Source organism: Solanum lycopersicum, chromosome 10 (genome assembly GCF_036512215.1).
Source record: "Solanum lycopersicum chromosome 10, SLM_r2.1".
Lineage (NCBI taxonomy): Eukaryota > Viridiplantae > Streptophyta > Magnoliopsida > Solanales > Solanaceae > Solanum > Solanum lycopersicum.
This window is the reverse complement of record NC_090809.1, coordinates 57,674,639-57,744,525: the sequence shown is the minus strand read 5'-3', so window position 1 is coordinate 57,744,525 and position 69,887 is coordinate 57,674,639. Positions and strand designations below refer to the sequence as shown.

The following is a 69,887-nucleotide window of genomic DNA, read 5'->3' as shown; positions in this document are numbered from 1 at the left end:
ATCAGCTGGCAACTTTCGCCACTTAAAGCAATTATCACATTGAGCCCACTGCTCCTGCTCCCTGGGATCAGTGATATACCAGTAAAACTTCCAATTTGAGCAGTCTAAGGAATATCAAATGTCAATGATGGACATGAAAAAGAATCTTTAGAAAAGAAAATATATGTTTTGTAAGAGTATTTGTTGCAGTTGAATATGTGGAACAAATTACAGTCTACAGTTCAAACTTCAACAGTGAATTGGTGATGTCATCCTATTTGGTGCCTCTTGTGTCTATGCCCGCTCCGATATCTTCCCATTATTTTGTCATCTCCTATCTCTTTTCTGTTTTCTTAACCATTGGAGAAATAAACAGGTCAAAGAATGCCAAGGGAAGAGACAGCACCACTATATCTATCAGCTTCCAAAATTAATGTCTGAATAAAAGAAATATTTGGAATATGACGGGAGAAAGGAGTCTCTCAGAGGAAACAGCCACTGTACAGAGAGCTATGTCTTAGGACCAAACTTTTTGGAAAGAGGAAAGCTCTTCTTGTAGCAGCAGAATGAGTTAGAATTTACCTATTTTAGGGACATTCTTCACATTTTCATGCTGACCAAACCAGTTAGTAACATAATATTGTTTCCTATCAGCCATCTAACTAGGTCGCCGCGTGCGTCTCAGATCGTCCAAAAGCTAAGCTTTTTTGGAGGATTTGACACGGTTGTGGTAGCTGTTTTGGAGTCTAAGCAACATAGGCCCTCGACTCCTTGTTAGTGAAAATATTCAGAAAAGGTAACTTATGACGGTCTGTTATTGCTGATGTCCTTTCTCATAATTTTTTAAGCAACATGTTGGAGTAGTGGAATACATTCTGATAAGATATTCTTTCTTACCCAGATAAGCGGACAGTAAATATACTCCTCTTCCCAAGAACAGGTGGTTGCTGCATTTTGAAGAACAAAGTTACAAACCAAAGCCAGAGTTTTTTAGCGGAATGATTAAATCTTAACAGCAATTCTCGTCGATTAAGATAATGTGAAATTCATCTAGTTCAACCACAAAGCATGAGCAGCACAGATTATTTCAAAGATAAAGCTACATACTTCGTATTCTTCAAATTCTTGGTCCTCTATGGTGACAGTGGTTGGCTGAACACTCAGTGGTGGTCGGAGCATATCCTGTAACTCCTCCCATGAAAGCTTCAACTCCAAAGCATCGTGGGCATCAATGAGCAGTCTCTTACTTTTTGACCCAATATTACGACTTCTTTTACGCTCTGATACAGGCATTGAAGGGGAGAAGGCACCATCTGCATTCCTGCCTCCGTTCTTCTCCGTTAAGTACCAGCTAAAATCACCACTATTGAAATGCTTCGAGGATAAATTCACAGAAGACTCCCTGCTTCCTTTAAATGATTGAAGAAGGCCAGAATAACCACTCATCAAAGGTAGATTCTCAGGCATTGCTGAGAAGGAGGTGGGTTCAGTAGAGAAAACATTCTTGGGTATGGCTGACAGACGATTTTCCTGTTTAGGCAATATAATCAATATTATATCCCATAAGCCACTAAAGTGAACTCAAGACGAAGCCCCTATGTGGAATAGTTACCTGAGTTATTTTAACAGTTGATGCTTTACGAAACCCCATTAAAAGCTTTCCTTCTGGATCCATGCGGCTGAAAGTCACTGCAATGAAATGTTCTATAGGATGAGAAATGAGTAGTAAAATCTTAAGTCTGAATAGAGAGCACAAAAACGAACAATGAACAAAAACATGTAATTAAATGTTCTTATAGGATGAGAAATGAGTAGTAGAATCCTAAGTCTGAATAGAGAGCACAAAAACGAACAAGGAACAAAAACATAAAATGACAGGTACTAAAGAAATAGCCCTTGTGCCTAACTCAACTCCAAAAGCTAGCTCAAGAGGTGAGCGTTGCCCAAGATCGTTTAAATAGTCTAAATTCCCTTTCCATTGCCGATGTGGGACTCTCCACAACACGAAAATTTTGGAATTCATTCACTAGGGAAAAACACGTGTTTCTCTCGCTTTCTATCCATTTCTTGAGCATGTGGAGCTTATCAGGAGCTGGACAGACTCACGAGCAAGATCAATGCAAGAATATGAGCACATAAGTCAGATGGACCTTGCGCCTAACTAAACCCCAAAAGCTAGCTCAAGAGGTGAGGATTGCCCAAGATCATTTAAAGAGTCTAAATTCCCTTTTCCATTGCCGATGTGGGACTCTCCACAACACGAAATTTTGGAATTCATTCACTAGAGAAAAACATGAGTTTCTCCCGCTTTCTATCCATTTCTTGAGCATGTGGAGCTTATCAGGAGCTGGACCAACTCATGAGCAAGATCAATGCAAGAATATGAGCACAGAAGTCAGCAAGACTACAGAGGTGAAACTCATGTTCTGTTTTATTATCTTGATTTTAGAATACAAAAATAATTTTTGTTAGTAGTTGAAGGACTCTATAAATATATTGAATCATTGAGCCAGTACACCAGACATTTTCAGTAAAAACCTAAAAAAAAAACAAATTCTTTCATATTAGATACCTAGAAGAAGATGGGAAAAAATATTCCATACGATATTTGCATCTTCACTCTATTCACTTCCTGGCATAACGTTCTTATATTCAAACCTGTTAGGAACCAGACTATGTTAATACTATAAGTACTCAATGCGACTATCCTCCCTCTGATAGTGTATGAATAGGAAAATAGTTGGTTGTTACAAGAAGTAAATATAATTAAGGATCATCCTGTCAGACCAACTTAAAAGTTACAGTAGTTAACAATGAACTCGTTGTTTTATAGCTAATAATACTAAACTTGGAAAAGTGAAAGAAGTATTGGCCCTATTACTGTCATTCTAATTCCAGAATAGCTGACTGGCTTTAACAAAGACTGATAGGCAAAGGCTTGTATTTGGAGTGTCAAAAATTCAAATCTCATAAATACTATGTCTAACCTGACCCCCTTTATCTCAAATAGAGGTGGATAATGAGTATTGACCTGCCAGCATCATTGCTTCAATGTTGAGTTAAAGCAAAGAACTAGGGGTAGCAAAATTGACCCAATTATTTAAAACCTGCCCAAAACTTATCAGGTTGGGCAAGAGATATTTCCGTGTCCGGAGCCAAAAGGATAATTAAGCCCAATAGTATACTTTTAAAAAACAATCAATTACTATCAACTAAACAAAATTCTTTTTTAAATAAAAACCGCCGCAAGGCGCATGGAATTCCGCGCCTTGCGGCGGCTTCCCTGATCTAAACGTCGTCAAATTGTCTGTCAGAAAGTTGCCCTTTTGGTTCTCTAATTAATTTTGTTGCCCTTTTGGAATTTTTGACAAGTTTTCTTACCTTTTGGCTCCGGACTCAGATATTTAACTGATGAACTAATTTGAGCTATGCCCAGCTTAACCTGTCTTAGACAAGCTGCCAAACATAACCGTATAGATGTCTACCATAACCCACAGGAATGGAGAAAGACTTAATTCAAGGTTAAGAATGTAAGATAAAAATATCAAACATGTCAGAATATCGGAACTTACTACAAAAACTGTTTCTTACTAGAATGTAAACTTATTTATTGGAAAGAAAAAAGGATGGGTCAAGTTCGTTTGTTTTATTTTGGGGAGGGGGAGGGGGGCTTATGACCCACTATTTAGCCCATCTTAGTCCAAGTTAATATTGGGCAGGTTGGGACTTGAGTAATGACCTATTTATTGACTCAACCCATTTGCTACCCCTACTTGTAAAAGAACTAAAATGTCTTAATCATAGAATCTCATGAACAAAAAGACAATCTTATCAAGATTCAAGCCTAGGAAAATAATTACTGCTTAATGTTAACAAGGTAATCCGAATATAACAGGCTTTATGGCTCACTACAAAAGAATGAAACTTCATTACCTGTATCTCCGGCTTGTAATTGCATAGATTGTATGCAAGGGGTCACACCCTCGAGAACATACATCCTGCTGTTGTTGTTTGGCCAAAATCTGAACTGGAATACCCATTCTTTGCCCTTCACATCTTGAATCCGCAGAGGAAGGCCTTCTGGTTGAGAAATTGGTGGGAAATATGCCTGAACAATGAAAATAGTTAAATTTAATGAACTTGCTGGTGTCACCACGAGGACAAAGGTAAAGGAAGACTAGGCCTCTACTTTGGTGGGCAAAAAAGTCAGTAGAGAAGAATGTGTAAAAATGAGGAGGATGAAACAAATGCGAAAGTTGGAAACATACTTCAGCACACGCTTTAGGAAGCACCAAACGGCCAATTCGACCTGCATCACTTGCACTCAGGACCTTCTCAAATAATGGTATGATGGTGGAATTTGAGCTTGAAAAAAAATTTGTCAAGGAAATCATGTATGAAATAGGTCAACAACAATGAATCTAATTTAAGAACTTATGATGGATACTCTCCAGATATTTGCTGCAACTCCTGGTCTGTTATCCTTGGCCAATAGCGTGGAAGCAGCTGATTCTTAATCCGACCTTCAACAGGTGGTCTGGCAACACGAATCTGTGAAATTATGCCAGCATTCATCTCCGGTCCCAAAGCAGAGGCAGATTTTGGGGGTTTGGGCAATAGATTTCGAGATCTAGACCCTTGCTGCAAGGAAGATATTGTCTTGTTCAGGTCCCCCTCATCCAATGTAGTAGGAAAGAGCTTTGAGTTCGGTGAAGGTGCAGACAGAGCTATGCTTAAATTTGTTTGCACAGTTGATCCATGAATCTCTACAACTCCTTTGTATCCGTTATATGAATCCAGTTTGGCATTTTTAGAGAACTCCGCCGAAGCCTGAAACAAATTTGATGAAAAAGTGCTTCCAGATTCTCCAGCAGGATGGAAGGTTTCTTCCATTTTTATTTGGCCTATAGGACTATTGGTGTTGTCATTCTGGTGTAGGAGCAGAAGTGCTGGATCAATACTGTCAGAACCCTCTCTTTTATTTGGTTCTGAACCATTTATCTGACTGCCCAGAGAAGTGGAAGCTGTTTCACCAACACTGTTTGAGATAGAAGTTCCAAAAGCTTTAGGCTTCTCATGATTTGGGGTCTGCAGGAAAATGGAAGAACATGATGCAGGATGCAATTATAGTTCCAAAATTTCTAATAGCGAAAACCCTAAGAAACAATGTCAAGTCTAGCAACTTCAATCTGTATCTTCCAATGAAAAAAATACTTGCTTATTAAAAACTAGACTTGCTTAACTACATTACAAATAAAAATAGGGCATCCTACTCCAAAACAATGTTAGAGAACAATCAGGAAATAGAACTGATAAACAGATGGCAAGCACGAGGGCAATTTGCTGGGTTTTTTCCTTAGATGTAATTTTTTTGGATAAAATCAATAGGAGCAATGTCCACGAGTTGTTAGAGTTTACTATGTTATTCAAATGTTTTATGCTTTACTACTTAAATAGTAAAATTACAATCCAAGGAGAGCTAGCAAGCCAACTTCAGTAATTACAATTCATTTGTATGTCACAGTACAAAAGTTCACATGAATGCATAAAATTTATCTCACAGCATGTTGCTGACAGCTCCTCACACAGCTGATACAATTAATGCCCCCGCTATCGAGCAGCTCTAGCAAAGAGCTAGAAGCAATACATCCGCAATGAAGACGCTGTGAATACCAAAATTAGTTTAAAAGGTAAGTGGCTCTGCGGAGAATTAGATTGTACTATGGACAGAAATACTATTCTGGAGCTAACCTTGCCACATGAAATGCACTCCCTCCAACCAGTGTCCTCCGAGTGGAATAAATCACAGAAGAGTAGTTGTTCATAAGCATTCCTGGGGTAAATCCAAATCCCATGTTATGACATCGAGAGTTAGTGATCTAATTCTCAGGAAAATCTGAGTGAAGTTAGGTCACAACTCACAAGATGGTAAATACAAACTTCACATTACAAATTGTAGACCAAGCAGAAGATATCTGGGATGTTTTAGATTATTTGTAAGAAGTAGAGGTGATAGACGGCAATATGACTAGACTGTAATACCTTTTGAAGGGGACTACATATTTTGGATGTATTCTACCTGTGAATATATAGATTAGTGTTACCATCCTAAAAAAAGAAATTGCAGACCAATATATATATTTCATTTTACGAGATATTTTAGCGCTTCATAAAAATAATTGATGCGAAGTCCTACACCTAACTTGAGGCAATTAATACGTGTTTAAATTCATCCCACTTTTAGCAGACACCAATATTTCGTATAATGTTGAGAAATCTACCCTTTCACCATTTGACAGTACTCGGCTTGCCAGAATTTTGTATTAAAACTTAAGGTAAATTCTTTTATTCCTCCAAGTTTCCAAATTCAATTACTTTCAACATACTTATTTCTAAGTATTTAGTTAGTATGATTCTGGCGTCATCAGCATGAAGAACTACTTTTTAAAATCTATACTCTCCACCATTCAAGCAAAGAGAACTTAGTCAATAGACCTTTTAGGCGTAAGAGATAATCTACCATTGCATTTGAGATGAAATCAGTACACTCAGAGAAAGGCGTCCACAGATTGCTAAATGATGGTCATCTACTCTAAGTGAGTTGACATTTGGGAAGAAAAACTGATCTCATATTAACAAGAACAGAATGTATAAAATAAGTCATGAAACTATAGTAACCCTTTGCCTGCATGAATTGGGCAAGAAAAGAGTGAACACTATAGAAGGCCGACAAGGGGGAGGCGTACCAGTCGAAGAGTTAGACTGAAAACCGTAGGAATCAAAGCTTGCTCCCAGTAGGTGCATTAGGTCAATTCATCCCATCTGCAGTCTGCCTAAGTCATGATGGTCAGAATTACCGAGAATTATGTGATATCTGTGCTGATGGATTAGTTAACATATGCTAGCGCAAGTTGGTCCTCGAACCATCTTAACTTTTTAAGAAAAAAGGGCTCAGAAGTTTCCGTTCAACCCACTAATGGCAGTGGTTTGTGATTTTGCCACTCAATACTGAAGAGAATCTTGCTCATTAATGAATGGGCAGGCTCCTGAGTCAGTGATACAACTCTACAACTACGTGGTCTTCAATTCTAATTGGTTACCACCATATTCCAATATATCGCCATTGAATCTTTTTAATTATTTTTTTAATAATAGTGGTGTCCGATTCAACTTGTGCTTACATCGACTATACCAGGAATTGCTTTGGCATCAATAAGTTTTATGCAAATGTGTCTACACTAGAAGCGTTCCAGATATAATTTCTCAAACTGGATGCCCTAAGACTCTGCATTAGTTTCAGTTTTCAGTTTATGGTGAAACTGTCATTAGCTACATTTTATTCCAAAGTTAAAGTGAATGTTTTTCCTTTCGGCAATGCAGGCGGTAGATTGCAAAAGATCTAAGTTTATCATGAATTTAACTACCAGTCATCTATCCTGACCAAGAAACAAAAGATAAACAGAAAAATAACAGAAGTAAAACAAACAAACAAAACAAAACAAAAGGGAAAAAAATAACAAATATTAATAATAAAATAGTTTCATTCCATCAGCACTGTATTATTTACTGTAAGTGAAATCACTGCATGCAATCTCTATTTCATATAAAGGCCAAAAAGAGCAAAAAAAGACAAAGTTGCTCCACAGTAACTTAACATGGAACCAAATAGACAATTCTGGAAAGAAAAAAAAAGTTATGCCATCACTTCAACACAGGGGCGGAGCCACCTTATCACTAGGGATTCATCCGAACCCCCTTCGGCGGAAAATTATATTATTGTTACATGGTTAAAATAAATTTTTAGGTATATACGATAGATGTCGAACCCCCTTCGGCTACTTCATGTGTTTATTTCTTCAGATTCTGAACCCCCTTATTAAAAATTCTGGCTCGCTTCAACGGCCTCACTTAGATCATAAGCCCATGCTCCTGATCTCAGCCAAGAAAAACCTCCCTATGACACAGCAAGAATCACAGATAATACAAATCCTTAGGAGAACGTAAGCAGGTTAATCTGCACTGACTTCCTAAAAGACAACAAGTGAAACAGAAAGAAGAAGGATTATCTTTCCCACATTTTGATCTTGCAGGATCTTTAATCTTTCCAGAACTAGAGTCAGTTTGAGCAACCATTACTAGGGTGCATGAACTGGACTAGGAACATATTATCCCAATAGAATTAATTCTCTCAAATTGAATATGCAATCTCTAATTTGAAAAGGTAAAGTAATTGTTTAGTCGAATTAAAGAACAGTCGGATAAAAGAACATGATTTAGCAAATATCTTTCAGCAAAACAAAAAGGATAATTCTCCGAGCTGCTACAGTATTCACCAACACAGTAACCTTAACATAAACACAGAAACTGTTCAGATTGTAAATACTTCTTCCGTTTCAAAAAAGAACAATCAGCTCAATAAACAAATTTCAAACCATCTCAATTAGTAGGACATTGATTCCTTAATCTTTTCTCGAATAAAATAAGCAAATTCAAAACCTATACAAAGAGTATATAAGTCAGAACATTTTTACAATGAAAAATCACTGTTTGACATTCTAAATGGTAATGTTATCATATAAAATGATCAAACAGAGTTGAGCACTAGGCAAACCAGTTTCTACAAAACAAAAAGAACAACAAAACTGAATTTACAAACATATATAAATTAAGTATAAAGAGAGAGTGAGATCTGAATTGAATTACCCGCACTTATCACAGAGGGTCGCAAATTCACCAGATCGCAAAGGCCACCCTTTTTTCCACTCAATTGAAGAAGTTGTCCCACACAGTCCATTCATGCAAATCTTCGACTCCATTCCTAAAATCCTTACCTCTAATCAAGCCCTAATACAGCATAATCTTCCTCTTAATACTCCATACGCAAAACCCAAAAAAAAAAAAGTTTTTTTTTAAAGCTAAAAATGAAGTCTTTAGAAAAACCCAAGTATGAAATAGTTGAATAATAAGTGTGAAGCAAGAATCTTGAAAACAAAAGTTAAAGACATAAAACTAAAGCTAGTAAGCTGCAGTGTTTGTGGGTCTGTTTTAAAATTTGTGATAGAGAAATATTAGGGAAGTTTGTTGAATTTCCGGTACCGGAACGGTGGAATTGGGAGAGAGAGAGAAGCGTAAAGTGTAAAACAGTTCAAAAATGGAAAAGGGGACATGCAGGGAGGGAGAGACTTGAAGGGTCAGCAAAGGTCGCCCGCCTTTCTCTTTCAGTTCTTCTTCCACTAACGTCTCTCTCTGCTCAATTTCTTTTTCACTTTATCATATCAGCTTTTCTTTTGAACATTGAAAAGAAAGCTTATGTTTATATAATTTGATCAAAAACATACAAGTTTTGTGACTAAATGCAAAGTAATAGTTAAGACCAACTATGTTGTAACCTCTCTCGTTGTTCTAGAAGAGATAGGATTAAAATAGGTACATTTGGAAGTGGCTTTGGTGCGGAAGTTAAAGATCGAGATAATTTTGAACATTTGAAAGTGATATGTTTTGATGTTCTAGTGTGGATGTGTGAGTGATTGGCTATAGATAATTTATATAAACAGAGATAAAACGAGAAAATAGTAGAAATGAATGTGTATGAATGGACGTGTGTTGATGAGGGCTGGAAATAGATGCTTAGGATCTTACGTAGAAAGATTAGGGAGGACACAAATTAGGATAGAAAATTAGAAGGTCATCGTGTGTTGTTTTATCATCTGTTCATATTAGTAGTTAGTGTTGCACTCGTAATTTCTAGTTCTTTGATTTTTATTACTTATTATCTTATATTTTTGGTCATCACATGATTCAATTATAATCATTGTCTTGTTACCATTAGTTATCTTGTTTGTATAATATTTCATGTACTTTAATCCATAATAATATCTCTATTTTTAGGTAAAAGATGATACATGCATACATTATATCTTTTCTAGAATCTCCGTTGTTGTTGTTATTAGTGTAGAGAAGTTTTGTGTGTGAAAGAAAATAACTTGAAAAAATAGTAATAATCAACTTTTCACAATTTAAAATCGATTAGAAAATAACTCCCCTTAAAAAGTAAGTACGAAATTTGAAAGCTTTACAAAGGGGTCTTAAACGGGTTTTTTAATGAAAGCTCTACAAAAGGGTCTTAAACGAGTTTTTTAATAAAAAAAGTGTTTTGTACATTTTTCTCTAAATTTGATTTATTTTTCTTTTTAGTTACCTCAAACAAGAATGACATGTTTATATAGCAAGTAACAATTTAACATTAAAATATTTATTTTACTTTTTATAAAATAACTTATAACAACACAAATATCTACTCTCTTCGTTAAAAAAAGGATATTAACGAAAAGGATGACCTAGTTTGACTTATAATGAAATTTAAGAAAAGAAAGAAGACTTGTTAATCTTGTGGTTCTAAATTAAAGTTATGTCAAATATATCAAAATGTTCTTTAATCTTGTGGTCTTAAATATGTCACATGGAAAGTTAAAGTTAAATTATTGTAAAAAAAAAAACGAAACATTCTTTTTTAAACAGATTAAGAAGAAAATAAAATCTTTTTTTTTTAAACACAAGAAATATCACTTATCTCAAATAAATTTCAAAAGTTTTCTTTTCATTTAAAAATTTTCTACCGATTCGAACTAACTCATATAAAATAAAATAAAAAACGGTGCAATAAAACAAATGGCTCATTTAGGAAGTGGGAGTCCTAATCAAAAGGACAAAAATCCACTTTGCTTTTCAAGTATGGTTCTTTTGGCTTAGTGTGTACGATAAGATTAGAACTAAGATTAATCATCATTGCGTAATTAAACAGATAAGTAAACAAATCAAAATTAGTTTATTCAATCCCCTAATTGATTACTTCTTCTACGCGTGCTATATCCTAATACTACAATGACATCATGCTTATCAAATCTTTAACCAAAAACCATTAACTAAAAAATTAGGTGATGAGGGGTGAGTGACTGACATTACTTTTTTTTTTCCCTATATGTAACAAACATAGAGAGATTTTCAAAAAGTTAAGTCAATCAGGTTCCTTAAAGTTCTCTGCATAATTCGCTTAGACATTTCAACTAATATTAGTACCAATTGAACATTTTTACCTATATAATAATCATTTCTATTAGACATTTTTTTTATAATCAACAAAAAATGTGAAGAGTGTGTGATACACTTGCGGTGACGTGGCAACATGACTAATTAAAAAATAACATTTGGCATTGGACCAAAAATTATAAAAAAAACACACGTTTAATATTTAATTTTTTAAAAAAGAAAAAGAATAATGAAAATGTCTACCTATTCTATCACACCTTACCCCCACCCCACTCCAACCCCCTTTCATCTTCATCTTCTTCTCCAAAACACATTCTTTCTCAAATTACAAAATCTTATTCTTTTCAAATAACTTCAAGATTTTTTTTTTTCATACTAAGAGTGAAGAAGAAAGAAAATTTTGTTGGCGGTTATTCAATTCTACATCTATGACAAAATGAAATTGATAACCCCAAAATTATTTCTTCCAAATTTTTTATATCATTTTTGATAAATTTAATGACCACATATGAATTTGAGTAAAAATCTTTGTTCGAAAATTGTGATAAATAAATATCGGCTAACTATTTTTATATGTAAAAGTCATTTATCTTTTTTCATTTTCCTTGTTTTTATGAGATTTGAAATAAATCATACGAAGACTTTCTTTCAAATCTGAATCTTTATAGTAGATTTTCATTTATCTTCATATTTGGAAGATATAAATTTTTTGTATATAAAAAAAAAAGAAAAAAAATAGCGTTGGAGCTAAAATGAAGAAAGTTTTGTAAACTAAATTATGAAGAAGATGTTAGATAGAGAGTGGGGTGTTTTTTTTTTTGAAAAAAGTGAAAATAAAGAATAAAATATATTTTAAGTTAATTATAATGCCAAGTGTCAATAAAAGAAGAAAAAATGTAAAAAATAAAATAAAAAAGACACTATTTTAAGTCTTTTCACGCGCTTCAGGAAAGTGCAATACACATTTTTTGTCATATCAGTATTTTGTGTCTAATAGGTACATGTTTTGAACAATTTAGGTGTTCAATAAGTACAAGTCTCAGTTGAGGTGTCTAAGTGAATTATGCGGACAACTTTGAGGGGCGATATATGACTTAAGCCATTTTTAAAATTGTCTCGAGTGTTTTATTTTTTATGTATGATATAATTTTGATTTTTAAAAAATGTTATCAAATGCGATAAATTTAAATATTTAAAAGTTATAATAACGTAAAATGAAAATGTTTTCTCTTTATAACATCTTGTATGTCAGTTAACAAAGCAATATACTCATTATTTTTTCATAATTACATCATGCACTAATCTTACTACGAAGAGGTGCATGTAATTTTTAATTAGATTAAATTGGAACCTTTTAAAACCTTGTGAGATTCTACGTCAAAGATATAAATTATTCGTCGTAAGTGTATCAGCTTCAATCAGCTGATGTTCTACTTGATCATGTCTATTAAGGTCCATTTCTAAGTGTAGGAAGTAGATATGTAGTACTAAGTTAAGTTTAAAGTCTTTTATTGATTAAGTTTTTCGATGAGATCATACAAGAAACGATTTCATGGATAGTTTTTTATACTTGTTTGTAGGGGTGTAACAAGCCAAATCGTAAAAAAAAATCGACTTGTGATTTGGTTTGATTGGTTTGGTTGTTGAAAAAAAATCGAGCACTCTTGTTTTGGTTGGTATTAGAATAAAAAAAGTTAAAATGAACCCAAAGCAAACCAAACCGATATATATATATATATATATATATATATATATATATATATAACTTTATTTATAGATAAAAAATATTGTTTATATATAATCTAGTTTGTTGATATTTTTTTAGTTAGTTAATAGTTTTCAATTTTATATATTTATTTCAAATTTGGACTTGTAAAAATTGTAAATATTTTATTTTGTATTAAGATTCGAAGTTACAGTTATAGCGTTTCAAATTTAAAGTTAACAATTTACTTTGTAAATATTTTTGTATTCAGTTTGTCTCTAGCCTTTAATCTTATTAATTTAACATAATGAACGTTGATATTTCCAAAAAAAAATATTTGAACTCATGTGAATTTTTCACTCTTTTAGGAAATTTTTATTCACTTAACATTTTTTGAGTTTAGTTTATCACACAGGTAAGGAAAAAATATTTGATAGTTTTTTCAAATGCCGTATAGTTGTAAAAAATTGAAAAAACCGATTAAAATCGAAACTAAAAAAATCAACTTTATATGATTTGATTTGATTTTTGATTTAATAAACTAACATAATTGGTTTATATTTTTTTAAAATGAAAAATCAAACTGACTTTACCCATGTACACACCTACTTGTGTGGATAGTTTTTGAGTACATGTCTTTTTACCAATAAATCAATTTATTTATATAGTTATTTGTAAGGATGACAATTTTAGATGAATCACTCATATTTTCTTAAATAGGTTAATATGGTCTTTAACCTATTTAAGCTCATACAAATATGGACAGAATGGATAAATATGAGAATCCATATTCAGCCCACATAAATAAGAAATGTAATTATTTTTTTTTATTGAAAAACAAACAAAATTTTAGGAGTCGATTAGTGGAAGATGGGGGGCGGGGGAAGGGAGTAATTTTTTTTTTGTTGGAAAGACAAATTTTTTTTGTTTTTGGTAAATAAAAAAAAATATAAGGGTAGGTTGGTGGAAAGTGGGGATGCCCGCAAGAGCAGTAAATATTTTTTTTTAAAAAAATGATTTTTGAAAAAAAATAAAATTAGGGAATAGGTTGGTGGACGGAGGGATGCAGGCTAGGGGTAAAAAGATTTTTAAAAAAATATTTATTTAAATAGGTTAGAATCATTTTGCTAAAATCATATTTGTACCCTTGGCAATGTATGAATCCCTTCCATCTGGAATACAGATTGAACTTTATTTTAACTCAAACAGAATATGTTGATTTTTAGTATTTTTCATAGTTCAATCTCAAATTTTTGTGTTGACCTTATATTTAATTGTTTCAGTTTAATACTTATCAATTGCATATTGATTTACTTGGTCATTGAATCAATTCGTGCATTGTCAATTTCATTATCAATTCAACATCTCAAATTTTATCATGTTCAGTCTATTAGAATCGCAGTACATATCTCACATACTTAGTACGTTTAAAGTAGTGGCCACATACTTTTTGCTATATATCGATTTATAATATAAATTTAGACATTCAACATCCAACTCTTAGTACGATTTGTAATTAACTCAATAACAATATTGGTAAATCTTCATCTTACGAAGACAACCCCTATGTTTATTTCAATTGCTTAGTCTTAAAGTCGGACAATTAAAATTAGTTAGTAGCTTGTTCGAATAATTCGTCTCATTAGACACTTTTACAGAGTCAAATAGGAGTTCAACTATATACCTTGTTCACATGGTTTCCATTTATCTATTAGGTTATTTTGGACCTATTGATTTCATTCAATATTAGCTTACTTTGTAATCCTTTCGATTTTAAATAATATTTTTAATGTTATATTAGATCACAAGTTAGTTTGGAATCAGTTGTAATTCTAAGCACCGTATTACAACTAGAGGTTAGTCTTAGATTGTGACAAATTTATAATTGATTTTGTTTAACAATTAATTAAGTGTGTACACCCTCGATTTTCCAAAATAGTAATTATATTTTCTTTTTCGAGAGTCAATTTGACTAATCTAAAGCTAAATTAAATTAGATTAATTCAATATTTTAAAATTAAAATCCGTATATTCAAATGAAAAATTTGTATAAAATAGCAAACTAGTATTTCAAATTAAATGTTATAGCTATAGTTTCTTTTATTTATAATTCACAACACATATTTAATGTTTTTGCCATCCCATTTATATACCAAAATATACTAATCAGGACCTATTTATATACCGAAATATACAAATAAATCAAAATATACACTCATTTGCAATGCCGAAATATACATATGTAGTTACCATTTGCATACCAAAATATACAAATAAATCGAAATATACAAATGCAGGTTGTATACCGAAATATGCAAATGCATGACCCATCTACATATCAAAATATACAAATATACTGAAATAGACAAATGCAGAACCCATTGTATACCGAAATATACAAATGCATGATCCATCAGTATATAAAAAATATACAAACAGACCGAAATAGACAATTGCAACACCCATTTATATATCGAAATATACAAATAAAGAATCTATTTGTATACCGAAATATAAAATAAACTCAAATACTTATTTTTTTTATGTTTATGTATATCGAAATATACAGATTAATAGTTATAGCAAACATAAAGTTTGTTATGGGGCGTAATTATACAAACTATAGTTATAATATATAAGTATGATTCCCTCTTTATGTTTGTTAAACCTAAAATTTACTCTATTCAAAATACTATATTAAAAATATCATAAATTACACTTTTCTCATATCAATATGTTGCAAAAATACATATATAAGATATTGATCAAAATTCTTTTTATCACACTTTCAACTAAATCATTATACATATCATGACTTTCAATTTCAATATTTTATAATCTCCTCTCATCCTTCTAGTAATCATCATATACTTATTAACATATTTTGTTATAAGACATAATAAACAAAAGCCCCGTTTGGTCATACGATAATCATGATATTATATCATGATATAGAATCATAAGATGAAAATGAAGTTTTGCTTAAATATGCGATATGAAATTTTTTTGTTGTGTATTTTCTCATAAAAATAAAAAACTTATAAATTGTAAAATTATTAAAATAGCCCCAATTGTTTATTCAATGTTATCAAATAAAAAATTATAAAATCGCATAGTAAATTATTACAAAAGGTATTTATCCTCCACTTAAGTAATTGTTTCATCTAGCTTTAATTTAATACAAAAATTTGAACTAAATTGTAGTTTACTAGTTTTTAATATAATCCTCACACACAGTACGGATAATTTTCTCAAGTTGAACTTGCACTTCTCGATCATTTGACTGAGAAGACGAACCAACATTGTTACTTTGAACCATATGTTGATCCATATCATCCGCAACTATATTTTTATGTTTATAGACCATAAATATTTCATCACTTTAACAGTCGGTTGGTGTGAGTTAAAATGACTATATGTTGGTGAAAATAATAAATTGTACCGTCGGTGAGAATAATAAATTTTAAAAAGTAATGATGTGATTATAAATTTTATTTACAAATGAAATAAATTGTTAGAAGATATTAATGTGGGATTGTTTTAACAAATAAACTTGTGGATCAAGTTTTGTATTAAAATATCTCAAATCATGATATGAAATAACCATGTAATTTCATATCATGTATTTTTGAGAATATGAAATCACATCTCATTATATGGAATCATGAGATAAAATCAGCGTGAAATTGAATGTTTAAACACTAATTCCATTTCACAATATTGTATCGTAATATAATATCGCATGATCAAACGCCTACTAAAACATCCCCAAATCAATATATATATATATATATATCTGAATCCAAAACCGCTGATGTGGCACCTCTATATGGCCTCCATTTGTTTCTTCTTTTTTTTTTTTGTCTTTTTTTTATTCTTTTCATAAAATATTTTTTTTATTAATTATAAAATTCAATCATATTTAATATTGTAATCATATGAAATGAGTTACAAAAAACCTCCATCTATTGACATTCTCTATTTAAATAACATGTCTTTTCGATTTCCTTTTAACCATTTTTATGACTTATTTTTTCTATAAATACCAATCATCTATGAAGATGTTGCAGGTTCATTTCCATTTTTTCATTCTTTCTTTTTAGTATTATAATCTTTTAATTTTATTTTCTTCATCTTTTTCTTCATCAATCATGTAGTTAAGTAATCAAAAAAGAAGACATAGAAAAAATGATGTCATGATATGATCTTTACTTTGATGAAGATCATTGATATATTCTTGAAAGATTCATCAAATTATTTGGTACAAGTTCAACAAAATGAAGAAAGAAAATTAATTATCTTGGAGATTCATGCATAGAGAGTTGTAGTAGTATAAAAGTTTGATTGATTTTCAAACATTTTGAAGATTCATTGTTGTACTATTTTGATTTCAACTAATATTATTTTGTTCTGTTTTATTTTATTTCTTCATTTTGAACAAAAAATGATTATTTCATTCATTGTTATTGTTATTGAGGGATAATGCCCAAGTACCCCCTCAACCTATGCCCTAAATCTCAGAGACACACTTATACTATACTAAGGTCCTATTACCCCCCTGAACATATTTTATTAGTAATTTTTTTACCCCTTTTTAGCTTATATATATATATTTCTATCTAATTAATATTTTAGATTTTTCCATGGTTGAATTAAAGGTATATTATCTATGGTACACTTTTTTAATATCTACTGAATATTTTTATCCCTAAAAATATATGATATGGTCTATTATATTAGTAATCAATCACAAAATAAGTGAATAAATATTTTTTTTAGTATTGAATATGTTTAATGATATATTCTAATTGAGCACATCCGGTATCACTTTGTAAGAATACACTACGTTGTTGTTGTTTTAATTAAACATATAAAGTTTGTAATTTTTAAGTTAGTAATAAAACCGTATGAGAATATATGTAAATTTATGACTAATAAAATTAATTTCGATTGAGAACTTTTTTATTGTAATTTGTTATTAATAACATTTTAAGTTTCTTACCACCTTTTCATTTTATCCTATGAAATATATAAGGGAGAAACTAATCTTACAAACATAATTGGAACTTTGAATTTAGCATTTCCTAAAATTAATCTCATTAATTTTCCCTTCTTAAACTAAGAAATATGTATCTCTTTATCTTCATAACTTATATTTCTATAATCTCTATAACTCCTCATAATTCTCAAATTTTAAATGTGTAAACTTATGACAATTTATTGTGTTTCTCAATGAATATTTAAATAAATGTGTATCGTAAGACAATCCTTTTTTAAGCAAATGTTATTGTATTCTAATTCATATTTGATGTACTCATGATAGAGGAAAATCTTATGAATTATGTATATTGATTTTTTATTGCTTTTTAGTTAGTCATGTTCAAGAGATCAATTCTTGACCACAAAATCTTAGGCTCTAAATTTATATTTCCATAATCTTTATAACTCCTCACAACTCTCAAATTTTAAATGTGTAAACTTATGATAATTTTTTTTGTTTCTTCATAAATATCTATATAAATGTGTATTGTTAGTCAACTATTTTGAGGCAAATGTTAATGTATTATACTCAAGAAAAAAAATACATCAGAGTATTTGTTATAATATAAAGATTCAAACTCATTGATATTCCAATAAAATGTAGAAAATGACATATTAACTATCTGTCCAAACAAAAAAATTACTAAGAAAATATATATTGACATATTGATTAATAATATACTATCCCTCATTTAATAGATTATAGATATTAAATTTGTTAAGTTTCATTTCAATCGTCATCTCAAAACAATCTTCATAATTAATGTATAAATAAAAAAATAAAATGATAATATTACGTTTGAAAATAAAGAAAGCTATATAATTGATTGAAAAAAAGTAATCATTTACTATTATTTTAAAGACAGTGCGAAGCACGATCAAATTCCCTAGTCCCAATATAATTAAGGTGCAACTATTTTAAGACTTAAAAGATGGGGATTATTTTATATATTTTCAAAACTGTAGGAGCTAAATTAAATATTTTTAAACGGCATATTTTTCTAGTTTTCAATAAGCTTACGGTAAGCCATTAGATTCGTCTCCAAACTATCTTAAAAATATTTATGTACTAATTCAATTAAATTTAATTATACCCTTAATTTTATAATATTTGACGAGAATTTAAAAATATATTTTTCTCGTATTACGAAATTGAGAGAGTATTTAAAATTACTTAACCGAATAAAATAATATTTTAACTATAACAAATAAATTAATAATTGGGGCCGAGTTGTATTTTCCAATTGAGTGAATGTCGAAGAAGTAATAGATATAATTTACTTATCTATAGACAGACAGGAATGTTATAGTCCATTTGCAGAGCAACAATGGCGGGACTCACTAATCTCAAGCTATCTCTGTTTCCCAATTCGTGTTCACTCTCCTCTCTTTCATCAAACCCATTTCTTGTTTCTACCTCCATTTTCCGCAGAACATCCCACTGCTTCCCAAGTAAGTAACGTTTAGCTTCTCCTAATTCTTACTCCGTCGGAGTAGTATTATTTAGTTGACTATGGCAATGTTCTTGTGTTTTTCTACTCAAAAACTTTTTGTGGGTGTTTTAAAGTTTTCATTTTTTTTCAGAGATATTCGCGTTTTCCAGCAATGATATTAAAGTGGGCAGCAACATTGAAGTGGATGGATCTCCTTGCAAGGTTATAGGTGATTAAATGACCACTCCCCATTTCTTTATTATCTTCGTTAATAACCCAACATGATGATTATAGTTTTTTCTGCCTGAAAATTGAGGGATAGGGGTGAAAATTCTGGTAGCCAAACCAACTGTACTACTAAGATTCCCCTCCTCATAGTGCATTGTTTGTGATTTTAGCTTTTTTATTGTTTGGTTATGCGAAATGTCTGTTTGATTTTTTACAAGTAAAGGAAAGGGGTCGTGAATTAGCTCTATTAAGTAGGTTGTGAACATTCGGGCTTTAGAAAGTCAAGTAATTAGTCTTTAAAGAAGTGAAGTTTGCAATACTCTTTACAATTATGGAAGTTGCTAAAGTTTGTTATGTTGAAAATTTTATAGCCATGTGCAATTAACAACCAGAATTTATCCTATTGACCCAGATAACATGATAATTACTGCTGAAAATACACAAACTAGTAGAGCAAGACTAGAGGATTCCGAGTGAAGTGTAAGGTTTCATGATTACAATGAAGGAACGGATGAATGTATTATGCTAAAAAATAATATGATGACAAGGGAAACCTGCAGTCTCTACCCTTTGGGTGCGCACAGGGTAAAACCCCCGCTCCTATGGAGTAGCTCGCAAACCACATAGGAGAGGTAACCTGCACTAGGTAGTCCCGGTGCGACAAGCTCGACCAAGAAGATGCTTTCGTTCACAAGGGGTTTCGAACTTGAGACCTCCAACATGGAAGTCCCAAGCCCAAACCACTGGACCACGCCGAAGGGTTGGATTATGCTAAATTTACTTAGAGCATTGTTGGTCCACTCACACTCTAGGGTATGCTAACTGTTATAAACTGTTTGTTTTGCTGTTTAGATTTCTATATAGGTTACCAAGACAATGTTCTGGGACTGTGATAAGCTCACACTTATGTATCGTTGTACAATAGACTGTTATCTTACTTGAAGTCCATAAAGCAGAAGTCAAAAACAGATGATTTTTTGAATACAAATACATATATATATGAATAGTTTGGTATTGAGTACACCTAAAATTTGGTTGACTCTTTTTACTGTTTGATAATACTTATCATTTGGGTGTGTTTAGAGTTTCTTCATGTAAAGCCTGGGAAAGGGGCTGCATTCGTGAGGACCACGCTGCGCAACTATGTAACAGGGAATAGCGTTGAGAAAACTTTCCGAGCTGGAAGTAAGGTAATATCTGTGGAACCACTATGCTTTTTTCTCTTACTCTATATATTTATATGCTCCAGTGGATTTTATTGCCAAGGTCACACCACAATGTCACATTCATGTCATCTACAACAAGAACTTGTTATGTAGCACGAGCCATTCTTTTGTAATCAACCAATTGAAGTTGTCAAGTACCTTCAAACAAACTGAGAAACTATGAATGGGCCATATATTTTGAAATGAAATAGTTGGTAACCTTTTGAAAATCACTTTAGTTTGAGTCTTCTTTTGAGTGTTAAGATGATTGCGGAAATTATCCAGTAAACCTTCTATAAGTGATAAAGAGTTTTCTTTTGAGTGTTTGCTGATCTTGGTAAAGTTTTTGTTAGGGGTTGCAGTTCCATCTCTGAGCTTTAGTGATGCAACAGATGAATTGCCATCTTATGGCTAGATATTAGCTTAACTCCACAAATTGTTCCATCCAGTTATACTTAGCAACCTGTTTGTATTAACTCTTCTGAGAATTCCTTAAGAAAAGTGTCAAACTTTATATTTTCCTTTTATTATCATTGTAGTCACACCTGAAATTGTAGAAGTAACTTTTAATACAAATGAAAGATGAAAGGACTTCCAGCCACTATGGAAGTAGGTATTCAAAAAAAAAGATTCATTGATGTTCTTATTTAGTTGAGTATCTTTGGAAGTTGGTGGTGAAGAGTTGGACCATTGATCTCTCGAAGGGTGTCTGCTTGATAGATTAGATGTCAAAAACTCAAAATACATGTCATGCTTTTTGTTTCTACACTCAAAATTTCTTGATTAGATATCATACCAGAGAGAACGAAAATGTTTGAGAAGATTCTGTATGTACAATGGTTGGAAGTTGATGGATTTTGAATTGATGGAAGTTTCATGTTGACGGCATGGCTGATGGTAGTGGTATCTGACCAATCTGCGAAGATGCTGTGTTGAGACTACTGTGTTTGTGAATACTGAATATTACTTTTAAGGCTTTCACTTTTGGTGTATATAAGAAACACAACTTGTATATACAACCAGTTGACCAGTCATTGAGATGTTCTGGAGCTTTTGGTGAACAAATGGCATTGGCTTGTGTTCATGATGATGCTGATGGTAGCATGAGCAGGGACAAACTGGGTTTTAAATGTCGTGATGAAGTTGGTGATAATAGGGCTCTTTGAGAAGGAGAAAATAAGTATTTCTGGCGCTGATGCAGGTTACTAGAGGAACGTTGACAAAGTAATACAGCTGCTGTAGTCTAGCATATAGCTTTTTCCTGGATGGTGGGAAAAATCATGCTCATCATGTAGTCTCTCGTCCGAGTACGAGCTCATTTAGTTGGAGATATATTAGTTAATCTGAGAAGAAAAAATAATGCACATTATGAATTGACTAAAGAAATAATATTAAATGAATCCCCTGCTTTTGTTGTCAAGGGGCATCAGATGCTATAGAATGAAAGAAGTGGATCACATAAGACCCACAGTCGGGTTATGCAAAATTATAGAATGGTGCTGAAGTAAGATATGTATCATGATTCATGAGAGTTTATTAGTTTGCTTTCCGCCCTACAAGGTGGAAATCAAATTATGACATAATGGAAAGTGTCATTTACCTTTTCTCAATGTGGGGATTACTACAAACTCTAGGATTGAGAATGAAAGATATAAAGCAAGGATGTACAACCTCAAACTTCATTTATACAACTCAAATAATTGTTATATTTACATTGTGTATCTGGCTTAATATTCTCATCTCTTTTTTGTTGACTGAAGTAATGGTAGCATTAAATCATGAATTATACAACCATACTTCAGAAAATAAAGGCAGGAATTCTTAACTCTGTGGTGCAAGCTCCTTTTTATAGGAATGCCATAACTAATTTTGTTGTTCGACTTTTACCAGGCAATAGAAAGTCTGTCGAAGGCAGTGTGGAAGTTCCTTTCCTTCCTGTTTTAGAACATAAAATACATTACAATCTACTGAAAGACTGATCTATTACATTGATAATGGACCTGCAATTTTGACGTCAGTTCTTTTTCTCAACCAAGTTGTCATTGCTATTTAAATTTCAGTTGACATTCAAATATCCCTGCAGATAGAAGAGGCAAATATCTACAAGGAGACGAAGCAATTCACCTACAAGGATGGTGCCCAGTATGTCTTCATGGATCTGGTAAAGTACAGTAACTTTTAATAGAGTGCGCATGCTTATGCAAGTTACTTTTATAGAGATCCGATATCCCAATCTTTTGAAGTGACACTCTGCTATCTTTCTCCCTCCTTCCTTCCAAAAGAAAAAAAGAAAAGGAACTAGCATAAACCTGGCAGCAATTATCTTCTAGTCCATGGACTTGGTTACTTGAGGGATTATACCTAACTGTAGTGCTGTAGCATATACAAGTGTGGGCATCAAGGTTCGGCTAATTTATTTGGTCTTGGTGAAGTTCTAAATATCTGATCTATAGTTGCACCTCATAAGTCCCTTAAGTTGTCGGCTCTGCCCTTTCTTATCCCGATTGAGCTATGCTAGTCTGACAGGTTAAAATGCTTCATAAGAATAGAGGCATAGCTTTGCATTTCACAGAATTTAGGTTTTACTCTTTTGTATGCTTGGTGTGATCTGAAACAGGAAAATGATTTAAATACTTCTGTTAACTTGGTGGTCTCCCTTCATGGTTAAAGGGACGTGAAAGTCTTTTTCTGTAAATATATGTACCTTCTTGGTGCATATAGGCAAAATACCTATAAAAATACAAAAGAAAAAGTTTAATGTGGCTCTCTAATATCTTAATTGGTTACATTGCTCGTGTGGTATGTGGATCAAGTTCCCTCCAATTCTCCTTGTCCTTGCCCACTTTTTCGAAGGATGACCTAGAATTTGGTTGTTTTCTGATCCCCCATTATATACTCACTGTATATTCTATGGTAACTTTGGGGAAATTTCGTTGCAGACCTCTTATGAAGAATATCGTCTAAATGAAAAAGAAGTTGGAGATAAAGCAAAGTTTCTAAAAGAGGGCATGGACTGCAGTTTGCTTTTCTGGAACGGGAAGGTATTTTCCAATGCTGAACTTATTTCAAGTGTTTGCAGTTTCTGTTTTTCTACTTTATAAGTGTCAATTGGGAATCTCAGTCTCTCACATTGATCCTGTAGTTTTTCTTGTAGAAGCAATCTCTTTCATATATTGTTGTTATCGTAATCAGTAAACTAAGGTTATTATTTCTGTAGGTGATCGACTTTGAATTGCCTATAACAGTAAAGTTGACAGTGGTGGACGTTGATCCAGGCGTCAAAGGTGACACTGCCCAAGGTAATCATTTACTGTTTACTAGCTTGAACCATTGAACTGGAAGTCCTAGAAGGAGATTTCAGAGGCATAAATGCTTCACGCCTTTGAACTAGATCTTATGTTCCTATGATTCGATTCTAATAGGGATATAACATTATATATCATCCATGTCTTTTGGTTCGTCTCAGTGTCAACCGTTGATATTCTTGACACTCTTCTTCCTAACATATAGCTACACTATGATGCCAAATATACATAGCTGGTTGTCAATATGATCTGTATTTTGTGGCAGGTGGATCAAAGCCAGCAACCCTCGATACCGGTGCAATTGTAAGCGTTCCATTATTCATAAATAGAGGAGAGGAAATTATGGTTGATACTAGAAATGGACAATACATGAGCCGCGCATAGGTTTGCTTCAGGATACAATTTTGTTACAACTGAAACTTTTTGTATCTATATGTATTAGAACCTAGTATTTGCAGGAGTAACATTGAAGACCCCCATTGAGAATACTATTGGAAACCTTCTGTTTTAGTGTACAAATGGGAAAGAAAAGTAATCCTTGTTTTACTGCCAATTTTTACCTTCCAAAAACACAACTCTAAAAATATTGTGAGTAGTGAAAAATTGGGTGAAGTTTTAAAATGTGTTTGGTTATAATTTTTGGCTTGAAGTACTAGTCAACTTTCTTGTTTTTGCATTTACATTACAGTTTTTTTCTTGTTTCTTGTGATTTGTCTGTTCTTGGGCTTACAAAATCAAAGTCTTTTTTTTTTGTCTTGTTCTTTGGACAAAATAAAGAAAAAAGTCTTGATTGGCATTAATGTAGTTCATGTAATGTATCTTAGTAAAATTTTAATATTTTAAGAATATTTACTCATAATTGTTTTTAATAACTTGATGGTGTAAAAAATAATTTATAATGACATTGTATAAATCTTAAACTCATATTATATAACACTAGTAATAATAGGCAAGTCTTCAATTTTTGAGCTCGAGTCAAAATAGTTTCCTAGTATTACATGATTGGTTGTACATTTCAATTACCCCCAATTTACATGACATTTTAAGTTTTAATATTGAATATTTTGCCTTTATTAGCCTTTTACATAATTGATCCATATATAATAACTGATATTTTTATCTCGCTTTTAAAAATATAAATTATTATTATATCTGTATTATTTAATTTAAATTATATCATTACTCTTAATGCAAAAAACGTCTTATATTGAAAGGTCATTCAATATCAAATCAAACAAATAATTTAGAATCGACATTATACGTAGAGTTATCGAAAGAAATTCATGACATGGATAGTGTCGATAAGGGAAAATTGGAGTGCTTTAGTTTTATAATTGTACCATTAGCTTGGCTTAAACTTAAACTTTACATGTGTTTATTTGTCAACAATTATGTCAATTTTATATAAATTATAATTCATGATATTTGACCTACACTTTCACCAATGAAAACAAACTTGTTTTGTTTTCTTTCTTTATCAACTCCAACATTTTCTTTTTAATATGCTTTTATTTTTTTATCAGCTCAAATATTTGCAAGGAAATGACTAAATTAAAGTGAAAAACATTAAAAGAAAATGGTGTAAATTGTTAACATAAAAGAATTTTAGGGTGCTTAATGTAAATATCTCATTAATTTACCGTATATCAATGACACATGTTCACATTAATTTTAATGCTAGCAAAAGACGTATCTTCATTTTCACTTCAAATGACACATTTACCCTTGTGTAACTTATATTATAAATCTTGAAATGATCGTCTTCTCATTCTCACTTCAATTCAAAAAAAAAAAAAAAAAATTTGCAAGGAGATGACTAAATTAAAGTGAAAAACATTAGAAGAAAAGGGTGTAAATTGTAAACATAAATTTAGTGCTTAACGTAAATAACTCATTAATTTACCGTATACCAGTGACACATGTGCACAGTAATTTTAATGCTAGCGAGAGACGTATCTTCATGTTCACTTCTCTTCACTTCAAATGACGCATTTACCCTTATGTAACTGATATTATAAATGTAGGATTGATCTTCTTCTCATTCTCACTCCAGTTTATAAAAAATAAAAATAAAAAAAATAGAAAAATGTTTATTTGCTTTCTTTATTTACTAGCTCTAACATTTTTCCAAATTAAGAGTTTAAGGTTGTTTGGAAGAAAATTCAATGGAGAAAATTCAGCGTCGTCCCATCAAAATCGAGATCTTATCAACCCCGCAAACCGTTGTATGCCCACTGAAATTCTTGTTGAGATCCTTTCGAGGGTTCCGGTGAAATCTCTGTTGAAATTTAGGTGTGTTTCTAAATCTTGGCTTGCTTTGATCTCTAGCCCCGAGTTTATCAACTCTCATCTGAGTTTATCAGCTAGTAACAACATACAGGAATCTAACTTGGATTATCTCATGAAAAACCTTGAGGTATCTTTTTTGTTTGAGGGTTCAGTGAACGGATTGATTTGTCTTGTAAATAGGGCAAAGAAAATATATATATGGAACCCAACCATTAGAAAGTACAAGAAATTGCGTGATTATAAATTTGAATCATGGCATTTCGGTCGTTTCATATATGGTTTTGGATACGATAAACTCCGTGATGATTATAAGGTGGTGTTGTATAATTTCCATGAGGTCGCTATATATAGCCTGAAGAGCGATTGCTGGAGAAGAATTAACCATCCTCCAAACGGAGGGCGATTCATAAATACAGGTAAGTTTCTGAACGGAAAGCTTTATTGGGCTAGTGTTGTTGATGATGTTGTTTGGAGCATAACATCTTTTGACTTGAACGATGAGAAATGGAGAATGGTGGAGGAGCCACCTTGTGGAAATGATATTTTCGTGTTGGGAGCGTTGGAAAGTAACTTGTCTATCATGATTTGTAGTCGCACAAGTAACGTTGATGTGTGGGCGATGAAGGAGTACGAGAACAAAGAATCTTGGACGAAGACGTTTACGATCATCTGTAGTCTAGACCGTGCTGAGTATTTTCTAGCTCAGTCCTTTTATCTGACAAAAAGAGGTGAATTTTTCATTATGTCTAGACCATATCACATGATGTACGAGCCAAGTGATAATTCAATAAGATATTTAGATCTGAAAACATTTGATTATGATCTTCTTGCTGATTTCTATGTTCAAACCCTAGTTTGTCCTTAGTCAAGTCAGCACAAGTTCTGATGGATTGCAATTGGTGAAGTTACAATATATATGTTGTAAGACTCCAACTTTATAGTATGAAATGAAGATCCTATTTAATCTTTTCTTTTTGTATATTTTCATAAATATATTGTTTTTTCATTATTGCTAATAGCTTATTGAACATTTTCAGTCTTATATTTTTCATTAATTTTTAGATATTGATTTTTTCCACTTAAATGGTAAAAACAAGGTGAGGGGAAATCAAAAGTTAAATATTATTCTAGTTGAATTTACAATCTTTTCTAAAGAAGAAACTAGATGACTAGTCAAGTGTATCGACTTGTGAAAAAACTTTATAATAATTTCATATAAATGGTAACAAATACAAGAGTGAGTCCGTACGAAATATAAGTTTGAGTACTAGAAATTATATAGAAAAAAGAAAAAGAAAGTTAACATACAATAGAAAGTAGAATTTATCTGGCAAGTCTCTTCGAGTCCAATGACTCAAATCTCCACACGAACCTATAGTTGGACAAAAGGTGTACCAAATAAAGAGTGAGTATGAAAAATTGCAAGGCCTATTTTGTATAGACAAGATTTAAGGGGGTTTTTTTCGGTGAAAAATTATATTATTTTTACTTGGTTAAAATAATTTTTTTAGATATATATAATAGATATCAAACCCTCTTCGGCTACTTCATGTGTCTATTTTTTTAATATTTTGAATCCCTTTTTAATTTTTTGACTCAACCACTGATTATAGACATTCACATTTTAAAAATTCATAACTTTTAAATTTTATTCATTCTTCATTAAAAAAAAAAATTGAACTGAAACTCTTGAAGAGTTTTCAAAAGACAATAGATTGTTCGCTTAAGGAAGTTAAAGTAAGGAACTTGCAGAAATATTTGATCTTGAAGGGAAGATTCATAAAAGCACATAGAAGAAATCATATTAAAAAAAGGTTTTTCTACACTAATGAGCTCTCAAGAATGGTCATATCAACATGCAAGAGGTCTGTTCAAGTAATACTATAATTGATTTATCGGAGAAAGGTTAAAAATACCCTCAACGTATTCCAAATGGTTCAAAAATGCCCTCCTTCCATCTATTAGTTTAAAAATGCCCTTAACGTTTTTTTAAGGTTTAAAATTGCCCTTTTTTAACTGACATGGCAAATGATGAATCATTAAATTAGACAAATGACTTCATCTTATTGGTCCACCTAAATTTTCATAATCCAGCCCAACGACCCGACCCATCTATGTAAAAACTCAAACCCACCCACTAACCCGTTTACCTTTTAACTTAACATATCCTTGAACTCCATTTTTGCACACGATTCTCAGCCTTTCTTTTTGTAGCAGTTGCCGAGGATGGAGGTTTAAGGTTGAAAATCACAACACCTTCTAGTTATGTTGTTTTGTTACTTCAAGTTTTCACTCAGTTGATTTCATTACCCTGCAACTAAGGTAATGTTTTATTTTTTTTAGATTATAGAGTATTTGAGTATCTATTAAAAAATCATGTATTTTGAATCTTTTTATTCTTTCTTTGTATTGTGTTAGTTGTAGTGGTCCATGTCCATTTTCTTTTATTTGTCTTTGTCTTCATTAATGTAGAGTTTTTTACTGCTAGTGGGGGTCCATGTCTTTTTTTTATTATATGCTTTATTATACATATTATATTTTATCACATTTGGTATTATCTGATGTGGTCTCTTCTTTTTTGTTGTGTTGCATATTGGTTCGATTCAAGAATGATTGAAAATGTTGATCTGATTTTTAATTATGGGGGACAATGGTTTCGAAAACCACAATTGGTATACCATAAAAAATTGTTTCGCGTTTGGAGAGCTTACGAAGTTGACTTGCTGTCTTACATTGATGTATGTCGAGAATTTAAAGAAAAATTAGCTTTTAGTGAAGTACGACAGCTTCTATTTACAGCCCCATCTGGTGGTTTTTATGTGATCGAGGGGGATGAAGGCATTATAATTCTTCAAAATATACTATCTGACAATTTCAAGGTAGTGAACTTTTTTGCGGTAGATAACTCTGAAGAGGAGCTTGGGTTAGTTCCAACATTAGTTGTTACCATAAAAGTGACAATGTTATAGAAGTTGGAACAGATTGTGATAGTAGTGAGGAAGAGGAAAATGGTGAAACTATGTCTAGCGAATATGATAGTGAAGAGCTGGAGATTTATAAAAAGCAAAAACAACTTGATATCAATGAAACGTTAGACAAGTACAAGGATTTGGAGTATGGTATGACCTTTAGCAATCTCAAAGAAGCTAAACAAGTTATTGACTTTTATGCTGTTGCAAATAAGAGGGATATTAGAGTAAAGAAAAGCAACAAAGGTAGAGTTACTTATTGTTGTGTTCTTGATTGTCCCTTTCGATGCTCGATTTACAAGGATGGGAGAGATCAAGGTTTTAAGATCAAGACCTTGAATCAGGAACACACATGTTATGAGACTTCTGAGAACAGGAGAGCCAAAGCTGGGATTTTATCTCAATATTTTAAGAAGAAAGTTCAGAATAACCCTACGTTTAAGATTAAAGACATGAAGGAGCACTTGGAATCTGTTTTGGATCTTGAAGTGAATGAGTCAAAATTGAAGAGAGTTAAGAGGCTTGTCTTGGACAAATTAGATGGTAGTTACGCTGATGATTATAATAAGTTAGAGGCATACGCAATTGAATTGAGGATGATTAATCCAGGAACTGATGTAGTGATCAATTTGTCAAGAGATGCTATGGAAGAAGGGAAAAGAAGATTTTTACGGTTATATATATGCTTTCAGGCATTAAAGGAAGGCTGGAAAGGAGGTTTGCGACCTTTTATAGGGCTAGATGGCACCTTTTTAAAAGGAAAAAGTAAGGGAATAATGTTGGTCGCAGTGGGACAAGATTCGAGTAACCATTTCTATCCACTTGCTTGGGACGTTGTAGATAAAGAAACTAAAAGAACTTGGAACTGGTTTCTGGAGCTGCTGAAACATTCTTTGGACTTAAAGTTGGGTGAAAATGTCACTTTTATATCAGATATGCAAAAGGTATCTTTACTTTAAGTTTATTTCTTCTTTTCTTAGTTATTTTTCATCTACATTATTCTGCAACTAATATGAATTTATGTTTTTGAAGGGCTTATTGAATGCTGTTACTAATGTATGCCCAAAAGCAAATCACAGATGGTGTGTTCGGCATATTGAAGCTAATTGGAGCAAAAATTACAGAAGCGCAGAGTTGAAAAAGCTTCTTTGGTGGTGTGCTTGGAGTACATATGAGGAGGAGTTCAAAGATCAACTTACAAAAATGGGTGAGTTGAATAAGAAGGCTGCTAAGGCCTTGGTGAGCTATCCACCAGAAAAATGGTGTAGAGCATATTTTGACACCAAATGCAAAAATTTCATGATTGACAACAACTTCACGGAGTCCTTCAACTCATGGATTGTAGAGGCCAGACAAAAGCCAATCATAAAGATGCTGGAAGAAATAAGGGTGAAGGTTAGAAAATCTTGCTTTTTTAAATTCAATATAGTTGATATGAACAAGTGCTAATTGTTTAGATTGTGTGCTAAGCTACTGGAATAAGTTGGAAAAAATGTTTTAAGCTACTGAAAAGTTTTCAACTTGAGTAATAACAAGTGTTAAAACTTATAAGTGTTATCATTTTGATTCCAATAGTGTTTTATGATGAAAATATTATTCCATTTGATCGCGCTTAATGATCAGAATTTTAGGTCTTTGTTTTAAGATGTTTTAAATTTATGTTTTTTTCAGTTCGTGCAACATTAGCTGGTTCATTTTTTTTGTTTTTGATTATTTTTGTATAGGTAATGAACATAAGGAAGCATGAGGCTGAAGTTAAAAGTTGGAAGAATGAGTTTTCACCACATGCAATGCATCTCTTTAATGACTACAAGGTCATTGCCCAACGATGTAAGGTTGAGTTTAATGGAGGTTGTGGATATGAAGTGACCGAGGGTGTGGATAGGCATACAATCAATATAGAACTTAAAAGATGCTCATGCAGAGTATGTGACTTATCTGGAATACCATGTCCTCATGCCATCAAAGCATTTATCCATAAAAAAGTTGACCCTATTGTTGAAATACACTGGTGGTACTCTAAGGAAGCGTATTTGAAGGTATATAAGCACAAGATCGAACCAGTTAGAGGTGAAAACTTTTGGAAGATTGAGCCGCACCATGCCATGGAGCCTCCTACTTTAGCTAAGATGGCTGGTAGACCACAGATGAAGAGAACAAGAGAGAAGGATGAGGCTAAGAATAGGCAGGGGGCTTGGTCAGCTTCTAGAAAAGGAATGTTAATGACTTGTGGTTATTGTGGTGAACCAAATCATAACAGAAGAAAATGTCCATTGGTAACAATATTTAACTTCATAAATGGTGTTCCCATTTTGTATCTAACGATCATCATCTAATTTATTTTTTCTTCATGCAGCTCAATGATAAGTACGAGGACGTCTTCCAAGATTGAGAAAGCTCTCAAGAATCTCATAATGTACCCTTGATAGAATCAGATAACACTCAAGAAAGTGCATGTTTCTTCATTCCTGTTCATGGTTTAAGTCAGATCTCTAGCCAGAGCTCTATTGTAGCAGAGCATGATTCAGATCCTACTATATATCCTAAAGTGGTGTCTGAAAGTAATTTTAGACTTCATGAGAGACTGAAGAAAATAAATATTGGGACGAGAAAGATAACTTTCCAGGGAGATTACAATGGTATATCAATGCCGACCAACCTTCCATATTCACCAAAAAAAGTAACTTGGAAAGGGAAAGAAGCAATGACTTCAAACCAGTTACAAGCTACAAGGGAGAGAAAAATTGGCAAACTTAAGCCTATAGGGGGCAAGGGGATGTAGAATTTGTTTTGTATTTAGTGTCATTAAGTGTTATGTAAGGAGAGAATGAAACAATGACTCCAAACAACTAGTGTTTTTGCTGATTTTTGTACTCTTAATGGTTGTTAGACAACTACAGTATGACTCCAAGCAACTTGTGTTTTTGCTGATTTTTGTATTATTAATGGTTGTTAAGACAACAATCGACTCCAAAGTGTTACCTTTCTAATATCAATATGGTTTAGCTATGTGTATTGTTGATTTGTTTCACTTGTCAAAAGTTTATTTTAGTAGTATTATGTTTTATGGTTGGAAGTTGCAGAAGAAAGAAACAGAATACCACTCCAAACTAATGAGAAAGACATGAATAACTTGATAAGAAATGTGCAGCAATTTTATCGAGTTAAATTTCTATAATGAAAAACAGAAGCAGATTAATTAAAAGAAGCTGATTAATTAAAAGAAGCTATGAATAAGGGATGTATTTCGCGAAATAAGTAGTATACTGGAAAAATACCCTCTTCATTAGGACTAGTGCAGACTCTGGAGGTGGTGTAAGTATTTCCAAAATCCATCATGTTCTTAAGGAACTCTAATAAATGTGCCGTTTTTCTTGCTTTTGATTACCTGTTTTTACTAACTAAATATTCATGTATACTGTAGTCGTCTTGACAGGAATTCTTTAGACGGAACAATTCCATCAACCCTCAAAAGTCTCACACTTATGAGTGAACTGTGAGTAGACAAGCATAATGTTAATATTACCTTGATATGATCTCTTTTTTTTTTATGAGTTTATCAGACCATCTATAAATTTTCTATATCACTTGCAGCTTCTTATCAAACAATAAATTCACTGGCCCTTTGCCTAATCTCGCTGGCATGAATGCCCTCAACTACTTGTAAGTTCCTTGACATACTGATGTTCTGATTGGAACTCTATTCTGCTAAGATAATGCATCAATCTTGATGTTGTGATATCACAGATTATGTCTTTAGATTACTTTAATTTGATTTTGTGTCCAATGGTCATGTTTTGCAGAGATATGAGCAATAATACATTCAGCTCAGCTGATTTTCCACAGTGGTTTTCATCTTTGCAGTCATTGACGACTTTGTATCCATCTCTCTCTTGCTTTCGCTTTATCTCTTAACACATGCATGTGTGTATCTGTCCCTGAGTTCAAGTGACTCAGCAGAACTCACATGCATCTAAGCGTACATGTTATCGGATGAAGTGTTTCATAGAGTTTGTTATGCACCTCACCTGTATTTGTTCTGCTCATAGGGTAATGGAGAACACTCAACTTCAAGGAGAAATTCTGCCAACCCTCTTCAGTCTTTTTCAGTTACAGACTGTGTGAGTGTTCTTTTACTTTTAGGCCACAGTGCATGTCATGCAACTATTCTCATTTTTTGCTGCGTGCTAGACTTGTAACGAAGTTTGAGGTAGTACAAAGTGACCTAGTATATGATTCTATGTTTTGTATTTCAATTTTACGACAATGAGGTGGTTATTATGACAGCAACTTGAGGGGAAACAAGATCAATGGAACCCTGAATATTACATCCAACTATAGCGGTCAACTAAAACTGATTGATTTGCAGAACAATTCCATCGATTCATATATAGTAAGACCTGGATTTTCTTTTCAAATACTGTAAGTCCTCGAGTCACTTTTTCTCCACTTTAGCAATGAGAAAGAAATGCTGGATCATTCATGTTAGGACAATTGATTCTTCTGAATACAATTTAGTCGTTTAACAATCTCAGTTTTCTACTTGTTCACTTGGCAGACTTATGCATAATCCAGTTTGTTATGAAGAAGGATCAGAAGACTACTGTGGCAATTCCCAAACGAACTTTGGATATTCAATTCCACAAGATAATTGCCTTAAAACACAATGCAGTTTTGATCAAATTCTTAGCACCTTCCTTTTCCGACTTGACAAACACAAGCATTTATGAGTCACTTCAGAAGTCTATGCTATTATATTTTAGCCAAAATCATGTGCCTGTAGATTCAGTTTCCTTGAGTAATCCAAAAAAGAATTTAGAGTACTACCTTGTGTTACACCTGCAAGTTTTTCCATTTGGCCAAGTTCATTTCAACCGTACAGGGATTGCCACAATTGGATTTGCACTTAGAAATTGGTTTTAAGACCAGTGGGTCATAAATTTTGAAATGTTTAATGAAAATCCATGTCACTTTTGCCATGTCAGCAGGCTGTTAAAAAAGGGCAATTTTAAATCTTAAAAAAACGTTAAGGGCATTTTTAAACTAATAGATGGAAGGAGGGCATTTTTGAACCATTTGAAATACGTTGAGGGCATTTTTAACCTTTTTCCCTTGATTTATTCACCATATGTCCCTACCAACTATAACTTTCAAGAAGATGATGCACAAGCTTGGAAAATGAAGATTTCAGTCTCTGAATTGATGTTGTCATTAGGGGGAGTTAATACGCATTGTACTCTTTTTTCCTCACAAGTTTTTGTCCCACTGGGTTTTCTTTGTAAGGTTTTTAACGAGGCATCCATAATGCGTATTATTAGATTTGTGTACTCTTTTTCCTTTACTAGATTTTTTTATCACTGGGTTTTATCTAATAAGATTTTAACGAGGCACATAATCTAACGACATTCAAAGGGGAGTGTTAGTGAATGTCTAATTATGTGGAGTCCTTGTAGGATATGGTTACGAATCCTACTTGGGACCAAGTAAGGTTTTCCTATAAATAAAAGGTTTTCCTTCATTATAAATAATATTTAGGAAAGATTAATGATTAATGAATATACTTCAAGACGAATAATAAATCTTTTCTTTCTCCATACTTTATTCGTCTTCTAATTTCATATAGTTTCATAACAATATATATATACTTATTTTTCTTTGTTAAAATATTAGAATCTTTTTGAGTTAATTTTGATTGAATATGTTGAAAATATTATATCATCTTATTAGATCATTATTCATAGTACTTTGTTAAAAAAAATAAATTAAATCCTTATTTGATCTAAAATAAATTACCGACCCGTTTTCCAACGAGACCAGACCCACCAGAAAACAACCCAGCGCTCATTTTCACTTCTCCATCACAACCTAACACCGCCGCCGCCGCCGCCACCACCGGAGTACCCACACAACACCTACTTCTCCAATTATCCAGCAAACGAGCCTACTGAAACCTCTTTCTCCGGCGAGCTTTTGGCTCCATTGAACCGTCAACAACAACAACAAAGCCACGAGCTCCGGTGAGCAACCAAACAGTCCCCAGTGAACTCGTGAGAAACAACCGGCAAAGCCCAGCTGCGGCGACGTCGTCTCAGGTGAACCTCCGAGCTCCGACGGACTCGTGATCCAACCACCAACGTCGAAAATAGACGACCTGGAAGCTCCAAACTTCAGCAACACGGAGAGTAAGCTAAATCTCTTTTTGTTTTATAAATCCCTGTTTTGTGTTTGTTGTCATAATCTACTGTATTATTCTCATTATCATCTATTTCACTGTATTATTATTAAATTTTGTGTTTAAATGGTGAGTTGTGTTTCTTTGGCACAACTCCAATTAAATTGGCCAAGTTGAGAGTTATTGGTGGACTTTTGGGTTGTTCTTGTTTATTGTATTTTAATTTTTGCTGGCCATTATTGTTTGTGGGGTGATATAGCTTAGCATTGATTTGCATTAAAAAAAATCAGCTAAATTGTGCAAATTTGGTTACTCCATTGTGTTAGATCAAGATAGGCGTTGACGAAAGAAAATGGGGGTTTTGTGTTTTTGAGTTTAGAATTAGAGTTTATAATTCCATAGGCTACATAAGTGTGTAATCTTTTATAGTTTGAAGTTGTGAACTAATAATTAATCGTGTTAATTATTACTGAGCTATTATGTTACGTATGTATTTATAACTTGAAACTACAAATGAAATAAGGAACATGTAACTCCTACGTGTTCCTTAGAAGAATTAAGGAGGGCATAATTCCAAGTTTCCAACACATCACTTGGTCAGTTTTTTTTTGTTATTGAGTTTTCCCCCCCACTGTTTTAACTTTAGGAGTTTTGCTTGACTTATGTCAATGTCTTTTGCATTACTTTATTAGTTAATTTCTCACTATTCGCTTTGTCATGAGATTTTCTTCAAATAGTTTAGGTTCTATCATCTTGCGCTTTTAATATTTTTGTCTTGAATATTATAAAATTGGCCAATGAAAAAATGAAAAAAATCTCTATCTCTCTGTCGGTTTTCAAGGTCTCCTCATTTTAAATGACGGAAGTTTAGTGTAAGTTCATATACTTTGTATGTTACAATTGATTGATGAAGAAATTACCGTAGATTTTCCACGAGTTCCATGTTAAATTTTATTTTAAGTTATTATATTTCATTTATATTGATTCATATTTATTCATTACTAACACTTTAGTAAGTGTATTTACACGTACCTTGGAGTTGCTTTTCAAGGAAGCTTTACGAATGAAGTTCAGATATTATATTCATTATTGTGTATATAATTGACGTTAGATAAACCTTAGATCGTTTGATAAATTGTTCTTTTATTTTAGTATTTGTATATTTCACATGTTTATTATACTTGTATATTGCTTTTATCTCCTCAATTTGAAAAAATGGATTCATCCGGAATCCACAATTGTGAATTTTGAAGGGTGTTCAATACCTTTTTGAAGGGTGTTCAATACCTTCCTTTCGGAATCACTTGAGCCTTTACCTTGAATCTATTGGTTCCATAGATATTTTTTGTTAATTAATTGATTGGTTTCTAGTTTTCCTAAAATTAGGTGGGACTCATAAAATCTTTTTCTTAAAATTATTTTAAATTTAATTTAATTGAATTAATTGATTATTTTTTTAGCCACCACGACATTTCGCCTTATTTGAGTAAATTAGGGATGTAAACAGCTTCTGGTGTGTAGAATTTGAAGACCATCACTCTGTTGTTGAGCAATATCAGCCTAATTCTGTTGACGACGAAGCAACATCTGTAGAAGAGCACTCTGTGTTACTAGCTGACTTGTAACCTGTTGTGCAGGAGCTACCAGAGCTTCTTGAACTGACCAACCTAGACTGTACCATTAGTCTTCATTTCCTGTACCACTCTCCCTGGTTCCTGCCTGTGTTTAGGTTGTTCATTTGGTGCCTTTGCTTCCTCCCTTTCCTTGGGAGGGCAACTATGTTCAATAACTAAGCATGTAGCGCAGAATTTAGGTTCCCAATCGTAGATGACTGGTTTCTGAAATTTCTTACCATTTGGATCCAATACAAGCAATTTTATTAGGTAAGAACTTGGTAACATTAACGTCAATTAGTATTCTTGCAAATGAGATTCTTGTCTTCTTGGCTGTGGCAATGCTTATATTTTTGCTATGTGCTCCTATGATTTTTCATTTATTTTTGGATATGTATGAATATCGGTACTGGTGAAATTCCAAACTCACTTTGTTTACAAATTATCTCAAATTTGTGAGAATCGTTGATCTGTTTATGGGTAAGTTGATAATGTTATCCTTCAAGAGTTCACGAAAATTCCCAAGTGTGAAGGTGTAATGATCTTCTTATGCTAATTGATTGTGGTGTTGATGCATCGCGCCTCCAATAGGAAACAAATTTTCTGGAATCCAGAGTAAGTGTTTCACAAGTTAAATGATTGGTTGGTACTTTTGTAGATGAGGTATTTGAAGCCATCCAACTTGTTTCATGAATTACTGAAGTCAAATGCACTTGCAAGTAGCCGTATTCTTGGGTTGGATGTGGGTGATAAGTACGTTGGTCTAGCTGTTTCGGACACAACAAATAAAGTTGCATCACCTCTCGCGTAATGTAGCTTCATTGAGACATCTTAAATTTTGATTATGTTGAAACAATTTGCTCCATGTTCATTTTTATTACATTGTTGTGTCAGAAGAAATGACATTAAATGTTGGGTATATGCAGTGTTCTCCTCCGCAAGAAAACAAATATAGACTTGATGGCCAAAGATTTACAGGGTCTGGTAAGGTTCATTATCTAGTTAACCACAATTTCCGATGATTGTGGTTTCTTAGGTAGCTATATAGTTTTGTTGCTTGACTTCTTACTACTTATAATCTAATTCAGCATGAGCAGTTATATGTGAGAGATTCTAATTTCAAACACTTGTTTTGCAAACGACGACCGTTTATTAACCCTGCTCCCTTCCATTCAGTTTCTCTCTTTTCTTCACATTTACTACTGCGGTACTGTAAAGAAGTTTAAATGCAGTTGCGTCTAAGTTACTTGCATATGCATGGTAGATACATCAGCTTTAGATGAAAATAAAACTTGCTTTCGAAAATAGTAATGAATGGTGCTGCATGCAAACTTTCATCATCCCTTTTCTCTTTTCCTATCAAGTAATTCTTGTCTTGCTCTTTTTAAGTGCAGGTTTCTGAACTTAACTTGGGGGCCTTTGTTTTCGGCTATCCATTTGATAGACAAAAAACTAGTCGAGATGTATGTTTTAGACTTTGATAAGGATTAGCTTACTTTGTTAGCGTCATTTGAAATGAACATTTTTGTGTCTTTGTCAGGCTGTGCATGTGAAGTTATTCATTGACGACCTTTGTCGGACAGGGGAACTTAGAGGTGTAAACTACACCTTTAGGGATGAATGCTTCACATCTAAGGTATGTGCTCTTAACTTTTTACCTTTGTAAAAAGTATCTCGAATTAGTCATATCTTGATATCAAAGATCATACTACACAATAATTGTTATTGGAAGGTTGCGACTAGGTTTTTATTAGTTGACGTTAGATTGATCTCATTGCTCCCCACCCCCCGACCCCCACAACTGTTGTCTTTGATCATTTAGTATTATCTAATGATATGCAAAATGACCAACAATTATATGTATTGTCTTGGTCTCAGAATGTGGAGTTCTTACTACAAGATTTAAAGTTACACCCAACACAGTCGAAGACCATGTCAGACAAATTTGCAGCAGTTGGAATACTTCAGGTACTAAAAGATGTTTAGTTTATTTGATTTATTTTTTTAAAAGAAGATGTTTAGCTTATTTGATCTACTTATTTTCAACTAAAAAACTAGAGTTACGGAGGCAGCTCTTTGTCCATAACTTTTTGCCAGGTTCCTTTTGTTGTTTTGGGCTAGTTGAATTGTGGTTTGGCTAGGATTTTGTTAGCTCAAAGTTCAAACTAGTAGAGCACCATGTTTTCCCTATTCCGATTTCAGTTAGATTCATTTTAGTACTAGCTTTGCCTCTGCCGGAAATTTGGTTTTACTCGAGGCTTGGTATATTCTGTAATACAATAACTATGGTGGTTTCTGGCAGGGATTCCTCGACTTTGTTAACAGGAAACACGCCTGAGAAATTTCTTCGAAAAATGGACATGCATCTACTTCATTATATGTTGTACATATAATAAACATTAAAACTAGGAGTAGCATGTGTTGCTGTAGTTTGTTACTCTCTGTATAAATTTGTAACAGTGTATTCGAAGACAAGACAGTAATGTTATGGATTTGGGCTTCTTTGTTGGTCAGATCTTGTGACATCTTGACCACATTTTCATCTGCTTGAAGAAATACGAAAACTTTTCTTTCTCAGCTATACATTATTAATAAGATTTACGGCAAATCAATAAATGCATGAGTTGGACATATAATCAGTGTTTGGTTAAGCACATAAAAATTAATTTTACTATTTACGGAATCTATGGCGTTCATGCTGCAAACGTTATGAGTGGTGACACAGTTTGTTCCAGTGAAAAGAAGATAGATAGTGCATGTTTCGGAAAATTTCCCCTATCATAATTGGGAGTTTATGTGTATACTGTTATGACAAACATATACATAAAAAGAACCTCGCTGAACAGTGAGAGTTACACAAGCATAAAGAACCTCGTGACAACTGGAAAAAGAGCTGATGGCGTTCCGCGCAATCAATGGAATATTATCAGACATTTCCGTGGGATATGTGGTTAGGCACCTCTCCCTGATTATCCAAAGGCATGTACTGTGCCATGATGGCACGGATCTCTGAATCCATATATCTCTGCATATAAAAAGGTATTCAGATTACATATACATCACCTACTGAAGAGCTTTCATCATTTGAGCAAAAACAAAATAGATTACTCATTAAGGGATATTAGCTGCACTCGAATGATTAGATTTTCACATTTCAAGCTATTACGAATCTTTGAGAAGATGTGAAGTTGTTTATATTCGAGTATCCAAATCATAGGTGATTCTGGAATTGTATGTCTTGTCTGGAAGACCATGTCCTTTCCACAACACTTTGAAGAGTTCAGTTATGAATAACTGCGGTAACCTAACTCACATTACTGCTAGATTTCCAATTTCTGGTGGTGTACCCAAAGCCTAAAGTCACAAGTGACAAAAAAAGAAGATAAAATAAGAACATGTAACAAAAAACATACCCGGATCCTATACTTGTACACGGCATATGCTCCAGCTCCTGCAACTGCCAAACCCAAGATGATAACCCAAACAAGACCCCAGCTAAATGCTGCTTTTCCATCATTGCCTGCAGCTTTTGAAAATTATTTACAGATTAAAATACAACAGATTTTTTGAAATCACAGTAGCTCAAAGCAGCTCGTGAAATTCAATTTCTGTTATAGATAAAAGCATCTAAATGACCATCACAACCATCATATAAACATTTAACTATAGCTTCATCCATATTTAAACGTATATTAGCAACATGTATGAGAACTTAAAATTTACCTATACACGTGTCATGTTCTTGCATGTACAATAAATTGCCGCTGCAACTGCATTGATAACCACCCCAGGTATTCTTGCATTTACAATCTGGACACTGGCATGCCAGCCTTTCTTTGCATTCATCAATATCTGAAAAAGAGGAAACAGTACAATTAAAGTTATTGTTCATATTGGGACTCCTGTTAGACTGGATATGTAAATTAACAAATTAACAAATTAACAAAAGCTTTTAACATGTAAACCAATATATGCCTTTTCACCAAAATAATCCTTTTAAATAAAACAGGTGAGAATTCCACAGGTCTTTTCATTCACTCTCTTCTTATATCAAATGCGTCCCAACAGGTCATGTCATTAAGAAAAGAACTCCAATAGTTCCAAAACAAAGAAAGGTGTCATTTTATTGGACAAACTTAAAAGAATAATGTGACACATAAAATGTTACAGAGGGAATACAAAATAACGAGCAAGGTTATTCCTATTTATACATCTCTATGGGGATATATACAGGATAATGTTTTTCTAGGACAGAGAAACGGAGAATAAGATGACGTTTCTACAAAGAAGAAGAGCACGGAAAATTTCTTGTTGCAAACAAAGACAACAAAGATCTGAATCTTCAAGTAGATGAGAGTAAAAGAAGATTATAATAGCTGAAAACTGTGAGTTATAATAATGGTAAAAACATCAGCAAATTTCGAAAAATGAAATTATATAGAGTAACAGATTCACTATACCTTCACAAAGATTCACTCCATCTCCTTTGAACCCTGGTGGACATTTACAACCCTTTGTGTGGTCATCCTGACAAGATAGGGATAAAACATTTAATGTCCCTGTTCACTGAATTAAATTGAGACGGTATGGGGTAAATCAAAGAGAAATAACTCAAGTTAAATCACTTAAGTTAGAACCTGTGAGGGTGAGGGGGTAATTCAAAGAAGAAAAAACTAATTTTATAGCATCAATTCACAAAAAAAAAAAATCATTTCATGTTTCAGCCTGCTGCTTCAATAAACCAGATGATAAGGAGGAGGTAAGCACCCCCATAAAAAAAGGGGTAACGCCGGAGAGTAAAGTTCAAGTTGAAGGTAATTATGCTTGAATGGAGCCTTCTTACTATGCAGGCAGAATATGTCCTTCCATCCTTGGTTCCCTTCCAACAACCTCCGTTGTTTAATCCACAGCGTAATGCTCCAGATGCTGTCACACAAAAACCGCAAAAGATTAAACCTCTGAAAAAATGCTCATATGCATCACAGCAGAGACTTTATGTGACAAAGAATTTTGAACATAAGAGTCTTAAGTACCTTCACAGTGAGAATAACCATCACCAACAAATTTTACTCCCTGAACCGTCGGGCACTCACAGACTTTCCCACGGAATGTATCCTGGACCATAATAATGTACGTCATAGGAAAATTAGCTAGCACTAAATTTGACATAAAGATGCAAAATAATACTATCATATCAGTAAACAGACAAATGACTGAATACCCGGCATGCAGTAATGTTGGCAGCTGTGTCCTGCCAGCACCCACCATTGGACTCTAAGCACTCATTTGTTTGTATATCTGAGAAATGAAAAAGAACTTGTGAATACCACCACATCGGAGATCATAGAGATTGTGTACTATCCTGAAGCCTATTTTGACCAAAAAATATTGTTTTGATATAATAACTAAGTAAGTTTTGTGTATCAACAAATCACAAGTTCGAATATGTCAGATAAAGCTAGAGCAAGATCTGTCAGCACTGGTTGGTGGTTTTCGAGTCTGAATTACAGAAAAATTCGGGATCCTCAGATATAAACAATAAATAAGTATGATTCCCCAATTTATGAAAATGATCAATTGGATAGACAGGGTCTGCAAGAATGACAATTGGTACATTTATGATGTCGTCAAAGATCAAGAAATTATCAAAGATTACTGACCATCGGTTAAGCAAATTGCAGGCTCAGTTGTCTCCTCGAAACCTGAACAAATGGCCTTCAGAACAGCTCCCTTGTCCAACTTGCCTACAAGGTAGATAACACAAAAAGTCAAGAATCTCTATTATTTAGACTAGGCACCCTCTCACAGTCTCACTTGAATACTTTGAGTTATACCTCTGTACTGCCTATTGTTTATCACAAGAGTTGGCAAGATAGTCACATCTCCACGAGAGTTCTTTCCAATCTGAAAGCAGCAATGCCAAAGTAACAATTAAGTTCAAGAAGTCTTTCAGAAACAATAGAAGTCAAGAAGGTCAGTGAAAGAGCTTCCCCATCATTTGCTTTTTGACACACCTGAGCTTCTTGTTCAGCCTTTAGAATAGGGTTATCAGCATCAGCTTCAGGATCTCCAACACATTTATCTATCTGTTTTACATCAAAACCTATTGTGTCCATTCCGGAAAAAAATAACAAGGTTAACAGTTGGACAAAATCTCGAGTTCACAAAGAACAAGGCCAATTGAATAGTGCTCTACCATATAATTAACAAACAATATATAAAAATAATACAAGGTCTATTCCTTAAGCTTTAAAAGAAAAGGTGAATGACACTTTCAGACATTTGAACTAAATAAAAGATCTAAATGCATCACTACAATAAGAGCACAACAACCCAAGTGGGAAAACAATCATGTGTTATCAGGAAGTCTGACTATATCTGAGCTCGTCTTCAGACTGTTGTAAATCAACACATCTAAACAAGACATAAATATAATGCTGAAAAGTATTTATTGTGTAATAGAACAGTTATAACTAAGTGACTGAGCCTTAGACAAACTAAAATAGAAGATATCCACAAAAAATAACAATTTAGTAAAGTTAGCCTCAGAAGATGGACCAGGGAGTTGGACTATACATAAGAGGCTAAGACCCAGTGCACACTGCTCATGGACAAGGATGTGAAGACAGAAATACTACCAAAATACAGTAAGCAACAGTAATTACTAATCATCACCACTATGTTACAAGGAAAAGATGCATCGCAGTTAGCACATTGAACCATTAACATCAAACATATATATTTTTCTAACACCAAATGCATATTTACACTGGAAAAAATGTGCATGAGCTGAAATTCGTTAAAGGAAACATCAAAAACGAGAAACTCCAACCTACCAAGGGATGTGATTACTTGATCTGCACACTCCTTATCGTACTTCTTCTCTTTCATTGGACACCGGATTCCAAAGTCAGTGACGTAGTCCCACCACAACCAGGGCTTCCCGCTATCATTGGCAACCTTATAAAAGCAAGCTTGGCGCAGATTTTGTAAAACAACATCCTTCCCATCATAACCTTTGCTGAAGTCTTGCTCAGGATCTGGAGCACAGTATCTCCCATGGTTGATGCACTGAGACTTGCATTGCTTGCTCAAAATAAATGCCTCAGGACAATACCAAGTTATGTAATGGGGACTGAATTGTGTATACCCCTTCTGCTCAAGTATCTGGGCAGCCCCTTTGAAGTTTTTGACAAACTCTCTCTGGCTTTCACACTTAGGACCACACTCATCATTACTGTTGGTCCAAAACTCGTACTCAACTCTTTCATCAGGATGCGGAAGAGCCTCTCTCCAATCCAGGTTTATGTTAACCATCTCCCCTTTAGATAGTTGCTTCTTGATGCTATCCCCAAGCGATTGACTAATTAGAGCTGACGGAATAGTTATATTTTGCAGATAATCTGCCTTTGCATCCTCTTCCTCAGGAGTGTCCATGGTAATCAAAGGTTCATTGCGATCATCAGCAACAAGAATAGCAGCAGCTCCAGCCTTTTGAGCATTCCAAGCCTTAAGTGTGAAATAGCAGTCTGACAGTGAAGCAGTATACACAGAAGGAAAAGGAGACGCATGTTAGATACATACACAGTTTTAACAAGCTCTACTTTGTCCATCCATCACTATTTATCCAGTCTTAAATACTTACTAACAGTAGGCGGAGCATTTGTGGAAGTTTGAACTTGAAACAGATACAACATATAGACTAATTAGCAAAACCAGGCACATAAAAAACACAAACATAGATGACATTTCCTCAGGTTCACTGGAAGAGCCAAAAGCAAGTGCATGCTTGTTACAAGAAGACTACAAAATATTGCCAACTTCAAAAGGCATCAGAATAATCTGAACTGTGCTCCTTACATCAATGATTTCCAATTCTAGAAATTACAGATGAAGGAATAATTTCTCCTGTTCAACATATAAACACTGTGCTACTGCATCTTCAATATATTCAAAGATTGACAACAGAAAGTAGAAATTTAAATAGGCATACTAACAGGAAGAGTCCAATGTTTTCCAGGAGAATTTCAAGTCTTTTATTCTGTGTTAGAGAATTGAACTCGGTGACTGATAAAGTGCAGATTTATAGAATCTAATTTCCTCGAAAGCAATCTAGTATGGGAATGAAATGGCTATATATAGAGAGAGCCCATTGAAGCATAGTTAAATGACATTAACAAACCTGAAATCTGATTACACAATTTGTAGACAAAAAAAAAATTAAGATAATCTATATAATCCACATCACCAAACAGATGAAGCACATCCTTCAGTATGAACTCAAACAAACATCACTAAACCAAGCTCTACTAAGTCAATTCAAAGTGCAGCAAAGATTGAACCTTTACCTCCTCTATCGACAAGGACGAAAACAGGCATACCACCAGCCTTAGTTTTGAATGAAATATCAGAATCTGCAAAATCCTTGCAGGACTTCTGATTAGCTTTAGGGTACATAACAATACCAACCATAGTTCCTCCATATTGTGGAACCCCAAAATTCCCAATTGCACACTCATACACATTTTTGATCGAGTCTGGAGAAGTTACCCTCAAGCTATTCTTTTCCACCACAAATCTACCCAAACAAGACCCAATTACAAGAAACCAAACACACACTAAAAACCCTAGCTTTTCCTTCATCTTTAGCTCTAGATAGACAAATATAACAATTACCCAGATCAAGAAAAGTCAAAATTAAGACCTAGAAGCTATCAAACCTAGAAAATTCACATAAAGGTCGGATCTTTACAGAAAATAGATCATACCCAGATCATATATTGGTGATCTAAGCCTACAAGAACAACTTTTAGGCGACTCTATGTAATCTCTGCGTAAACAAAAAAGAACCTTAACAAAGAAGAAAAAAGAAACAGAAAACTAATCGAAAGCTACAGATTCAACGTGTCAACTGTGTTGAAGTGATGAAATTGTTTTTTTTATACATAAACATAAAATTTTGTGGGATCTTTTTTTTTTTGGTATTGTATATTAATAGAAATACTTAAAGTTATTATCTTTTTTTTCTTCCTATTTTTGGGGTTTTTACCTACCACAAAGTCATTTTGGGTTGTTAATCAAAGACCTCGTAGATCTAATTTAATATTTTTAGTATAAAAGTGAAGTAATTTATTTTATACGGAACAAAATATGGAGGTCGAAAGATATAACAGTATAAAAGATAAACAAAATAAGAGTGTTTTATTTGTTGCCTTCACTAATTATTGCAAAATTAAGCTTATTAAGTAGTTTGTTATTTTTGGAGTTTAAGTGATTTTATGATTTTTTTTATAATTTATGTTGTTTTTGTTATTATATATCTATCATCTAATTTATCTTTATTATGTCTTTTGTTGAATTATTTTATCTTAAATTAGAGATCTATTTAAAATAGTATTTCTATATTACTTACACGATAAAAATAAAATCATCGTATAACATTTTATCTTGTTATACATCATCATATGTGATTGCACGAAATATATTTGTATTGTTATTAAAAGGTCAAGTAAAATAAAGTAGACAAAATACAGCTCTCACAAGCTACGTAAAGTTATACAGTATATACATTTATCATGTTACGTTTTCTAAAAGTTAATTTATTTAATTTTTAAAATTAAATTATATCATATTAATTTGATATTTTAAATAAAATAAATAAATATTTTAAAATTATATAAAGAATATTATAAGTTGTAATATTTTACGTATGAATATGATAAAAATATATCTTAAAATTTTAATAATTTACTTTTAAAAATAAAAATTATGATAAATGATATCGGGCCGCGGGAGTAATTGTGAATGGTCTTTCAAGAATGTTTAAACGCATTCAACTTTACATTAAGAATTAGATACTTTAATTTGTTGTTATTGTTATTATATTATAATGTAAGGTAATGAATAAATATATGAAACTCGATAAAAATAATAATAATAATAATAATAGTAGGATCTTCCTTACTAAATTAAAATATTATTTGTGTCTACAAATTAAAGAAGATGATGAGGACATATATGGCGGCTTTTAGTGCATTTGGGACCAAATGATGAAGTGGCACTCTATGAGGTGGTTCATCCAATAGACGTAACCCACGTGTATTATCCAAAAAATTATTTTGATTTTTAACTTTTATTATTGTATTAATAAAAAAATAGCTAATGGTTATTTAAAAAAAATATACTAATAAAAATTGGAGCCAAGGAAGGAAAAATGTGAAGAAAATTACACTAGACGTAATGATGAAAGTTTATGTAATCAATTAATATGATTTTTAAAATATTAATTTATGATTTGAATCTAAGAAAAAAAAGAATATAAAATATAGTTATAGTTATAATTAATGTATCACACTTGTCTTTAAATACACCTAAATCATTGATAAGTTTAACTTACATCCATTAAACTTATGAGCTTTAAATTAATGTAATTTAGTAATTTTTTTCTTTTTTAATTATTTGTCTACTTTTAAAATTGACACGTCTATCAAAAAAATTATAATTAATATAGCGTGTTCATTATTTTACCCCTATTAATTATGAAGTGCATGAATTGAAAATTTATTTTCAAAAAGTTTTATCTTTTACAAAGTAATTAATTGAAGATATAATAAAAAAAAGAATATTTTATCCTTTGTTGATTTATCAAAATAAACATGTACTTATGGACCACTAAATAAATGAAAAATAAACTAATAATTAAGGACAAAAAGAATATAAAATATCAGTATAAGATAAATATTTCGTTTTCTTTTAACTTTAACTTCATATATAATTTGGAGTGTACACTGGATTAAGACTTCTAATTTGTTAATTAGAAAAATTATTTCATTAATGTCGAGGGAGAGATAGTTATCCAACTTCCTATAAATAATTATCTTAAATTACTTAATAATTTATCAAATAAAGACAAATTACTTTATTTTTAAAATTTTATTTCTATAAATATTATGTTTATTGAAAGTCTAAACACGTTTATCAAATTAAAAAAAAAATTCAAAAAAAAAGTAGCTTAAAGACAAGTTAATAAAACAGATCTATATTTACATAATTTTTTTGAAAGTTGTCCAAAAAAGAATACATTTAATGTAATAGCAGAAGATTTTTTAATTTTTTTTAATAATATCAAAAGATTCTAATGAAACAAAATTTGTGGTAGGTGGGCAACTGTATGGATAAAGTATAAACTACTTTTAAACGTGTGTCATTCCAAAGCCACACGTGCATAAGATGTTTTGCTTGTCAAACATAAAACATTTTCCTAATCGTTTGATTATGCGATATCATATTATATTGATGAAATTATTTGCCACGGAATTTAGAAGAGGAGAGCCATTTAATTGTAAAGAAAAGAGCAAACAAGTTTATCTCGATAAATGTAATAAAAATTGATTGTTTCCTGCAATAGAGTGCTTTGCCCTGTTGCTATCCATCGCAAAAGCGCTCAAAAAATTCGTGCTTGAATGTCGAGATTAAAAAATTCTATCCAATTCATGCGGCAAATCTATTTGTGGTGGAATAAAGTCAATAATAAAATAAATAAATAAATACAATATAGAAAAGCATTGATTTTGTTTGCTCCGATACAAGAGATGGATCCCAAAGACATAGTGGGTGTCATCAACATTCATTTGTGAGATGAAATAAAATTCAAATTCTTCAAAAATCATAATTTGAAAATTTTAAAATGTAGAAATTGACCCACAAGTTTATATTTTATTAAAACAATTTCACATTTGTATTTACTAACCATTTATTAATAAAAAAAAATTATCATAACATATTGCCTTTAAAATATATTATTTTCACCAACATAAAATTCATCGTTACTTCTTATTTGGTAACTAAAATTTGATAAAATAGAAATTGATTTGGTAAATATAAATGAAAACGAAAGAAATAGTATTTTTTCCTGATGATTTCATATCGCATGATAACTAAACAAGTAATAAATTTATAACCAGAAATCTTAAGTTTGAATCATTTAGTACAATATTATTTTTGTAAGAGAACATTTGACCTCTCAGCATGAGACTTTTTTATTTGGATTTTGTTAAACTCCGTCAATTAAAACGACTAAACACCTAACAAAGTCTATTCAAACTTGATCTTATCTCACAAGTAAGTACTCTAGCTTCATAACTCATTTGCACTACATCAATCAAATACTCCAACTTAGAAAATGATCATCTAAGCATATTACCATCGGATGTCCTTAAGAGAGGATGAAAACAAATTTGGAGTGTTTAGCTGACGGTTGAGGTTTATAGGAGTACACTCTCAAAGTTGGAGTACTTACTTGTCAGTTTAGGTCAGTCCCACCACAACAGAATGCTTGGATGAAGGAAAAAGAAGAAAAAGGGTGGTCAATGGGCACCTGAATGTATACAACATAGAATACATTTCATTATGTACAAGTTTGAACTACATCAGTCACAACATGTTTGACATCCCACTAGGCTCTAGCGCTAATTTTATATATGCAATACAATGATGTAAGGGCATCATAGATAAAGTAATAGCCGATTACCGCAGGCATGACACTACTCGCGCTTGTCCTCCTCGAGATCATCTCTTTGATCAGTTGAAACAGATACTTTCTTTTCTTTCCTTTCGAGCTTGGTCCCCGAGTCACTAATTACTCTCACTCCAGTCGTGAGAGAGATGGCTTCTTCATCATAATCATCCACAGTCTCACCAGAATATGCATATCTAAAGTCAGCAAGCAAAAACAGTTTTAGCAGATAATTCCCAATAACTTGGTTGCAGAACTATACTTAATCAACCATGAGTCGGCTATTCCAGCTACACGAGTAGGAGCTATATTGTTTCTTCACTGATGAAAATCCAGAAAAGCTGGCGAATAGAATCAGAATCTCAGTACTGGAGAAGCTCCATAAACCTATTCATTACAAACATATATTGCAAGACTTGTGATCACAGGAGTTATTATTCTTCTGTGCTTTTTTCATTCATAGATTGCGCTTTCTAGAAGAGTAAGCACAATGACATTTTAAATTGCCTTCATCTTTCTATTGCTCATTTTATCATCCGTGGTATGTTCTTTTTATTACCTGTCATCCCTTGGAACAATTCTATGCCACAAAAAATCATTCACACACTGACAGTTAGAAAATACTGTTTAGTACAATACCCATTAAGAATCTTGAGAAGTGTTACCAATAATAATGACAAAAACTAGGTTGAATAGTGTAAACACCAACTACAAACGATTTTGTCAAACCATTTCATAGAAAGGCTAATAAAATAGAAAGCTCAGTTTACAACATGTACCTGGTTGGGTTACTTGAAGGAGCCCAGAGAATACATACTACTACCAACAACGAAAAGGCAAGCAAACTCCAGAAAGCTGGAATAATCCAGGAAATTCGCCATAGCTCACTTAATGGGTCACTTGCATTGAAGTACAGCTGAACCAGAACTAATGAGTTAGACGAAAGCAGCACTAATCTTGCATGCATGTCACGCAAAAACCATTAAATGACATGACCACTGGTAATTATCTGACATCTCTTCCTCATCTTGTCAAACATAGGATGAAAAATGATAGTGGGTGTCATAAGGGTATTTCGATTTCTAGTCTACCTACAATTACCACATAGTATATTCTTCCCAAATTCTATCAACTTAATCTCACAGTATCCAAATATTAAAATTACCAAATTACCTATCAACAATGCGTGCGAGAGAGAGATTAAGTGAAGACAAAATAGGTAAAAGAACATGCATATATGTTCTCAGTATAAACTATCATCACAAGTTACAAACTATATTACCTCATATAATATACCTGCCTTCTTGCTATGTAAGTTCTGTTTTCTTACCATACTCACATCTTCAACAAGTACAAAAATTCCAAATGTCACATACATTCGCCTTAAATTTTTACCACCTTCATTTTCACCAAGAGACGCTACTCTTATGGTTATCATGGAACTTATTGTCACTAATTAGAAGAGGGATCTCTTTTTTGTCATTGAGTGCTATTTCTGATCTAATATACTACTAAAGTGATCAATAAGCTTTTTCCACCTAACAGCGATTGCAGAATGCAGAGACTCATACCTTCTCCCTTAACACCAATATCAATAGGAGAGGGATCTCACAGATAAACCACATTTCATGTATTTGGACACCATTCTTGTATTCAGAACTTGAAACTACATTACCTCATAGCCAACCCAAGCAATGGAAATCAGCACAAAAATTGCAAGGGAATTGGTAAACTTTCTATAAAGATCAAGTTTTGCCATGCTTTTCCGCATCTGCAGTTGAGAGTGAAAAAATGATCAATAATTGCATGAGTAAATACACAAACAACAATAATAAGGTAAATATGTCTCATGTTAAAATTTATTTAAGTAAATCAGTAACATCAAGAAGGTTGTTTACTCTCTTTTCTTCTATTATCGTTACCCTTTTCTCTTTAGAGAAGAAGTAAATTATATGCTTGCACATCAACATTATGACGAAATCAACAAATAAGGAAAGAATGAACACACACACACACACATAATATATAATTACATATATTTAAGGAAAATATAAAAAATAATATATATTAACATATTTGCGGATACATTTATACATAGAAATTTTTGGATCCCGCTAAAATTGGTTCATGTAAATGAAACTGAGTGCTAATGCACTCGCTTTTTTCCACAGATCGCTAAGATCCTATAAGCAATGGAATCATCATTTTACTCCAAAATTTACCTGTAATTTTTCCAATGTCTTGGATAATGATGAGAATATCCACAAAATAAATGATGCATCCAAGAAAACAACAGGCAGCACCAAATATATCTTGGTTTTCCTTGAGAAGTCATTGATGCTTCCCAAATGCTCCACAAGTTCAAGTGCCTCCGTAGCAATAAAATACATAAGGGCTAACAGAAACACTTTTGAGGTTACACCACCAAGAGTAGGTCGCACAACACCATAGCCCATTGAAACGACTAAAAGAAGAACACGGGACAATGTCTTTTTTACAGCAGTCATTGTAACTGCCCATATCGTAATTACCATAGGCCTACTTCCAGTGGAATTAAGATTTGCATATTCAAAGTACCAAAGAGCCATTTCAGACATGCCAAGGGCAATAACAGCAGTAATCTGGTAATGTAGCTGTATGACATCCTTCCAGAACTGGACAAACCTTAGAAACCAAAATACACCAAGTACAAGATAGGCTAAAGAAGCAAGTCCGTAGAAGGTCATCAATGGTACCATCCTCCCTGGTAAATAGCCATCTGGATTTTTCCATACTGTTCTGCCTCTGATTATTGTTCCCTTAAGTTCTGGGTCACAAAACATGTAATAAAGATAATACATGCCAGTACTGTTTATTTCAACTGTTGTGGGAAGCATATTTGCCTCCTGATTCTTTCCTTCAAAAAACGTCTGAATACGTAGTGGCCAAAGTGGGTTGTCTTGGTTGTGCTGAATTATAACCTCTCCGACAGTGCAGAACTTCTCTTGAGCAAGTTTTGGAGTACAACACAGAGCATTAGACTTTGCAAAAGCATCTCCGATCCTGTCTCTGTCTCTGACCTCAAGAATGATAGTTTCAATCAACCCAGTTCGACTCTGCATTTCATTTTTCGCATTAGCAGACTCCCTCGTCCTCAAAAAAACAACATCTTCAAATCTGCAGTGTCGAGCTCAAGAGTGAGTTCGCAGTCTCAAGGTTCATAGAAGTAGGGGTGTGCATCGGTCGGTTCGGTTCGATTTTACATATAATCGGTTCAGTTTATCGGTTTTCAGTCTTAAAATATGCTAACCCAATAACAAACCAATAAGACATTTTTTATCGGTTTATCGGTTTTTGATGTTATCGGTTCGGTTTCGGTTAACCCAATAAGAAAATGTCGATCAAATAATATATAATAGTACATATGTTATAATTACATGTTACCAATTTACCGCCAAAACATAATAGAAAACTTTGAATGTTGATTAAATTACTAACATTCACAAACTTGCAAAAGCTATCGCCTACAATTACGAACTAGAATTAAAACTAAAATAAAATATTTCAATGAGACAATCTTGAACAGTTGCTTGATCCACCGGATAATCAACAAAGTTCTCACCAATTTCCTAACAAAAAAATCATATAGCCTAAAAAGCTAATATTGAATCTATTTATGTATTAAATTATGTATATTTAATATTGAGGAAGGGTAAAGTAGTAAATAACTATCGTCTTATTGGGTTATCGGTTTACCCAATAATCCAATAGGAAAAACCGAAATCGACCCAATAACCCAATAATTATTTTTTCTAAACCCATTAAAAACCCAATAACCCAATAACATTTTATCGGTTCGGTTTACTGGTCGGTTCGGTTTTTGCACACCCCTACATAGAAGAAAATTGAAAATAAACGGACTAGAATGAATATGCTAGTTAATGAGAATCTCAAACTAAAATTACTACCCAGCTAAGAAGCAAGATCTAAAAAGGCTGTTAAAGAAATCATTTAACTTAGAAAATATTTCAAACAAAACAGAGTAGCTCAGTCATCACAAGAATGTGTTTCTTGAGAACAGACGTGAAGAAACTTAACTAAGAAAAGATGATAGTTTCCACAATTTGTTTGAAGAGGAACTTTTCTTTTATGGCTTTTTAACAAGTTTCATACTAATCAAGTGCATCAGAAATACTGTAACTTCCCTACCTTTTCTTATTTCCTTCTTAACAAAATGGATAAGGAAAGAGAGAGCAAGCAGAGCCAAAAACAAATGTCATAGTTTTGAAACCTTGAAATCAAAATTGCCAAGTTCAGTTTACATTAAATACCGCTAAAGCAGCAAGACAGTCAACTTCTTATATCAAGCACATGCATAGTCAAGCAACGGATACTTGTTGATGTATGTTTGTGTGATAATCCATTCATCTAGCAGCAGAGATCTAAAGCTGAGAGCATGAAATAAAACAAACTAACTTCACCTTAAGGACTCTAGGGTAGAGGCAATAATAATGCCAAAGTAATTTATCACCAGCTTCAAACGAAAAATAACAAAACTTCCAACTCGTCCCAGCCCCATTATACTATTATTTTGAAGTTTCCTCGAGCTTTAACCATTAGCTAACAGAACTTATGCCACAAATCAAAAACCAAAAAGAAAAAGAGGGTGTGAAGGGGGTAAATAAAGGGAAAATGGCACTTGCTAACAAACCAAGTCAATCTCTATTTCACCAATCACTAAAAACAGATCAAAAGGATATGAAACATCTGGCTCCTGTGTGTACCATCCACTATTAGAAGTTCCCTACAGTGAGACTCTTTTCTTTTTAACACAAAATGTAAACCAACTCCCATCAAGTTTTTTATTTATATCAGGAGAGGACTCATCTTTGTTGCATTGAAGGGACTTACAACCATGGACTGTTGCATTCCCATTGTTAGATGAAGCAATTACGAGTTGGAGATTGGAGAGTACCAGCAAATGGAAGGCAACATAGAAAACTTCACCATCTTGCCTCTTTTGGAGTATATGGAACGAACATAATAGAAGATTGCTTCATAATACTGAAAAAAATATAAGAATTTAAAAAACATTTTTATTTCACTTGTATGTTTGGTTTCAGGAGAAAATGTCATGTTGTGTTAATAGTTGATCAAATATGGTGCAAGACAATGTATGACTCAAGCAGGGTCACAGACACATCTTGTACTTTTTTCGATACCTACTGTTTTTTATTAATGAAAAACTTCCTTTTTTGAAAAATTATTAATGGAACTTTTTGACATTATTAAAACTAGTTTTTCATTTATATTGCAGATTGACATTAATCTGTGATCCTTTCTCCAGCCTCAGAATGTTACTAGTAAGGAGTCCAATGAAACAGCTAGGTGCAATTATCAGGTTTTGAGCATCCTACACTTCTACTTGATTACAGGTTCTCACAGCCAATTTCAGCATCGACATATTAGACAATCCACCTGAGAGTCTCTAGACTACTTGTCTGTGTTTCAAGATGGCTATTCTGGATAACCGTTTAATTACAAAGATACATTGAAGCAAGAGAACAATATATATGCTACTTAATTTACAAATTTCATTTTCACAAAGTCAAATTTTAAGAGAAAGTTTCATCTATTACTATTATGGATCCATACTATAACTGTACATATTGCACTAGAATCATACTCTTCTTTGTCACAATCCTCTCCTAAATGGAATAGCACCAAAGATAGTTTAGAAACTGATCTAATACGAACAAATTTTAGTCAATAAGATGGACATATTTCTAATGATTGTCTCTATGAAATATATTCATGGGGTAAACACTTGAAGCTTCAGCAAGTGCACTCTACTTATGTGAAAGGGTGGAACAGGTTTCCTTGCAAGTGATAAAACTATCAACTGTCAAACACTGTATAGGCGATTGGACATTATTTGGTTGAGATTTGAAAAAAGTAGTATTTGAAATTGAAGTGGAAAGAGGATTTTCGGAAGTTGAAGTTGTGTTTGGACATGAAAACAAAGTTGAAGTTATATGAGTGAAACTTGAAACTCCTAAAACCTGTTTTTCGAACTTCAAATTCTATGTTTCGGGATTGAAGTTGAAACAATGAGTCAATTTGATTGATAATTTTGGAACCAAAATCTATGGCCAAAATCCAAGTATGTTCAATGCTATGTCAGCACTATGTCAGCATCTGCATGACATTCAAGAAAGGGGGCAAATTTGAACCACGACAGAAGTCTGCACAGCTAATGCTGCTTCTACCAGATTGTTTATCAAGTTGCTGGTTAGATGCCATTGATGATATTGAACATAATATCTGATTACATCAATAAGCAAGTTACTCACTGCTATATCTCGGTACATAATCAGGTAGCACTTCTTATCTGATCCATTTACATCCACCAAACTCAGCTCAAACCGTCCATTTGACACCCCTCGATCATCCATATGAATTCTCACTACCAATACAATCAGTATTCAACATAGATGTACCAATTTTATGCTGATCATCAATGTATCGCAACCCTCCTCCTTCATCCACTTGTGCAGGATAAGGACTGCCAATGTGAGCACTGAGCACCACACCGGACGGATCACAGTAATCAAACAACTACCTTCATTCAATCTCTACTAATACTAAAACATACTGCATGCATACTCTGACAAGATGGTAAATATTAGGTAAAAGCATAAAGCTTGATCCATCACTCACCAATCAATCAACTAACTGAAAATATGAATTCTATACCCATTCTATTCTATCCAAGCTGATTTCACTAAAATTCGTGATAAAACAATTTATTTTCTGAAAGCGCGTGTGTATGAGATAGAGCGCGTGAGCTACCTGATAAACGATTTTCCTTCAAGAGGTTTGTCTGGAGAAGCATTTGGTGACGATTTCGGAGCATAGAGACCTTCAGTTCCCCCATGGAAGAAGAAAGCATTGGACTTTGGAATAAATTGCTCATCTTTGTACTCGTGAATTGAAGATGACACTTTACTGAAAAAGTTGAAAGTAAAGAAAATCAGAACTAGTACGTCGGAAGTAATACGTTTCATCGGTAACCTCGCCGTGATTCGCCGTGTACGGAGGAGCAAAAGGTGGTTGGTCCGGTGATAGTAGAGTTAAGTAGAAGCAGAGAAACTAAAACAGACAATGAACCTACTAGAGTCATTTAACTCTCGCTTACGGCGTCGTTTAAGAGAACATTTGTTATTAGTACTATTTGTATTTATTTTTAGAGATAAATAGTATAAAATGACAGACTAAAAATATAAAATAAATATTGTAGTTATCCTTTGATTTATTTGTGTTTCATAGCAAATTATTTGACAGTTCCTCTCCTTTCATATTCTCGCTTGCCTCTCTTCCTCTCTCGCTTGCTTCCTGTCGTCGCCTTTCTCGCTTTTATACAATAGAATTGTACAAATTGTGTTTCTTATTGTATAAAGCGAGAGAAAATTGTATAAACACATGCAAATACATATATCTTCGTTTTATACACTTATAATTATGCAATACAAATATTTCCCTCTCCAAGTCTCTTTTGCCTTTCTCGTTTTATACAAATTCAAATTGTATATAATTTCTCTCTTTCTCGTTTTATATAATTCAGTACTGTCTTTCTCGCTTTCTCGTTTTATACAATTCAAATTGAATATAATTTCTCTCTTTCTCGTTTTATACAATTAACTTTAATTTTATATGTATAGCGAATTATACATATATAAGTTTATTATTGAGTGCAATTATGCAAACGTTACTGTAACATACCAATATAAATTTTAAAAAAATTATATAATAAAACGTTAAAAAAATTAATCAAATATCTAATCAAACTGCAAACATAGCTCAATTTATCAAGTTAACACATTTAAGAAAATTGAGTAAATCGATTGATATGGTTATCATCACACAACTACGTCACATAGGATGAAACCAAGAATACAATTAAGATTTTAAGGACAAAAGATAAAAATAAGATTTTAAGTTGAAGAAATTTGATCTTTTACTTTATTTATTATAAATTTAGATATTTACACTTATTCAGCGAAATTTTTAATAATAAATACAAATATGAACCATAATTTTTAAATTCTATCAAATTAGACTTGTCTATTCAGAAAAAAGAATATTACTTTTAATAAATTTCTAAGACAATTAAATTCATACGAAGGGTATAACATCAAATTTCTAAAAATGTGATTGTCACAATTCAACTCAAAGAGTTTCATAAATAAATGTTACTCCCACTTTTGCTACCTAGCTACACTCTTTGGCTAGTTTATGCTATGATTTGATTTAACATTTGTTAAAGCAAGGGGGGAAAAGTAGAAGAAACGCTAACTCGAAAAATAATTTTATATTCTATTTTATAATTTATTGAATTCAAAATATCCACACACCCCCCTCCCCGCCACTTTTTAATGAATCACACGTGATGCAGATAAAAATTAATAAAGAACGTAATATGAATAATGGACATCGAATAAAAAAAAAAGAAAAATTATTCTAAAATTTGAAACAACACACGTTTAGAGAACAAAACAAGGTGGTGCTAATCAAGTTGTGTAATTAATTTTCTTGGTAGAAAATTTAGTCTTTCTCACACACAAAAAACTTTAATTTGGGGAAACATATTAATATATATAATTTGATTTTATTAATATGACCGAAATTTATAAAATTACTATACGGATTATGTACATTATATTTTAAATATATAAAGAATCTGTTGGTTACTTTATAAACTAGATCACTCAAAGACAATGAACTAAAAGTATCTCATTAATTTGACACTTTTCATTGTTCGCATCGTACACAAATATGTACTTTAATTTATTTTTATCTGATCTTTACGTTCTATAATTTTAAATGTACACAAATAAACACTTAAACTAGTATGAAATTGAATAAATAGATAATCATCCTATTTTTTTATGTCTTATATAAGTGTTGTATGTGTATTATGCCATATAACTTTTTTAATTTCATACAAATTTAAGTATTCAGTCATCCACATTTAAAATTAAAAGACGTAAATGTCACCTGAAATCAAATTAAAAAAAAGACATATTTACGTATTTGTGTTTTTCTTGTTTGTTCCCTTACCCTCTACTTCTCCACTTGGGGAAAACTTGTTACCATAATCTATATTTGACATTTTTCCTCCATGAAACAATATAAACACCCTTCTCTCACTAGCTTCCAACAGTCAATTAAGGGCTCGTTTAGATGGGCTTAATAAAAGCAGCTTTCAAAAAGTATTTTTAAAAGTGTTGAAATTTATTTTTAAAATAAGCAGTTATGTGTTTGGATAAAAGTGTTGAAGTTAAAAAAAAATATATTGAAGCTAAAGTAATTATATACCACCTAGCAATAAATCCTTGGTGCTAACTTCAAAGTATATCAATGGAACTTCTTTTTTGTTTTTAAAGAAAGTATCAATGATACAATGTCAACTACTTTTTAGTGCTAATAAGAAGTTCATACTTTCTTTCATGCAAATTGAAGTACATAATTCTATATGTATATTACTTTATTCTTTATCTTGTGGTGAGGGGGAAAAAGGAAACAAAAGAGAAAAGTAGAAGAATTTGTCCACTTTCTTCGTTTTTAATAGATAACTATTCTTTCTAAATTATGATCGAATTTTCAGTAACACATTAATTTAAGTAGGATCTTATTATCTTTGTCGAACTCATTTTTTCTGTAATTTCATGCACCTTTTCTGCTGACTTGTGCACACTCTCTATGTCACGTCAACTTTTGGAATATGGCTTATTTCATTTTAAAATAATTTAGAAGGTAATAAGATCCAAATAACTTAGAAAGGTACTTATATGTTATCTCCATTTCTTATTGAGTAATATTGCACTATGCATGTTTTATTGTTTTGATGAATTATATCATTTTATATCGATTCATAGTGTCACACGTTAGTGATATAAAGAAATACACTTATAATATTACAAAGAAAAAAGTACGGGATAAAATTATTATGAAAAAGATAGGATAATTAAATGATAAAACGTTATCAAATAATAAGTAAGCGAGACAAAGGGAAAAAAAAGGTAATCACGTGATTTTACATCAAAGCAATTATTATATAAAATATTTTTTATTTAAATAATTAATACAATGAATATTAAAATACGTTACAATAAAATCGAAACGAATTATTAAGATCCTCTAAATAAGTTGTTAGATGGTAACTTGTGTGATCATAATACGTAAAAGCTTCACAAATGACAGGTAAGACACATTTTATTCACCTAACTAATTATATTTCAATACTTCACTTTTCTTTTTTTGGCTTAATTAAGCAAGCACGTGAGAATAGTTTGATTTGAATTCGTAATTTTTATTTTGATATAATATTGAAAGTGTACGATCATTATATATAAATTTAATTAAAATAATTATTGTTATTTTATTATTCTCCCATCATAATTATATATATATTGTTCATTGTGATTTGTGTGTATTTCCACTCTAGGCATCCCCACCTAAATTTTGGCAAAAGTTGGAAATAGTGCATACATTTTTTTTATTTTTTGGTAGTTGCTAATGACATATAACTCCACTTATCTCAACACATCCCATCCATCTTTCTACAAGCAAATTAAATATTATATCTATGTGTTAAGACCAATCTCAAAAACTCAAAAATAATAAGAACACCAAACAAATTATCAAAACTCTCTCTATTGAATTCATGGCTACTGATGCCATTAATTACTTGGACACCATATTAGTTCCTTTGAGTCTTTTCATCACAATTGGTTATCATCTCTATCTTTGGCATCACTTGAAGCATAAGCCTTCTCACACAACTATTGGTATGAACATGCTTAAGAGGAGATCTTGGCTGCGTGAGCTCAATCAAGTAAGTTATTCTTCCCTTTCATTCTTTCGTTTTATATTTACGACTCGCGTCAGTATTTTTAAATTACGATACTCTTTATCACAATTTTTTTTTGGCTTAGAGAGGTTTGGATAGATTATTCATACCTATTGATTGATTTTTTTAAAAAAATAAATAAATATAGTGTCAAAATTATTGAGTTCTATTAAACTCGTGATGACGCCTGATTTAAATCAAAGTCGGAGTCACTATATTTTGTTTATTGGTTCTTGATCATAATAATTTTTTTTTTGCATATTAGGTACTGGATAGATTGTTCATTTATTATTTATACATATTAAATGGATTTTTTAAAAAAAATTTAAATATAAGATTTGAGTCAAAGTTATTGAATTCTATCAAATTCGTAATTACCTTTGTGGATCCACCTTTGATTTAACCATAGGCGGGGTCAGGATTTTTCGTTTATTGGTTCACAATTCCTTTAGCCGAGTGAGTTATTCATACATATTACATGAATGTTTAACACGACTATAAAATTTGAGCCAAAGATACTGAATGTTACCAAACTTGTAATTTACTATTGTGGCTCCGCCCTTGATTCTAATGATCAAACATAGATCTAGCTAGGGTTACTATGGTTTTGATATTATGTTTTTGAATTTATTGACTCTAGATGTTTGACTTCGCGTTTCTCTTTTTTGTATGTGTTATAGGGAAGTGAAAAGAAAGGGACATTGGCTGTACAAAGTTTACGAAATGCATTAATGGAGACAATACTAACAGCAACAATCACAATTCTCATAACATTAGCAGTGGCTGCATTAACAAACAACACATTAAAAGTTAGCAACTTATTTACTAGTGCTTTTTTTGGGTCACAAACAGGGAAAACAATTGTATTAAAATATGGATCAGCAACAATTTTCTTGGTGGCTAGTTTCTTGTGTAGCTCAATGGCACTTGGCTTCTTAATAGATGCTAATTTCTTGGTTAATGCCTTGGGGGAATTTTCTATAAATCCAACACATACAGAGACCATATTTGAAAGAGGATTTACATTGGCTTTTGTTGGTGACAGAGTACTCTGTATGACATTTCCTCTTTTGTTTTGGATGCTTGGTCCTGTTCCTGTGGTTGTCTCTTCAATAGCATTGGTTTGGGGTCTACGCGAACGCGATTTTGCTGGAAATTTATCAACAACTATGAATAAGACTCGTGCTTTGCTTGAGGGGGAGTGTTGAAACATGGATTGAAGTAATTATGTATGAAAAAATTAAACTCGAGTTAGAATATGCTAAGTTAAATATTTGTGTGAATTATTGGGGTTAGGGTGGGGGGGTTATGTATCTTGTATTTGAAGGGGAAAAGGACTTTGTTTAGTAGTGTATGTTGATCTCATGATATAATATTAGTTTTGTTGAAATATAGTTTGAGATAATAATATATTGTCGATATATATGAAAGTTAAACTCGTGTTAGAATAAGTTAAAGTATTGTGTGAATTTGTGGGGTTAGGGTTGGGATGGGGATTATGCATCTTGTGTTAATTTTTTTTTTGAGTTCTAAGCTTGAAAGTTTGCAATCATAATGTATATTCATTTTACTTGTTATGTATTTTCATTTTACTTGTCATATATTTTATTTACGCGAATCTTAAAAGAAGTTATATGTTTGAGCTATCATATTCTTATTTTTTATTTCCTTTAACAAAGTGAAATATTGGGGTTATGATGCATTCCCTAAGAAAAAGACAAAAAATAAAGTACAGTTTTTATAATACTTTTTTATTATATCTATTTAAATTATTCTCAGAAAAGTGTAAAACAATTAAAGACTATGAAACAGATCTCAATAATTAACTTACTATGAACTAAGGGGTATCTTTATTCATTTAACATGTTATCTATTTGCAGTAAAAAAAAAAAAGAGGAATTATCTAAGCAACCATATTATATGTGCTTTTCTTAAGTTTTTTGTGCTAATTACTCAATGTATATGATTTTCGAGAATAATTATTAGAGATAACGTATAAGTATCTTTAGACTATGATCGAAATCTCATAGACGCACCTTAACTAAACTAAGTAACTATACCCCCTCCTTCCCCCTCCCTCGAACCTTTTGTTTTTGTAATTTTATACACCTTTTGGCTTACGTGACATCCAAATAAATTCCACACGCTTCAATTGTGTGGTGCCACAGAATATGCCACGTAAGTCAAAAGGTGTACAAAATTACCAAAAAAAATGAGTTCAAAGGATAATTGAAACTTAATTTAGTTAAGGTACGTGTTTGAGATTCCGATCATCTTCTGAATGGATACTTGTGCCTTATCCCTAATTATTATTATTGACTAGAGCAAAATGAGAAGAATATATTAAATTATATCTTGATTTTTCTAAAATAACATCTATTTAATAAAGAACGGCAAGTAAAATGATCAAAAGGAAATACAATTTATGATATTAGTTATAACTATTATAAGATATAACCTAGATATAATATAGCGTGTGTTTAGGAAAATATTTTGAAGAAAATTGTCGCAACGCAAAATTTCATTAGGCTGTGAGGAGTGAATTTGATACCATAGTAATTTTCCCTAATTTTTATTACTTAATTAAGGCAGATTTATTAATAATTTTATTCAAAATTTATAATAATTATTAGTTTGGTGTGAACATTATGTGTGCAAAATATTATCCAATCTGAACTTATTAATTAATATAATATGTTGTCACCTTAATATTGTCATCATATTTAGTTGTTTGGTTGCTTCACATCCTTGATCAAATTTACAAGTACATCTATAATAATTCCTGCATATATCAATCAATTATAATAAAAAAAAAAAAGTGTCAATTACAATTTTAATGTATTTATTGAAAAAAAAAATTAACCTTGGATGTGGAAAATTGAGGATCTCTTTTTGGCCATATTTTCTCCAAACATGGCCATCATCCACCAAAGTTGAAACTTCTTTTATAGTTGTAGCTGAAATTTTTCTGTACAAAATATTAGTAAATTGTGTTATCTACCATTCTTACTAATGATAATTATTAATACTCCCTCGTTCGCAATTCACGTGAAATAGTTTGAATCAACATATATAATGAAGGTATTTTAAAAGTTTGGTTTTAAAGCATGTCATAGCATATTGGGGTTATAAAAAAATTTCATTTATTATAAAATTTGAAGAATGAAGTTGATTTTATCCAAATTTTAGGAGTGTATCATGACTACTAGAAAAATCTGGATATTTTATCTGGACTAACTCGTATGCGTATTTCACAAAATATCTATCATAAGTAATAGATATCAACTAAGTCTGTCCAACAAGTGGTTGAGGTGGAAAACCATGGATTTTCGAACGAAAAGTCCATCGAAAATCAGGGGGTGGGGGAATGAAGTAATGGTAAAAGTATTAACTACAAACACAAACATTGATTATCACCTTCTCTTGTTGCATCTTTCTTGAATAACACCTTTTAGTGGAGAAGTGTTGCAACTACCAATTGAGTACTTGGAACTTAGAGAAGATGAAAATTGATGCAACTCAATTCTGGAGCTTAATATTGAGAGTGTTTTGGAAAAAGAAGTCATAATTTTCCCAACCAAATCCTTAGCCAACATAATATTAATGTTATGTTTCTTCATCAAATATTTTAGCTCATTTGTGAATTTCTTACCACAGTTCAACTCTTTTATTAATCTTCTCATATCAGCTACCTGAGGAATTAATTATATCCATACTATATACTATACTTGAAGTATTACAAATGCACTATATGTGTGTGTATATATAGCAAGAAGTCAACAAGTGTTAGAGCCTCATGCCCCCCCACCCCACCCCACCCCCAAATTAATAGTCAACTTAAGTTGAACAATTGCATTAGGAGCGGAGTAAGGTAGGATCAAATGATGTTTCTTTTGGTAAAAACTTGTATAATATAATGTTTATATATGATAAAAGAATATTTTTCATGTATATATATAGTAGATGTTGAGCTATTTTTAACTTTGTCCTATGTATACTTCTTCATACTTAATTTGGACTAATTCAGTTAAATAAAAATTCTGATTTTTTCACTACATTTCATCGATATAAAAATAAGATAAAATAAAAGCTTATTATACAATTTAACTACCCTTAATTATTATTTTAAAAAAAAAAGTTACTTCATGACCAATGACCAAATAAAAATAATTAAAGTGGCCATGTTATGGTTAATTAAGGAGCGTTAAGAAAATGTAAAAGCACACATAATTAGTGACGTTTGTAATGTGTTGTTATCCTTATATCATCATCCACGTGCCAAAGAATTAATTTTATTAAACGTTAGTTAGTTGCTGTTTAATTTTTTTTAAAATGTAGATAATATTTATTTTCTACTAATTAATAATGATTTAGTCAAAAGTGCAAGTTGTTGGGGTTGGGATATTTTAATCTCATTAACGAACATTTTGGTGGACATATTTGGATAGGTTATAGTTGTATATAAATAACTTTCAGTGTTCACACATGAAAATTAATGTCAAAATTATGTTGACTTTATTATATTAAGCTTTTGGCATGGTTGAGTTAAAAAGAAATTAAGTTGATCATCAATTATCACAAGTGTTTACACATGCATATTAAGTCCGTTACAAAAACATGAGATTAACCTACTAATCTCTACACTAAGTAATACTCCATATACTTAGCTGAGCACGAGCAGATACAATACTGCTCTCTATACTAATTTCACTTGATTAATATAGACTAGAAGTAAAGACCTAAATTACTCGTAACTCAGCCTTACAATGATTCACCCGAGTCTAAAACGTTTCTATCACAGCTGAAACAAATCCTACAATCTAAGAACGATTACAAGAAAACAACATACAACAAACACAAAAAGCAATAAATTACTTTGCACGGTTTTCTTGTTGTTCTTGAAGCTCGAAGAATTCTCTCCTTTTGAATGAATGAATGATATTGTTGTTTGATCTTTGATATATATAAAATGAAAGATTATTATCCATCAGAATAACTACTTAGTCATTCCTGATTGGTGAAGTATTCTGCGTTTCACCAACCTTCCTGACGCAGACAGCTTTTACAGCTATCTAGCAAATCCGACAACTTGAACTAGTTCCATTCTCTGTAGTGGATCAGGTCCATGCAGTTGTGAGGATATTATCAAAAACATCATGAAGCACAGAGTCGTATCACACAAAAATAAAATAAAAAATTTATGTAGACTTTATTTCTCCAAACCCCATTTATTAAATCACAACGATACATTGTAATAGTACTAATTTTGAACCATTTGACAAAAAATTAGGGGGACACTTTGGTAAATTACACACCTTTTAAGTGATGACGCATAAGTAATATGGGAATCGTTTAGTTCATTAAAATATGGGTTTGTGTACTTATCAATAATCATAGTCAAGGGCGAATTTAGGGAATCGCGAGACGAAAGCACTTCTAAAATTAACGCAAATTATTAGTTTTGTTCTCGAATTATTGATATTTTTAAAAACATTTCTCTATTTGATTAACTATCCCAGTTATGTTTGATGACATATCAAGTGGTCTCAAACTCTTGTAAAATCATGTGACTCTTAGTAAAAAGACGAGAGAAGTGTTCAAAATACCTCCATCAACTTGGCGAGAATTTAGGATTGTATTCCATTCATGTTGCAAGATCGGGGTATATTTAAGTTAAGTTTGTCAAATAAAAAAGTGTTTTTAAAATTGTCAATAATTCAAAAATAAAACTAATAATTTATGTCAAATTTAAGAATATTTTCAACACACTTCTCTTATATACAAAGTATTTTTTAAAAAGATATTGAATCACTTGAATATAGTTCTAACTTTTGACCCATTTCCATATATGATATATCAAAGGTTTGAGCTGGTGAAAAACTATTATTATACAAGTTATCATGTGAGTTGTGACAAAATTATATATATATATATATATATATATATATATATATATATATATATGGATTAGTGAAAAATTCGATTAAAAGTAGTCATACAAAAGCTTAGAAAATGGGATAAGAAAGTTGATAAATGGGATTAGAAAAAGTTAGATATTTTGTTTTAGGAGAATAATACATGGGATTCATCAACACCATGAGAAAAACAAAGTTTAATAAGTGGAAGGATAGTAATTTTCAATACCTTAAATATAAATATATTTTTGATTCAATAGATAGAAGAGAAAAGCTAATTTAATCCAATAAGTGAAAGAAAATAACAAATTCAAATCAATATATAAAAAAAACTTTTTAAAATTATTTCCAATATGTTAAAAATATCTGGTGTTTTTACTCTTATAAAAGGGAAAAGAGTCTGAAAAATATTTTAACTTTGATCGAAATTGTTATTACGATATCAAACTTTATGAAAAATCTTTTACCATATAAAAACCCTAAATACCCCTAAACCTGAATTCCTAAATTCCTAAATCCTAAGAAAATCCTAAATAGTTCCTAAATTCTCCAATTTATAAAGTTAGAAATCTCCAGTTGAGATATATTTTTTTTTCTCTATGTCATTTTTAAAAAAATATTGATTGATTTGATTGATTTATGAACTTTTATGCATGAATTGAATAATCTCATGATTTTAAGGTGAATCCCCATGAACTCATGCTTAACATAGATATTGATGAATAAAAGTGGCTCTTGAACTAGCAAAGGTGAATTATGGAATTATGCGTGTTATTAGGGCGGTTCAAAATCGAATCGAAATCGATAATTCGAATCAAAAAAATTATTGATTTATTAGTAAAGGATAATTGATTTAGACGGTTTTGATTTTATTTTGTTATCAGGTTATCGATTTTTAATGGTTTGAGGTTTTTTCTTAACAGATTAACTGATAATTATTACCATATGATAAATTAAATAATTATATTTATACCATTTTGTACATAAAGTCATTGACTTATGAGTTTGATTTTCTATTTTTATTTTTGGTTGTCTCAAACAATTGGTTATTCCACAGACTATAATGTAAAAGTGTTTTCTTTTGAGCAAGATGTAACTTGTGAATTCATGTGCATTGTTTATTTGATTGTTCACCATGTTTCTAAGTTATTTTCAATGGTTATTTATGTCAAATCTTAACGGTTAGATCGATAACCGAACCGATAACGATTAATAATCAATAAACCAATAACTGATGAGTCAATATTATAATGGTTCTACAACTGTTTAGTATCTCTACAAACCGATAACCAATAAGCCAAATTGATAAACTTTAAAACCAAATCGAACTGACCGATACACAGCCCTGCATAATTCTTATGGAATTGATGAGATATGAAGTAGATTGTTTTGAGAGTAAAAGCATATATGTTGTTGTGGTTAATTGTTCTAGGATTTATCACATAACTAACTCATGCATGAATGTGAAAGGTTTTCTCACATTAAGAATTCTAAGGTTAAAAGGTCTTCTCACCTAAAATGAATCAAAGATCATAAGGAGAGCTATTCTAGTCAAACCTAGCTTGGATTGGTTACTTCATCGTACCTTTCCATGGATGATGATATATGACTTAGCTTGGATTGGTAAGATAATGTATCCTTCCATGGATAATAAAGAAAAGTTAATTAGGAAAATGACTATTCTGTGGGATTTACGCTTAGCACCGAGAGGATATTGAGATGGGAGCTCTCTCGTTAGTAGAGGCCGAATTTCAAGAAGCATACCTTTGTGCCCCCCAATAGGATGATTGCCTTAAAATATTAGCTAGTACATCCATATAAGCGAGAAGTTATTCATGGTCTTTCTTTGGCAAGTAGGACACCCTTTTTTTGATGTGTGATAGACCCTGAATTCCTTGTTAATAGCTCACATGGTCTTATATATCGGTTAAAGGTAAATCTCCCACAACAATAAATTAAGGTTACTTCAAAAAGTATCTCACATGTGACTTAAGGTGATATCTATTTGCATTGATCATGTTTTATGACTTATATCCTCTAGTTTTTTTACAATAGGTTTGACCAAAATAATATAACTATAAAATAAATGAACAAAAGTAACACATATTCTTAAAAAGCAACCAAAATAAATATAAACGCTATTATGAGTAACGTTTTATCTATTATTTTATTTATAAAAATTAACAGATAGAAAACTGAGAAACCAACTACTGTTAGCATAAATCGTTATTAGTAATAACGTAATATAGTTAAACTGCATTTTTTAAAAAGCGATTGCAGTTATACTTGTAATATTGGTAATAAATCATTTCAATAATTGTAAAAATGAATATTTGATAAATGTTTGGTGTTGAGCAAATAATTTAAATCTTTTATCCAAAATATCTATCTATATTTATGAATAAAGATAGAGGTGAAAACACGCAACTAATTATACCTTGATTTTTTTTTTAAATGACAACTATTTTGAACCAATTAGGCTTTCACAAAGACGACAAATAAAGTGGTTGAAATAAAATACAGTGTAGTTTTTTATTATTTTAAACAAGCAAGCCAATGTTATTAAAATCTTACTAATTAGGTAAAGTCTAAAACTACAAAATTTACCTTGAATTAATTTTTTTAATTACACAATTTAAACATAGAGAAACTGATAATATTTTCACTATGACAACAAGCATAAACATCGAAGAAATTACATTTTTCATATCCATGCTAACAGTAAACGAATAAAGAAAAAGGATAAATTTAATTAAAAAGAAAAAAAAATAATTTCAAATGGGGGGTTAACAGATTTTACAAAATCACAGATAAGTTTATGAATCAAGAGCAGTTTCCTTTTTCCTTTAATTTGTTACAAGAACAAGGATAAGAAACCTCAAATCTTTATACAGGTAAAACTATGATACACTTGTATTTCTCTCCTCAATTCTCTTTCTTTATGTGGGAATTATGCTGAATAACTAATAACAAGCAGAGCCCTATCATTTTCACTTCTTGTAAAACAAGCCCAACAGTGTTATTATCAACAAACAAATAACAAAATCCATTCAAAAACCTTCATGTGTTCCGTTGCTCTCAACCAGATTGTTTCTTCAGCTGTGCTTCAAACTCTCGACAAATTTAGCTCTTGAGTTAACCCTTGCTTTCCTTTCTTCCGATACATGGTGACTCTGTTTCCCTTTTACATTGTCGCCGATTTCACCTGCTGACATTGAGTTGGACTAGCTCATCTGAAGCATTTATAAGAAAGACATCATAAGCATGGTCCACTCAGTAGCCAGTACTACAAAGGTTTGAAACAAAAGTCTTCCATCGAGGCAAGCCTTTGCATAGCAGATGTAAGGTGCAAGGTATGAAGCAATCAAAGAAATCCCAGATTGTCCAACAAGCTACAGCTACACATGCAATGAAACTTACCCAGAAATGCATTATACAGAAATATTCTACAGCACATATCACAACACAACATGATGGATTTCGGTTCATTGTTAGTGATGAAATTGCCCCAATTTTAATGTGAAAAAGGAACTTGGACCTAACTCTACCCCAAAACTTCACTCGCTGAATGAGGATTGTCTCA

The 69,887-nt window shown here is 32.1% G+C and overlaps 9 protein-coding genes across 19 annotated transcripts in view; 5 read left to right on the top strand and 4 right to left on the bottom strand.

Moving 5' to 3' along the window:
• The window catches only part of LOC101263949 (B3 domain-containing transcription repressor VAL2), an 11,387-nt gene extending 1,718 nt beyond the window's left edge, over nucleotides 1-9,669 (bottom strand). For 2 of the 8 annotated variants that reach the window (XM_010329406.4, XM_010329408.4), the window contains exons 1-11: nucleotides 8,683-9,669; nucleotides 6,022-6,058; nucleotides 5,731-5,812; nucleotides 5,541-5,642; nucleotides 4,427-5,067; nucleotides 4,248-4,344; nucleotides 3,913-4,087; nucleotides 1,592-1,668; nucleotides 1,087-1,509; nucleotides 877-926; nucleotides 1-61 (exon numbers count right to left, since the gene is read on the bottom strand). The exon at nucleotides 1-61 is cut by the window's left edge and continues 53 nt beyond it. In XM_010329406.4, the coding sequence (XP_010327708.1) occupies nucleotides 1-61; nucleotides 877-926; nucleotides 1,087-1,509; nucleotides 1,592-1,668; nucleotides 3,913-4,087; nucleotides 4,248-4,344; nucleotides 4,427-5,067; nucleotides 5,541-5,642; nucleotides 5,731-5,812; nucleotides 6,022-6,058; nucleotides 8,683-8,773 (1,836 nt within the window). In that variant the 5' untranslated portion in view covers nucleotides 8,774-9,669. Of the gene's footprint in view, nucleotides 62-876; nucleotides 927-1,086; nucleotides 1,510-1,591; nucleotides 1,669-3,912; nucleotides 4,088-4,247; nucleotides 4,345-4,426; nucleotides 5,068-5,540; nucleotides 5,643-5,730; nucleotides 5,813-6,021; nucleotides 6,059-6,725; nucleotides 6,809-8,682 lie in introns of those variants that run through there. The other 6 variants (XM_069290494.1, XM_026033160.2, XM_004248992.5 and 3 more) reach the window with 6 other exon arrangements.
• Nucleotides 9,670-18,997: 9,328 nt separating this feature from the next.
• Nucleotides 18,998-24,577, top strand: LOC101263649 (uncharacterized). Its single transcript, XM_004248991.5, has 7 exons — nucleotides 18,998-19,222; nucleotides 19,355-19,432; nucleotides 20,515-20,621; nucleotides 22,720-22,797; nucleotides 23,576-23,677; nucleotides 23,854-23,935; nucleotides 24,207-24,577. Exons 1-7 carry the CDS (start codon nucleotides 19,099-19,101, stop codon nucleotides 24,323-24,325), a joined length of 690 nt encoding a protein of 229 aa, XP_004249039.1. The 5' UTR covers nucleotides 18,998-19,098; the 3' UTR covers nucleotides 24,326-24,577.
• Nucleotides 24,578-25,898: 1,321 nt separating this feature from the next.
• Nucleotides 25,899-27,200, top strand: LOC101264878 (F-box/kelch-repeat protein At3g23880-like). The gene has a single exon (XM_004249657.5). The coding sequence runs from the start codon at nucleotides 26,028-26,030 to the stop codon at nucleotides 27,093-27,095; it is 1,068 nt and encodes a 355-aa protein (XP_004249705.2). The 5' UTR covers nucleotides 25,899-26,027; the 3' UTR covers nucleotides 27,096-27,200.
• A 2,049-nt stretch (nucleotides 27,201-29,249) lies between these two features.
• LOC104649827 (uncharacterized) lies at nucleotides 29,250-33,455 on the top strand. The gene is made up of 9 exons (XM_069290051.1): nucleotides 29,250-30,143; nucleotides 30,232-30,594; nucleotides 30,924-31,475; nucleotides 31,688-31,879; nucleotides 32,462-32,514; nucleotides 32,624-32,695; nucleotides 32,794-32,862; nucleotides 33,003-33,077; nucleotides 33,249-33,455. The coding sequence occupies exons 1-9, from the start codon at nucleotides 29,250-29,252 to the stop codon at nucleotides 33,322-33,324; spliced, it is 2,346 nt and encodes a 781-aa protein (XP_069146152.1). The 3' UTR covers nucleotides 33,325-33,455.
• Nucleotides 33,456-34,867: 1,412 nt separating this feature from the next.
• LOC101262873 (uncharacterized) lies at nucleotides 34,868-39,497 on the top strand. Of its 2 annotated transcripts, XM_004248988.5 has the most exons (7): nucleotides 34,868-35,381; nucleotides 37,643-37,791; nucleotides 37,911-37,968; nucleotides 38,379-38,447; nucleotides 38,525-38,620; nucleotides 38,863-38,952; nucleotides 39,287-39,497. In XM_004248988.5, the coding sequence occupies exons 2-7, from the start codon at nucleotides 37,643-37,645 to the stop codon at nucleotides 39,320-39,322; spliced, it is 498 nt and encodes a 165-aa protein (XP_004249036.1). In that variant the 5' UTR covers nucleotides 34,868-35,381; the 3' UTR covers nucleotides 39,323-39,497. The 2 variants fall into 2 exon arrangements, with proteins under 2 accessions (XP_004249036.1, XP_004249037.1); XM_004248989.5 differs by lacking the exon at nucleotides 38,379-38,447.
• Nucleotides 39,498-39,709: 212 nt separating this feature from the next.
• Nucleotides 39,710-47,291, bottom strand: LOC101261176 (vacuolar-sorting receptor 1-like). Of its 2 annotated transcripts, none has more exons than XM_010329404.4 (12): nucleotides 45,333-47,291; nucleotides 43,821-44,513; nucleotides 42,999-43,087; nucleotides 42,819-42,888; nucleotides 42,645-42,728; nucleotides 42,206-42,282; nucleotides 42,018-42,099; nucleotides 41,828-41,910; nucleotides 41,445-41,511; nucleotides 40,708-40,836; nucleotides 40,398-40,510; nucleotides 39,710-40,009 (listed from the first exon to the last, which is right to left on the bottom strand). In XM_010329404.4, the coding sequence occupies exons 1-12, from the start codon at nucleotides 45,625-45,627 to the stop codon at nucleotides 39,911-39,913; spliced, it is 1,881 nt and encodes a 626-aa protein (XP_010327706.1). In that variant the 5' UTR covers nucleotides 45,628-47,291; the 3' UTR covers nucleotides 39,710-39,910. The 2 variants fall into 2 exon arrangements, with proteins under 2 accessions (XP_010327706.1, XP_010327707.1); XM_010329405.4 differs by having other exon boundaries at nucleotides 40,398-40,504.
• Nucleotides 47,292-49,367: 2,076 nt separating this feature from the next.
• Nucleotides 49,368-56,706, bottom strand: LOC101262266 (uncharacterized). The gene is made up of 5 exons (XM_004248986.4): nucleotides 56,330-56,706; nucleotides 51,721-52,654; nucleotides 51,174-51,269; nucleotides 50,278-50,414; nucleotides 49,368-49,695 (listed from the first exon to the last, which is right to left on the bottom strand). The coding sequence occupies exons 1-5, from the start codon at nucleotides 56,542-56,544 to the stop codon at nucleotides 49,527-49,529; spliced, it is 1,551 nt and encodes a 516-aa protein (XP_004249034.1). The 5' UTR covers nucleotides 56,545-56,706; the 3' UTR covers nucleotides 49,368-49,526.
• Nucleotides 56,707-59,976: 3,270 nt separating this feature from the next.
• LOC101263359 (uncharacterized) lies at nucleotides 59,977-61,819 on the top strand. The gene is made up of 2 exons (XM_004248990.5): nucleotides 59,977-60,374; nucleotides 61,070-61,819. The coding sequence occupies exons 1-2, from the start codon at nucleotides 60,204-60,206 to the stop codon at nucleotides 61,595-61,597; spliced, it is 699 nt and encodes a 232-aa protein (XP_004249038.1). The 5' UTR covers nucleotides 59,977-60,203; the 3' UTR covers nucleotides 61,598-61,819.
• A 7,300-nt stretch (nucleotides 61,820-69,119) lies between these two features.
• LOC101260883 (phospholipid-transporting ATPase 1-like) overlaps nucleotides 69,120-69,887 on the bottom strand; it is an 11,012-nt gene continuing 10,244 nt past the window's right edge. For both annotated transcript variants that reach the window (XM_004248982.5, XM_010329403.4), the window contains exon 9: nucleotides 69,120-69,537. The gene's annotated coding sequence lies outside the window, so the exon portion shown is untranslated. The remainder of the gene's footprint in view (nucleotides 69,538-69,887) is intronic.

What these genes read in the sequence shown, in the direction of transcription:
- LOC101263649 (XM_004248991.5), top strand. Translation starts at nt 19,099, where the DNA reads ATGGCGGGACTCACTAATCTCAAGCTATCTCTGTTTCCCAATTCGTGT. An exon ending in AGTATGTCTTCATGGATCTG is followed by an intron (nt 22,798 to 23,575) that starts GTAAAGTACAGT and finishes ATTTCGTTGCAG; the next exon opens with ACCTCTTATGAAGAATATCG. An exon ending in CAAAGGTGACACTGCCCAAG is followed by an intron (nt 23,936 to 24,206) that starts GTAATCATTTAC and finishes ATTTTGTGGCAG; the next exon opens with GTGGATCAAAGCCAGCAACC.
- LOC101264878 (XM_004249657.5), top strand. Translation starts at nt 26,028, where the DNA reads ATGTTTATTTGCTTTCTTTATTTACTAGCTCTAACATTTTTCCAAATT.
- LOC104649827 (XM_069290051.1), top strand. Translation starts at nt 29,250, where the DNA reads ATGTCTAGCGAATATGATAGTGAAGAGCTGGAGATTTATAAAAAGCAA. An exon ending in TTATATCAGATATGCAAAAG is followed by an intron (nt 30,144 to 30,231) that starts GTATCTTTACTT and finishes ATGTTTTTGAAG; the next exon opens with GGCTTATTGAATGCTGTTAC. An exon ending in ACAGAAGAAAATGTCCATTG is followed by an intron (nt 31,476 to 31,687) that starts GTAACAATATTT and finishes GGTTTAAGTCAG; the next exon opens with ATCTCTAGCCAGAGCTCTAT.
- LOC101262873 (XM_004248988.5), top strand. Translation starts at nt 37,643, where the DNA reads ATGAGGTATTTGAAGCCATCCAACTTGTTTCATGAATTACTGAAGTCA. An exon ending in CCAAAGATTTACAGGGTCTG is followed by an intron (nt 37,969 to 38,378) that starts GTAAGGTTCATT and finishes TTTTAAGTGCAG; the next exon opens with GTTTCTGAACTTAACTTGGG. An exon ending in CAGCAGTTGGAATACTTCAG is followed by an intron (nt 38,953 to 39,286) that starts GTACTAAAAGAT and finishes GGTTTCTGGCAG; the next exon opens with GGATTCCTCGACTTTGTTAA.
- LOC101261176 (XM_010329404.4), bottom strand. Translation starts at nt 45,627, where the DNA reads ATGAAGGAAAAGCTAGGGTTTTTAGTGTGTGTTTGGTTTCTTGTAATT. An exon ending in TGGTTATTCTCACTGTGAAG is followed by an intron (nt 41,911 to 42,017) that starts GTACTTAAGACT and finishes TTTGTGTGACAG; the next exon opens with CATCTGGAGCATTACGCTGT. An exon ending in TGTACAAGTATAGGATCCGG is followed by an intron (nt 40,010 to 40,397) that starts GTATGTTTTTTG and finishes TTTTATATGCAG; the next exon opens with AGATATATGGATTCAGAGAT.
- LOC101262266 (XM_004248986.4), bottom strand. Translation starts at nt 56,544, where the DNA reads ATGAAACGTATTACTTCCGACGTACTAGTTCTGATTTTCTTTACTTTC. An exon ending in GAAGGAAAATCGTTTATCAG is followed by an intron (nt 52,655 to 56,329) that starts GTAGCTCACGCG and finishes TCGACACTGCAG; the next exon opens with ATTTGAAGATGTTGTTTTTT. An exon ending in AGACATTGGAAAAATTACAG is followed by an intron (nt 51,270 to 51,720) that starts GTAAATTTTGGA and finishes TCTCAACTGCAG; the next exon opens with ATGCGGAAAAGCATGGCAAA.
- LOC101263359 (XM_004248990.5), top strand. Translation starts at nt 60,204, where the DNA reads ATGGCTACTGATGCCATTAATTACTTGGACACCATATTAGTTCCTTTG. An exon ending in GGCTGCGTGAGCTCAATCAA is followed by an intron (nt 60,375 to 61,069) that starts GTAAGTTATTCT and finishes TATGTGTTATAG; the next exon opens with GGAAGTGAAAAGAAAGGGAC.